At 40.7% G+C, this 56,926-nt stretch overlaps 2 protein-coding genes across 3 annotated transcripts; both read left to right on the top strand.

Annotated features, from left to right (window-relative positions):
- The first annotated feature begins 2,274 nt into the window (after positions 1-2,274).
- Positions 2,275-43,385, top strand: GLB1 (galactosidase beta 1). The gene is made up of 16 exons (XM_085051306.1): positions 2,275-2,416; positions 12,340-12,509; positions 18,138-18,288; positions 18,586-18,646; positions 19,444-19,538; positions 20,784-20,964; positions 22,138-22,196; positions 23,081-23,202; positions 23,284-23,324; positions 23,783-23,895; positions 26,680-26,754; positions 32,224-32,313; positions 33,429-33,542; positions 34,540-34,671; positions 37,899-38,138; positions 41,896-43,385. Exons 1-16 carry the CDS (start codon positions 2,291-2,293, stop codon positions 42,154-42,156), a joined length of 2,031 nt encoding a protein of 676 aa, XP_084907432.1. The 5' UTR covers positions 2,275-2,290; the 3' UTR covers positions 42,157-43,385.
- On the top strand, positions 2,282-9,695 carry TMPPE (transmembrane protein with metallophosphoesterase domain). 2 transcript variants are annotated; one of them, XM_085051307.1, is made up of 2 exons: positions 2,282-2,416; positions 5,111-9,695. In XM_085051307.1, the coding sequence occupies exon 2, from the start codon at positions 5,200-5,202 to the stop codon at positions 6,514-6,516; it is 1,317 nt and encodes a 438-aa protein (XP_084907433.1). In that variant the 5' UTR covers positions 2,282-2,416; positions 5,111-5,199; the 3' UTR covers positions 6,517-9,695. The 2 variants fall into 2 exon arrangements, with proteins under 2 accessions (XP_084907433.1, XP_084907434.1); XM_085051308.1 differs by lacking the exon at positions 2,282-2,416 and adding an exon at positions 4,494-4,633.
- Positions 43,386-56,926: the final 13,541 nt, after the last annotated feature.

Consider the following 56,926-nt stretch of genomic DNA (forward strand, 5'->3'; position numbering starts at 1 on the left):
TGCTTATTTACACACAGGGGTTCCTGGGGATATCCATACAGAGCAAACAAAAGGGCCTTCTTATTCCTATTTCCAACATGGGTAGTCATTAAATTTTTCCTTCTCTTCAAAAAAACAGCTTGAAAACTCTCTGAATGGCCCTGTCAATTAGAACACCCATCACAAAAATGTTAGGAGCCCAGGTAAACTCCTAACTACAGCTGCAAAAACGCTTAATTTTGGTTGTGAGGATGGATTGCAAAAACAGAGCTTGAAAGGAAAAAATATTATTTACATTACCGTAAGAGTAGCAACACTTTACCTCCACAAAACTAGGGCAGGTTTAAAGTCTACGTACTGAAGATACACAGTGATCCAGTTTCTACCAAAAATATATATACGTATTTCTGGGAACCCAATTCCTGTTTGCTGGCAAGGAATGTTGTAGCAATTCCTGTACAGAGCCGTGTCACCAGCAGCTCATATATGGAACTGTTGTCAAGTGAGAACAGACAAACCAGACTCCAAAGGCTGGTGTTAAATGTTCTCATTTCTGTCAGGTCTTCATATTCCTGTGCTGTGTATTCTTAATTAAATTGGGAGCTGCCTGTTTCTGCTTGCCTAGTTCAGAGTAGTCATTTTAGAGTAAACGTTCTTTTGGCTGCATCTGTTCTCAAGGGATACAAAAACTTGACAGATCTCAAGTCCAATTGCTATTTTAGGAGAATCACTGGCTTTTTTACTCACACTGTAGGCTGGTTCATACTGTGACTTTTAACTCCTGGATGCTTGCCTTCAGAAGTGTGTGGGGGAAAGGGATAAAATGAGGCTCTCCAGGGATGAGCAAAGGAATGGCACACCAAAGTTTGAGAGACTGTGCCTCAGTGAGAGCCTTAGTTGGCCACACGAGGCACTGGGTATGAAGAATTGCATTTGAAATGTTTCTGCACACAGCATGAGGAACAAGCAAGAGGAGCTTAGAAGCCCTGGCTCAGCCCCAGAGATGCACTCTCAGGCATAAGTGAGCCTTCAGGTAAGGATTAAAGGACAAACAAACAAAGCAGATGCCATTGTGGAAGTATACTATAGGCCTCCCAGTCAGGATGACAACACCAACAAATTAGTCTTTAAGCAACTAAGAAGTACCTGTAAATCAACACAGCTGATAAAACAGGTCCATAAGATTACTCAAAAACCTGTACTTCTTGGTACAGACACTAAGGGAACTGACTGGGCAAGGTGCCCTCCTTGATTTGTTGCTTGTTAACAGACAAGGGCTTGTGGGCAAGGGGATGATTTGTGACTTCCTTGGCTGCAGCAACCATGAAGCAATCAAGTTTAAAATCTCTGCTGACAGGAGGAAGAGTGCCAGCAAAACTTCAACTCTGGATATGAAATGAACAAAATTCAGGCTGCTCTGGGAACTAGTTAGTGATGTCCCCTGAGAAAATGCCTCTTTACTTTCTGGGTTTCATTCTTTTTCTTTTTTTAACTCCATTCCCTTCCTTCTCTCCTTCCCCTCCATGGTCCTGCATTTTGTCATCCTCTTTTGAAAGCATCCTTGCCTACGAGGTGGAAATTAGCTGCATGGATGGAAGTGAGTGTATGGCCTTTTCTCCATCTTCCTTCTGTCCCGCAGGCATCCACACCTCCTCTGCTGGCCTCCAGACTATGAGACCCCTTCTTCCACCTCCCTTGGTGTGGCTGGAGGCGTGTGAGGCCTTTCTGCCCAGCCAAGGTGGCAGAGGTGTGTGTTCTGTCGTTCCTCAAGGGAGCTAGGGCAAGTCCAGAGGAACTGGGCTGGAATGTGTGTGGCACTACAGATGATGGTCTAACCACTGGAGGTGAAGATCAGAACCAGCTTTCTGTCGTGGTACCTTTTGAATGGGAGTAATCTTTGGAGATGCACTCAACATTGGAGGTTGTATCTTGGTTTCAGCACTGGGCTCCCAAAGAGGATGACAGTGCTGTGACATGGGAAGCAGAGCACCCAGGCCCAGTGTTTCCACTCAGGATGACGGGCTGCCCAGGGGAGGTAAAGCTCAGCAAGACCTTTCTATCTTGGAAACTTCTGTGTGGGAGAAATCCTGGGATGTATTCAGTATTGGAGGTTGTATCCTAAAGCCTGCTGTGAGCTCCCGAAAGTGCGTGGCAGTGCTCTAACACGAGAAGCAGCGCAGCGAGCCACAGTGCCTGAGGCACACGAGGGCTGCTCAGGGGCTGTCCCGGGAGGGAAAGCAGGAGCAGGCCGGGCTCGGAGGGGCGGAGCGGCGCTGCCGTGTGCCGGTGGGCAGGGAGAGCAGGAGGAGGGATGCCGTCCTGCGCCGGCCGTTTCGCGGCACAGCCGTCAGCTGACGCCGCCGTTTCCTGGCTGCCGCCCGCCATGCTGCGGCTCCTGCTCCCGCTGGCCGCCCTGGCCGCGCTCCTCCGGGCGGCGGTGAGTGCCCGCCTCGCCTTCCCCTCCGCCAAGGACACCCGGGGAGCGGGGGCGGCTCTGAAGGGCGCGGGGGGCTGGCTTGGCCGAGGGAGGGCTGGCGGGGCCTCCTCCCGCCGCCGGAGGAAGGCGCTTCGCCTCGATCCTTTTTCAAACCGTGAGCCATTTGGGGCTCACGGGCGGCGCGCAGGGTGCCGCTTCAGGGCTTGTGCTGCGCCGCGGGGGAGAGCCGGGAGCCGGGGCTGGGAGGGCTTCGTGCCCCTGTCCCGGGCAGGTGCCGCTCCCGGCCCTCCCGCTGGCGCTGAGGGAGGCTGGCGGTGCCGCTCTCCGGGCTGATGGCCGCGGTGGCTGCCCGGCCGGAGCGCTGCTGCCAGCGCCGGGGCTCCCTGCACCCCGGGAATCGCGGAGGCCTCGCTGAGCCGCTCGGGGCGGCGGGGGAACCGGTACCGACACTGCTGGGGGATCCCGTGGGAAAACTTGCTTATCCCGTGGTGTGTGACAGGAGGGAAAGGGGTTTTTCCTGTTCTGCCTCGGTTCTGTTGTAGCCGCCTTGTGCCGGGGGACGCCATACCGCAGCCTGAGGACAAATCCTCAGTGTCCGCAGTTCTCGTGGTTTATGCCTCGAGTTTGAGGCAGTGTCACTGTTACCTTGGTAGGTGTTGCAGCTGGATGGGGCACAGGTGGTTAAAGATGTATGGAAAGTAGAACAGCGTCGTGTGAGACCTTCGTGGAAGGGAGGATTGGGTCACGGGTAGTGTGGTCTCTGAGGGGTGAGGCTGTGACTGAGCCTTCCCAAATTTTGAAGATGGCAGGTAAGAGGAATGGAGAACCAAGACTCACCAAATTTGATACTATTAGCATTTTTGGGGGATTTAATAGGTTAGTTCCAAACAGATAAAGTGCTGTGAAAATACATAGTTTCAAGACTTGGCTGCTGGGGGAGGTTGTAGAAGCCAACAGTATTCAATAGATTTAAAAAAATGGATTTGCTAAATTTAAATATGTCAGGTTCGTAAACCGTCTAGAAATGACTATGCAGGGATTTGCCCTCTAACATCCCTCGTCTAATAACTGTCAGCTGAAGGATCATGAGGGAGCAGACCACAAACAGTGGCCAGGGTCCTGTCACTTCTTTGGACAGCATTTTTTATTGCTGCTGTCCAGACAGAATATTGCCTAGTGCCTAGGTGATCTATGGACTTGAATCAGTAGGGCATTTCTTGTCCTCTTATCTTCCTAGCTCTGTGTATTATCTAAAGAGGCATAAAATAGCACTATTTCTTAAGAATAATCTAGTAACAACTGAGAGGGCTTGGGGAACTGAGGCTGGCAGGCACAATTTCTCCTATCAGCCCACAATCCCTTGACACAAGCAATGAGGGAAGGGGTCTTTCTAAAATTTGGTCTAGTCCTTGAAGTAGATCAGGGTCCTGTCATCACAGAGGTGCTAATGTTTTAAATTAGCTTGGGAGGGTACCTGCAGCAGATAAGCAACCTATCAAGCTGGGATTTGCAGACTTCTGGGCTCAGGCTCAGTGCTGAGCCCTACAAGACTGCTTTTGTGCCCTAGTTCTGAGATATTTTTGGCTGTAATGATTGCTTGCTTTTTCTGTGTGGATTGAGACAGGAAGTGTTTTGAAAACAAGTGTATGCTATTATGGGGCTGTTATGTCAGTCATGGTCTCTGTTGTATGTTATGAAAGACTATCCAAACTTTTTTCATCTACAATTAAAGTAAAACAATAGGTTTCTTTTAAATAGAAATGTACAACCTGAGCATTAGTAGAAACACTGTGACTGAGCAAAATACACAGCAAACCAGGGAATGCTGGTACAATTCAAACATAACTTGCTTATTTGTTTTCAATCTGTTAGCACACATGCATTAGACTTTGTGCTCCACTCTAAAGGAGCAGGGTGTGTAGTGTTTTAATGCCTTTTCAACTTAGTTGCATCCTGTCAGACCAGGATTTGCTAAAACAGGCATTGAGTCCTAGAAACTGTACATATGGTGGAAGTGAGCTGGAAGCTAGTAGCAAAACACAGTATGAGTTTCACTGATCCTACTGATTTTCAGGTCTTTGGAGAAGTCTGATTCACAACTGCAGGCAAGGATATCTGGTGATACATCGTCTGCAGTTGCTGGGAGCACAGTTGCATCTGTTCCAGTGGGGATTTCACTGCTGCTGTAGCATGTGCTAGTAGAACCTCTTACATTTGGTAAGAATGGTGTAGGATGATGCCTGCTTTTCAGGTAGAGCCAACTACTTGGCAAGAAGAACAAAAATCATGTATTAAGTTAGTGTTAGAAGCAACTTAGTCTCAGAACATGTACGAAATTTACAAATGCTATAGTGGTTGTTCCCAGGACTCACTGTATCCCTGTTGGGATGTACTGCCATCTACCATGAGGAAGTCTTAATGAGGAAAGAACATTTTAAGAAAAAACGGGGGGTGGGGGGGAAGAAATGATTAAGGGAGGCAGACAGGGAGCTTGGAAGAGGACTTCCAGAATCCAGTCTTTCCTGTTGTCTGATTTACTCCACCTCAGGACATCTCCTTTGTGTCTTTATGACTGTGGTTCTGCATGACCCAGCATCTTGTGTAGTATGTAGAGTAACAGTCCTTTATTGCAGTCTGGGAAAAAGGGAATGTATGTAATATTTTAAAGCGGCTCATACTGGTTCCTGGTTGCAGGCTTTGTTGACCCAAGTCATCCCTTCATAACCACATTATTGACTACTGGAGACTTCTGCTGAACAGAAGGGAACGGTCAGGAAGCAAAGATGATCTCCTTCAAGCAGCTGCCCATTGAAGCAAAGGCTGCAGTGGCTGCAGGAGTGGTTTTCTTCTCCATGATGCTATCGCGGAGTTACCTGGCGGAAAAACTCGATTTCAGGACGCGGCGCTGGCTTCTAAGGCTGCAAATGGCACTATTTGCTAATACACTCATGTTGATGGGATCTCTTCATGTTTGGAGAAGCACAGTCACCACATTCACCAGGTCGTCAGCTGCCAGTTCCTTCTGTTTCATGCTGTGGAAAATAGCTGTGTTCATGTTTCTCGCTTTGGCTCATTCAAGCTTCTTTACATTGCTATTTCTTGTAGCAGAAGAGCCCTATTTCTTTTCTTTAGCTGCCTACACTTGCTTGGGGGCCTATATTATTCTCATCTTTTTCCTCTTCACTCTAGGCTCTGTAGAGCAGGCTTACAAGTTCTTGGCTGGGAGAGGCGCTAAGGCAGGCACTGGCAACAAGAACAGAGCAGCACTGAAACCAGTTCTGGCAGTCTTGCTGACTGTTGTGCTGACTGTTGTTGGGCTGTTAAATGCTTCCCAGCCTCCTACTGTGAATTCAGTGGAGATTCCAGTTCACAAGCTGCCCTCAACAATGAATAACCTGAAAGTGGTATTGCTTTCAGATATCCATCTGGGGCCTACAGTTGGGAAGACCAAGCTTGCCATGATCGTGAGAATGGTTAAGGCTTTGAAACCAGATATCACCGTGATTGTCGGGGACCTGACTGACGCTGAGGCAAAGATCATACGACCTGCTGTTGAGCCTCTTGGAGAACTTGATTCCCCTTTGGGGACTTACTTTGTCACGGGAAACCATGAGTACTACACCTCAGATGTTAGCAACTGGTTTGAGCTGTTAAAATCATTTAACATTCAGCCGTTGCATAACGAGAACGTGAAGATTGTTTCACCAAAGAGCACTTCCGACTGGTTCTGCCTGGCTGGCGTGGATGATATTGAAGCAGATGTGTTGCGCTACTCAGGACATGGCATGGATCTGAAAAAAGCTCTCAGAGGTTGTAGCAGTGAGCATGCAATAGTGCTCTTAGCTCATCAGCCTATTGCTGCAAAGTGGGCCCTTCAAGAGCGACCAGACATTAATTTAATTCTGTCTGGCCATACACATGGAGGGCAGATTTTCCCTCTAAATGCTGGAGCTTATCTTCTGAATCCGTTCTTTGTTGGCTTGTACAAAGTTGGGCAGAACACCTTTGTCTACGTCAGCCCGGGGACGATGTACTATGGAATACCCATGAGGCTGGGCAGCAGAGCTGAAATAACAGAGATAATTCTGCGTTCTCCTTGAGGAGTTCTCCATTTGACAAACTTCTAAATTTTTTTTTTTTTTTTTTTTTTGGCCAGTATATTGGCTCTTCTACTATGAAAGCAAATCCTTTTTCAGGGAAGCCAGAGAAGATGTGTTGAGCTGAACTTTAGCAGGTTCTGTTAAGTTTGAGCAGAAAACACTAACTGTATCTTGGGCCTGTGAAACAAATTTGGGGCATGTTAAATTACTGAAGAGATTAGGTCTTTGGGTTCGTTATCAAGGTTTTGCATTTGAAGATAACACTGATGTCATGGAGATAATTTGTGTCCTGTGCATGTTTAGTAATATCTGTATCCTGCAGCTACTTCATGTTCCAATGTTTGCTATCCATCAGGAAGCTGCCTTACCAAATCTCAGGCAGGTGAAGTTCTGAGCTTGTGCAGTGAAGTCACGTGTGCATGTTTTGCAGGAAGGCCTGTAAGAGTGCCCACTCAGTATGTAAACTCTAGAAGGCTTATGCTAGATTTGTTATGGGAAAGGAATAGTTTAGGGGTTTTGTTTCTTTATTTGAGGCTGCGTATCTTTATCCTGCTAGCTGTCTGCAGCATGCACCAGGGCTTCCAGTCTGGGCTTCTTACTAGTACAGTAAGCTGCCAGGCATCAGTTCTGCCAGGCATCAGATACAGTTTTGTCCAGTTAAAAAGTTGGTGAGACTGACACCAAAAGGTAAAGGTAGCTGTCTTTCTCAGGCATTTTCCCTAGAATAGCTGGGCATCCAGTAATTACTTACTGAAAGTAGCTCTAATAAAAGCAAATGAGTAAAATTTCAAAATTAATTTCTGTTGCTGTCTGAGCATAGAGTACCTCCTGATATAAAGCACTAATTCCAAAGCTCAGTGTCTTTAGTCTTCATTCTGTATTTTTTTCTTTCTGCCTTATTTCTCCTCTGTCATTTTTCTCTTGCAAGAGTAAGTCAATGCTATTTGAAAACAATGCAGATAGGTTAATGCTTGAAATTTGTTAAAGGCTTTAATATTTCAATTAAATTATGTCCTGTTTTAATGAGACTAAACTCTGCAACAGGTGACTTTCCCTAAGAGCATTTGCGTGTCAGTGTCCTCGTTGTCTGATGGGCAAATAGCAGAGTAACCAAGATAATGACTGATGGAGGATTTCTTCCCATCTTTCACAGAAGGGCTTAACATAAATTAGCATAATTCTGGGAAGTTTGAGATATTAGAGAATAGTGATGCAAACATTCTTGTTTCTGTATCTTTGCATTCACATAGGAAAGCCAGGATGTAAAATAATGTGTGAATTTTGTCCGGGCTGATGAAACACTTCTGCACATCTTCCTCTCCTCCCTCACCTCAGTGTTGCTGCATAAAATATCACAAACAATTGGAGGCTGGGAATGCTGTCTCTGTAGTCTGCAGCTGTAGCCACAGGGTTTCCCTTGCTCTGCTTTTCTGCCCACCAGTACTCAAGTTCCTCTCAGGCAGACCCATGTAGCATGGGGCAAAAGAGAACAGTTCTTATACAGGAGACTGAGGATGGAAGATCAGACCTGTAGTGTTCAGTTTTTGCTGCCTTCCTGTGTGATCCTGAGCCAGACAACCAAAAATACTTTATTTCATTCTTCAGCTTCCATTCTCATTTTGAAGGAGACGTACATGGGGTGTGTTTGAAAAGTATCACAGGCTTTGTAAAGTTGAGTTTCTCTGTAAGTTAAATCTTGAAGTTTCACTTCATCAACTCTAGACCTCCCCCAGTCAGTTGCTAATTGCTTGGCTGGTTTTGTTTCCTTTTCCTCTGTACAAACATCTTATATTGTTACTCAGGAATAATGAGAAATACTGTAAATATGTTATGAAGGTCAGTGGAATTGTTGGAGAAGTCAGTCCTCTTTTAGTCTGAAAACTGAACACCCTATCAGCCAGGCTCTCCACTTGCCAGATTAGATAATTTCTGTTTCCCACCACCTATAATTTTGTAAACATTTTTTTATGCTTGTGTGATAATACCTGCTTAGGTATCCTGAAGTTTCCATATGTATTCAACACTGCCCATTGCCCATGTGGGATCCTTCTGAGACCTTTTGCAGTTGATGGCATAGTGTCAAATGGTCTTAGGTAGAGAAAATGTTGACAGCCTGTAACCTTCTGTTTACTTGTCAATATGCCTTCAGCCAAAAGCTGTGTTCTGGATTTAGTGATGCAGAGTATTCCCTCTAGACCAATAGTCCAGAAGGATTGTTTTCCACTTGTTGCACTGTGTTATTACCATGTTAAGAAGACTAATTGTTAATCAAGTTTCCTCAAGAGGAAATTAGTGGGACTGATTTTAGATGTCAGTTTCTCAGTGAGTTGCTAGTATTATTTATCTTTTTTTTTTCCCTGCCTTTTTAATTTCTCTCTTTACTCTGATCAAGTATGTGTAAAAATCTGGCTGAAGGGGTCCTTCCATTCCAGGATTTCCTCATTACTTTGTATGTGCCTCTCTTGGAAGATAATTATGTATCCTTTCAGAAGCAGATATGGATCCTTTTAGGAATGGTCATCTTGTCATTTCATAGATTTATTGAGTTCTTGATGTAATTTAGTTCTTGCTCTTTTTATTGTCTCTCCCTCTGAAAGGTTGTTTGCTTGGTGATTACTTATTACTTAAAATGTTTTCTTTGTGTGCCAAAACACTTCAAAGCCCTTTCTTATTTTGCTTGTTAAGTGTGAATGGAAAGGATCCTAGATTAACTTTCTGTTTGTTAAAAGGAATGAACTGTTTCTATAATCTCTCTAATCAGCAATCTCTAACTGTCCTTCAAGGTTCCTTCTATAAGTTTTCCAGTTTGATTTGAATGTGCACAATGCAGACCTGTGTTCAGTATTCCAGATGAAGAAAAATTGCTTTGCTGCTTATTTTGTAATTTTTTAAAATTTTTTTTCTTGTAAATTTTTTGTGTGTGTGTGTGTAATGTATTTAATCTGAAGAATTCAACTAAATGAATATATATTTCACCCTATAAAAGGCCAGTTCATTGAGGGGTGAGGAGGAGTTAACTACTGTCAGAATTAATAGCAGAATGTAATAGTATCATCACTTTGTGAAAATTATATTTATTATATAATTATTATAGAATGGATTTGAAAATATGTAAATTGTGGTATCACAAATGCTTTAAATGTTGGGATTTAATAAAACTTTATTCTTCTATCCAGAAAGATGCCTCTAATTACCTTTTATTTTGTACCAGTATGCATTGTAGCAGTTCATGCTGAATAGTTTTAACACATTCATTCTATTTATCAACAAAATACTACAATAAACCTGACTAGTTTTGGAAAATTTTATACCCCCACTGCTAAGCAAGGCATGGGGGAAAGTGGGAAAGGTAAGGCCATTATTACATTTGCCTAAAGCCTACTCAGAGAAAAAAGTTCAAACTGAAGGGGTGAGGATATAATGCAGAGAAAAGGACCACTGCGAGGAAAGAGAAAGGTTACTAAGAAAATCTTTTGGAAGGAGCAGAAGAAAATGAGTGGTTTGTGGTTCTCAATTTTGATACTTAAGCTTTGGGGTAGAGAAAGAGGTGTTTTGTGATTGATGGTCTGCATAAGAAAGGCTAGAAATCTTCACAGGTAGAGGTTTTGTAAACACATTTGTTTGTTTTCCAAATAAGAAAAAAAACTGTTTTGTAAATTTGGAGAATGAGAGATGCTTGCCACTGATCAATAGTTCTGAGTATTGAAGATGGGAAAAGAGTCCTGTGTCGAGAGACGTGCACGTTATAAAATGTTGAAATAACATTAAGGTTGAAAAAATAAATTTTCAGTTGATTTAAGAAAGGAAAAATTCTTTAGCCCTTTTTCCATGTGAGTATGTTTTGAAGATGTAAGGTGCAACACTATACTATTGCCTGTAAGGGTCTGAATTTTCAGCTGGGCACTGGTCTGATTTGGTATGAATGAGCTGGTGCCCCAAAGAGTGCTGTTAGTGTGTGTCTGTTGAATCTGCTCACCAAACGAGCAGACCCACCATCCCATCGTGTAGGGAGACAGAGTGGGAATGAATTCCCTGCATATTTACAACAGTGAGTATACAGTATTGGCAGAGCCAGACAGAAATTCATGAGGAGAGCTCTCTTGTTTTCATTGCAAGCCCTGGTGTGCACGTAATGGGTCATCCACTGACAATAAAATGATCCTGAGGAATTGGTAATGAAGGGAAGTCTGTTTACAATGAATGATGAATGAGGTGGATTGGAAGTACTCTGGTAGCTTCCTCCATCTCCTCACCCATGTAGTAAGACTGTCAGGAAGTGTATATGTTGGGAAGGTGGTTTACAGCTATGGTCACAGCTTTAAAAGCCTGACTTCTAAATACTAGCTGGTTTAATGATGACCACTTTCATAATTAATGCCTTCTTATAATTGTTTTAAGATAGCCTTGGCTCTCTGCCAGAAGTGTCTATCCCTGAGGGTGTGTAAACAGGTTTTTTTTTTCATTCATCACCTCTGCAGTTCTCTGCCATAAATGGAGCAAGTGTCTTTTCCATAGGCCTCCTGACCTGGTTAGTCTAAATGAGGGGGCTAAAATCCTCTGACAGGAACATCATAGCAAGTTGGTTTTCCTCTCTTTATTTCCAGGCATAATGGACTTTTAAAGTGTAAGGTGCTTCTATCCATATTTATGCTTTTTTTGGGTTTCTTTTCTGCGTTGTTGCACTTGCGTTATGAATTCCGTTTAGTCTTTATGTTTTGAAACACTCAGCTTTGCATTCGTGCTGTGACTTGTCACAGTGCCCTGGAGTAAAAAGCGATTTAAGAATGTGAAACATCTGCTTGGTGTTTGTAAATGTGGATAGTTTTCTTTAGGGGTACACACAAGACAATTCCATCCTAGTGCAGCATACCCAGCAATCAGGATGCAGGTTATAAATGAAAGATCAGAAAAAAATCACATACATTTGCACTGAACAGAAAGTAAACGGCTGTACATACCTGTGCATTCTCTGCAGCAGTAGTTTCCTGGAGGTCTAACAGCCTGGAGTTACTATAGCATCATAATTTCATATGGAGAATCCCAACCTTTGAGTTACCTTTGTTCCAGAGCAGTTGGTTTGTATTTCTTAGTTCTGTGAGGTCCTGATTTTATAGAGGCCTGACATGTCCATACCTTTGTTGAGTCAAGATTTATTTATCCTGTTAAATAATCTTAAGAATGGGTCCATGTTTTTGGAAACAGCATAAAAAGCTTCTGCTGTGCAGCACTTGCAATCTCTCGCTTTTCCTGTTTCCCTGCCAGCTCCTTGCTGTATATTCTACTATCTGTTGTTACACCTCCACCACACAATTGCACTTTTTCACGGTTGGCAGAATGCTTTGAATTGCTATGTGCCTTTAGGACATTTTCCACAGGGTTTTTTAGGTTTTCTGTAAAATAATGCCTTTGTTGCAGATACAACATGCTGTTGCCTTCCTTCTTGGAGTTCGTAGTCTTCAAATGATTGTAGAGTGTTATCTCAGTTGCTGTGTTTAATGACAATCTAGGGGTAGGCAGGTTTGCTTAGTGATTTCACCCTCCATTTTTCAGGAGGGAGTGCATTTTCTTTGAACTATATCTGCGAGTTTATATTCTTGTTCTTTTACCCTGTGAGACTTTGCACTGGCTCCTTTTTGCTGATTTGTTGTGCTAAGACTCAGATGGGTGATAGATAACTGGAGGAAAGTCATTCACCATCTCTTATTTTAGGAGCATTGTATCTTCTACTGTAGACAACCCACAGGCATGGTATAGCCTTGTACTCCATGTCTTTCAAGGCAGAAAAAAAATTATATTGTGTGGTTTTTTTTTGTTTGTGTACAGAATGTACCCGAGAGGAGTTTTGGCATTGATTATGATTCCAACTGCTTTGTCAAGGATGGGAAACCTTTCCGTTACATCTCCGGTAGCATTCACTACTCGAGGGTGCCCCAGTATTACTGGAAAGACCGCCTGTTGAAGATGAAGATGGCAGGACTTGATGCCATTCAAACGTGAGTAGCTGTTGACTTTCCAAGTGATTTGTGGTCCTGGGAGCTGTATGAGAAGTCATTAGGAGGACTGCTGCCGTTGTTACTTGGTTTATTATTTTTTTAGTAATAGGTGAGAAAGCTCTGGAGAAGTGAAGGGTGGTTCAGGATGACCATGAACGCATGAACTGGGCAGTTGGCCAGGTTGTAACTAGCAGTCAGTTTCCCTTGCTTCACAACCCAGGGTGCAAATGTGACCTGGAATAAATTGTTGGACTGTGAACTTTGGCAGCTACAGAACGGTTGTATGTGCCCTGCCTCTGCAGGGGACGTGGTATTCTCTGGTCAAGAGGGAGACTAGGTGAGAGGAGACAGCCTGTTAATACAGCTTGGGTTCTATCACCAAGAACCCTTGAAAATGTTGGTGAAGACTGCAGTAATATTTAGAGCTATTTCACCAAAAGCATTTAAATTGAGATAAATGGATGGGGAACTAGATGTACTTCTTTAAAAGAAAAAGAATGTTTAAACAGCTTTCAGTTTTGTGTGTGTGTGTACAAAAGAGTCCATTTTTCTTGTCTTTTCTACCTGGTTGTGTACTTAATTTAATAGATGAGGCACAGATTAAAAAAAATTCAGTTTTATAAGGGAAGTGGTAAAAAAGTATAAGGCATAACCTCTTCAGGCAATGGTTGTAATTCCCAAACAGGTTTGTTTTTCTTTCTTAAATCATTGCATCATGCAAGACTTGGAATTTCTCTTTGAAACCGCCTGCTTTTGTGCTGTGGACACTGCTGGTTCTGGCAGTGCAGAGCCTGTAGGGCATGGCATTTTGCTCAGTGGGAATGTTGCACAACCTCTCCTTTTTCACCCTTGAAATCTGTATTGTTAGACCTGCAAGTTGCAGGGTTGCCTTGTGCACTTGTGGATGAGATTAGTTGGAGTTAGCATGTGAAGGACAGACAGCAGGGAAAGAAGATGAATTTTTCCAAATTTAGGGTTCTCTTTTTTTTTCGCATATCTTAAGACTCTTCCCTGTGGTGGGATGATACAGTGACTGTTTGGTGAGTGGTCTTTGTAGTAGTTTTTGTTGTTTTCTATTAAAAAATCAGGTTCTGTCCACTCACATTAATAAGAGCACTGGAGTTAAGTAACACACTTGCTCAGGACAGGGTTGCTGATTTTGCCCAAGTAATCACTTTTTTTCTGAAATAAAAGTAATTTAAAGTGGTCCTGAAAATTACACCTTTGGGTGTCTGGCTTGAAGGTCAGACAGTGGTGACTCCTATGATCCATTGTGTCTCATACCTCTCTTATTTCTCTGATTAATTTTCCTCCTCCTGCCGACACCCATGGGTTTTCAGTGCCCTCTGTTCATTTCCAGCTTTTTTAAACAATCCCTTCCATTTCTTTTTTTCCTCTTCTTGAATTGCCTTTTCATGTCTCTACTGCACCACTGGCCTTTTGAGATAGGAATATTTTTTTCCATTCCCCTCGTCATGGTTGTTCAATGGCAAAATTGCTGCAGGGCTGGTTTGGGTTTTTCCGTGTTCCTTTCTCCCTCTTCCTTTGTCATCTCCCACTAACAAGATGGGTTTTTTCCTTCTTTCTTTTCTGTTTTTTTGCCTTGCTGAGATCTCTTATTCTGCTTTACTGTTTTGTGTTAGCATCCTCTGCTGTGCAGGAAGGCATGAAGATTTTTGTTGTTTTGCTAACTGATCTCTGTTGGTCTTGGGAGAGCTGAGCTGTGTCTGTTTTGGTACAAAAGGTGCAAGTGGTTGTGGCACCTGTGGCTTTAGGTGTTGTTGCTGGATCCCAGCATAACAGCTTTGTTAGAGCCTCCTTTTGTTTTTCTAAGAGCAGACTGAGATTCTTTAACTTTCTCTCCCATTATTGCTCACCTTTGGGTTTTTTCTACTATGGTGAAAGATAAATCAGAAAGTGTACCTTAGAAGAAAAAAGACTCCCATGCCTTGCATTTTCTACAAGAATCATGTACAAGTGTCTTTCCATTTGACTCTAATCTCTCTCTCTTTTGATGCTACAAAAGCACCTTACTCACCAAAAAAACCACTTTTGTTTTTCTTTGAAGTTTGCCAATAATCAAGCCTTTCTGCTCTTATTTGAGATAAAGCTGTAAGTGTTCACATTACCCCAAACAAACTGCTGGGGGTTTTTTGTGATTTTGGTAAAAAATGGAAATTGGTCTACATGATTATTTAGTTACACTTTTATTTTCTCTTCTCCTGCATAGTCTTTCCTGTATCAGTTATACTGTTAGCAAGGGACTGCGATACAAATTGTGTGAAGTCATTCTGGAACATGCTGCAGCACTGCCAAACTTTCTGTTAGAATGTGGTAGTTGGACTCCCAGTTTTGAGGCCACCTCTGGAGACTGTGATTTTGCTGCTTGGGATTTTTCCCATAAGACAGGGAACGGTCCTGCTATAATTTGAAATATGGGAGCCTTCCTTGTTCTTATCAAGGCATTCCCAGTGAGGTTTACCACTTCAGGGGAAACATGATCCTTTTATTACAGGATTGTCTTCGTAAGTACCTTGTGGTCAAAGCCAACCAGACCTGTTCTCCTGCCTGTTTTCTGCAGCCTCTTTTCCAAAAGGCTTGCTATGCCTTGATGCTCGTTGATGATCATTCAGCTCATGACTGAGGCAGCAGGTCATCCTGGAATCTGGAGCAGGTGAAGCCAGTACATGTATATAACTGTCTGCACCTGGTAGCATCTTAAACAATAACAGAACATGAGAAAAGGGGTGACAGGAAGCTTGATCTTACATTAAAGCTTAAGAGATCAAGGCCTACCTTTTCTAAAGAGCAGGTTGAAATTTAATGTTGTGGTTGGTGTGACATCCCAGAAGGCGGTGGAGGAGGATGCTGAGGAGCTCACTGCCCTCCTCAGCAGACAGCACGCAGAGGTGCCTGGTCACACGAAGGTAACTGCACTTGTTTTCAGTTCCTGAGCTGTGTCTGCCAACTGGAAAGAGGTGCTGGTTGACAAAGGCGTCTGGAAAGCACAGGAAGTTTGGGGGCTGTTGTGCAAGGAGCAGATAAACGTTTAACCACGAGATGGGGCTGAAGATATACAGGATTTACTGATCAGTGGAGACGCTTCCTGGAAGAATCCGCAGTTACCTTTACAGGCTCATAGAAAGTTAGAGAAATTTCAGCATTTTCTTTGTTTTACTCCATTTGTTGACTAAGGAGCAGAAAGCTGTAAACCTGTGTAAACTCCTTCTAAGAAGGAGCTGCTGTTTAGAATGTCAAACACTTGAAATTTAAGCAGTTTACTGTTTCTAACAACTCATATATGCGTAATTTCACTAGCATGGTCATTTAGGAAAGTAGTACAATTTATTTAATTTTACACTATTAAAAAAATCCCACCCTGGTATTACAGAGAAAATTATTTTGTACGTTGGGTAAGTTAAAACGTGATTTTTTTGCCTGTTGATAATCACTGAAATAGGAGAGGAAGGCTGTGACTTCTAAAGCAAAGGAAGCTTAGGGCAAAGGGAGCTTGAAATTGTGTGTAAATCGAAAGTAAGTGCTATTACTCAAATACAGAAGAAATACCATGTTTCAAGCTTGAAAGAGGATGTGTTTCCTTTATAAATTCATTATTCTGTAGCTAACACAGTACAGGATTAACAACTCACTGTAAGTTTCTACAATGGTATGTAAGAATTATAAAAGACACTAAAGACAACAATTTCAAAGTAAAATTATTTAATTTGAGGCCATAGATAGCTGTAGAAAATATACTGGGGGATTCAAGTGTCTTAGTAACAATTTTTAGACCACTGTTTAAAATAACTTTATATCATGATTCATTAAGTAAAAAAAAAAAAAGTTTTGCATACAGTTTTTTCTTGATCTTCTTCCCTTTTTCTTCACTAGAAACTGCTTTTTTTCCAGCCTTGTGGGTCAAGCATGTGACATAAATGAAAACTATTTCTGGAACAATTTTTCTGTCTTCTTCCATCTTGAGCATAAGGGAACTGGAGAATCCATTTGTCCTCATCTCAGACACTATTAAGCATATTTAAACGTTAAGATTTGTTTCTAAAACAAGTTCATAAAAGTCTTCAATTAGTATATTTCCACATGGTTCACATATTCATTAAATGCACATGTAAATTTTTTACATGTAGGTTAATCATGTACTTAAAAACAATTAGAGCAGCTTGAGACAGAAATAAAATATACCACATAGAGGGGGAAATATGCAGTTTGATGCCTGAGTGCCTTGCTTTGACTCTGTCCTGGCATACAAATTTTAAGCTTTATATTTTCAAACAGAGGCCTAATATTTGAGAGGTATCATATTAACAAAGGTTGAAAGATTATAGTTTTTGTACCTGATGCTCATGTGCATGTCTGTCTTATGAGTGCATTTCAGTAGTGCACTCATGAGAGGGTTCCTGTTTTTCTTCCTTATTGAAAACATCGTTTTATGCACTTTGCCTTTTGGGTAGTTACTACAGAATTACTGTATAACATACAAACAGACCCAGGCAGGAAGAAAAGTGTTGCCTGAGAGGATCTTTGCTTGACTAGACACAGTTTTGTGACTTTTAGAAATTTTTCTCGAATTTGTTCTTTCTGTGACAGTGGCAGCAGTTTTCCTAAAAGAATTACAAAAGAATTACAAACCCACGTGCAAAACAGTAAATGCGTGAAGAATGAGTTTTCCCATTCCTTTGAATCCTTGCTCAGGTTGTCCATATCCTAATTTTAGTGTCTGTCTCTGCTTTACTGCCACTTAGTGCTGTGGCAAACAAAACACTTGTGGTTGTCAAGCAGGGACCATCAACTACATTACTTGTGGTAGTTGGTCGATTACTGTTTCTTTGTTGTCTTGCAACCGTGTGTATTTTTTTTTATTTCTGTGGGATCTTCTGTGCTGAGGTTGTGGTCGCCTATGTTCTGGAAGTAGGAGAGGTGTTCTTTCAAGTGGTGATCTGCTTGTTTGGTAGCTTTGCTGCTTAGTTGAAATGAAGTTTTACTTTGTCCAAGCTCTCGGGCACCTTAACATCTGCTTAACCTGACTGTTCTTCCAGTGGTGGTTTTCCAGGACTTGCATTGTTCCTGGTCACTGACAACTTTCAGCACCTAGATGCAATACTGTTTGAGGCTTAGGTGTTTTTCAAGTTCCTTGCAGTGGCAGCAGCATGGACCTGTCAGCCTTTTTGGTGTTCCCTGTACAAGCTGGGTGATCCATTCATGAAGGGTCATGTGCAGTTTTGGGCAAGTTCATTCTTGGCCTCCTCCTTCATGAGTGGTTTACCACATTCATCTCCTCATCAACCTCCCACCACTGTACAGCTGGCAGCTTCAAAACTGTTTACTTAAATTTTGGAACAGACATGGTTTCAAAATGGCACTGCCAGAACCTCTTCTTGCACTGATAGGGACTCCTGCTGACATAACCCTAATTTCAGTGTTAATTTTAATGCCTTGTGCCATATGAAATACCTCAGAGAAGAAAGGCCCTAGAGTTATTCCTGTCTTTTACTGATCTGAAGGATCAGTGCAGCATTACTTATCTCTGGGGTATGTAGTGCAAATAGTTGTTATTGAGAATTCTGGTTTAGTCCCAGTTTCCTAATAGAAGGTGGTTTTCTCTCTCAATAGGTATGTCCCATGGAACTACCATGAACCTCAGATGGGCACGTATGACTTTCATGGTGGCAAAGATCTGGAATATTTTCTGCAGCTTGCTAATGACACTGGATTGCTTGTTATCCTGAGAGCTGGACCTTACATCTGTGCAGAATGGGACATGGTATACAACCTTTTGTAACAGCTCTTTTCTAGGGTAAATCTAGTGCAAGTATTTCTTCAAGTAGACAAACTTACTTGTCATATCCTTGGACAAGAATCTTGGTTTAGTGTATCCTAAGTGCATCCTAAGTGACTTCTTACAATACAAGCTTACTCTGTATTTGTTTTTTTAATTAGGAATTTCTACTTTCTTGTAGAAAATACAGTTTTCATGTCTCATGAATTGAGTGGCTAAATGGCTAAATTCTTCTTAGGTTTCCTAAAAATGTCACTGAAGTGTTTCCCTTTCTTTTCCCAGGGAGGTCTTCCTGCATGGCTCTTGGAGAAGAAATCAATTGTTCTCAGGTCTTCTGATTCAGGTAGAGGCATCAAAAAAGGCTATCAAAAATACACTTCAGCAGGAAGGGGACTTGCTAATTGAGACCATTACTAGATAATTCATATTTCAGTTCAAGCTTTCTTGTGAGTAAAATCTCTATTACTTTTAATTAGAACAGTGCATTCAAAAAGTATTCAAGAACTGAGAAACTAGGGGAGAAAGTTTCTGAGGCATTGTCAAGTTGGTGCCAGGAGGGCAATCATTGTCACCATTGAGGAAAAGACAGGTAGCTTCAGCTTTGAGGTTTTTGGTTTTGCCACAGGCATTCATAATGGAGATCCTTCCTGTCTGGTCAGTGTGCAATCCAGAACTTGTTACAGCATTCTATGTGCTCCCTTTTCATATGAGACAGGAGATTAATGTGTTTATTGAAGTGCATGTAGGGGATGAATATATAGATATCATATCCAACTTCAGTTCTGCTGATTGTGGGTTAAATTATCTAGTTTAAAAAATAGTACATTGATCAACAGTTGAATTTGTCTTCCTGTTGAAATGTATTAGGTCAACCTGAGAGACATAATGAAGTCCTTTTGATAATTTTCCAAGTTCATCAGTATTTAATTGTTTTATTTTTTTAGTAAACTGTACTGGAAGCTGACATTTATGAACAAGTATAAGAGCACATCTGTTCAACTATAAGAGCAATCTATTCATTAAATGCTCTTAATAATTTATGTAATTAGAACACTAGGTAAAAATAACCCATATGTGATTTAAAACAAAAATAGAAAAAAGCAGAAGAGTTGTGAAACAATTGTACTTTGTGTATCATAGATTACCTGGAAGCAGTAGAGAGATGGATGAGTGTCCTTTTGCCAAAGATGAGGCCTTACCTCTATCAAAATGGAGGTCCAATCATCATGGTGCAGGTAACTTTCTGAAAATCAGATGAACCCAAGCAGCATGAACGCTTATACTGCTCTTAGAGACACTCTATGGGTCTTGGGTGGTGGTGTCAAAGGTGGTTTTTTTAAGAGTTCGAGGCAGCTGAAAGATTCTGATGAAATACCTTGTCCTAAAGAACTGAATGCCCTGTTTCTAGAACTCAGAGGGCACTCATCTGCTCTGTCAAATTGTTTGCCGCAACCATATAAAGCAATAGAGGGAACTTGTGTAGCTTTTTAGATCTGAGGTTCACATAAAGCCAAAATACATTACAATCACCTGGAGCAATCTGAGAGGAAAAAGGGGAATAATAATATCCATAGATAGATAGAAGCAAAAGCAGGATGGCATAAGCCTAAAGCTTGTGACAAAAATGACCTCAAAATTTAGCACCTAACTTGTAAATGTTTAAGGACATGATTTTGTATGTTCATGGTGAGTAGCTTCTCTCTTAAACTCCTTCTCGATGTGCAAGGGTTATTGTTCCATATTCTTAGTATTTGATCATAACAAAAGCTTTATTTAAATTTTTTTAAACTCCCTCACTGACGCAGGATGAGATAAGAGACCCTTCTTGTAATATGCCCAAGATAATTTTGTTGAGCAATGTGTTTTACCTGTTGAGCAGAAGCACTGGGCAAAACTATTCTTTGGCAGCAATAAGATGCTTATAACAGGATTTTCAGGAATAGCCTTCAGGATTGGAACCTATTAGATTTGGAGGTCAAGAGTTCATCTCCTTGGGAAAGGGGCAAGATGTGTACCTCTCGAGAGTAGCATAGTTGTCCTTCTCCCCTAAGTGCTTTTGAGTCTATTGCTGGGATTTTTGGTTCATGTGAGCCCTTTGTAGATACCTGTTCTGAATGTCCAATTTTGTTGCAGTTTTGATCGTTTCACAACCCATTCTATGGCTTTATTGTTCTGCTTGGGAGGTGGGATTTAAATCTCAAATTTTAATAGAGGCTGTGTTATGATCACTGTACAGTAGATACTTTTGGGTGGGGAGAATTTTGCAGGAAAATGGCTTAGCTCTGAACAGTGATTGCTCCACTGTAAGATACAGGTGAGAGGAATGAGTCTTGCCTTCTCTTACTCCTCAGATCTGGAGTTAAAATGACATTTCCAACATTGCTGTCAAAGGAAGAAGAAGGTTGGACTTGTGGTTTCTGGTTTTATTAGATGCAGGCTAAAATTGGCTACAGCTTTACTGACTTGCTTTTACTCTGCAGGTAGAGAACGAGTATGGAAGCTACTTTGCTTGTGACTACAACTACCTGCGCTTCCTTCTGAAGCTCTTCCGCCTGCATCTTGGGGATGAGGTGGTGCTCTTCACAACTGATGGTGCAAGCCAGTTCCACTTGAAATGTGGGGCCCTCCAGGGTCTTTATGCAACAGTGGACTTTGCCCCAGGTTGGAGACTGCTGTTTGATAACAAAAATTCTGGTTTCTGAGTTTTTGTGAGAGGACAAACTGATTTGACTGCTTGCCAAACATGCCTGCTTTGTATAAATGGGGTAATAGGCATTTATGTATATTTGGTGTACTCTTAAATGTGGAAGAATCACCCATGAGCACCCAGTTAGAGAGTCATAATCACTTCCTTCCATCTTGAAATCATGAATAAGCAATTTACACTGCTTGTAGTACATATCTCCTAAAAATTAGCAATAATAGTTGACATTGATTCCATGTAATTTTCTTTTGTGTTGGGGTTTTTAATGTCTGTTCTAGAATCCAGCCATCTAAAAACCTTTTTTTTTTTTTGAGGCAGAGGTTATTAGGAAAAAACAAACCTGTTGAAGGTCATCATTAGAAGTGTGCACACTGCTGCAGTTTGCTGTTATGCAGGCCTGAAGAATGGCTAAGGATAAGGAGTGTAATCAGAAAGCACCCTTTTAATAGGAGAGTTAAGCATTTAAATGTTCATATACTGCATGGACTTGACAAAATAGGCTTAAGGCACAAGAAACAAACTCCAAGACAGATATTTTCATTTTTTTTAATGTGTGGCCTCTCCTGTACATTATTCTCTCTAAAGCCAGACATGTGTGCTTAGCAGGGGTCTGTTTTCTTACAAGTAGAATCAAACTGTGAGCTCCTTCATGTATATCATTTATGAAATGGTGAGCTACTCACCATAATGGTTATTTCCAGCCACTGTGGCTTGAGCCACTGGGAGCAATCAAAAGTGAAACACCTCTGTAGAGATTGCCTGGCTTCTTTTCTTCCCCATAGCCTTGATAACAAAACCCCAGACCTAGACTTTCCAAACATCAAATAGCAATACTGACACATCTCAGACTTTGTGCCAGGATGTCATTTCTGAGAAAAGCTGGGTTTTCAAAAGATGTATCTCAAAAGCAAAAACATGTACACAAGCATGCATACTTGCATGTATATATTTTAGATAAATTTTGTAAATTAAACGTTGGAATCAAAAGTATTGATTCCTGTGTTTGCTGGAGTAGTTTTCTTATCATGATTTTTGCTAGGCTGGAAGGGAGCTGACACCAATTTCAGTAAAATTAAGGACCCAGAAAGTCATGGATATAGCAACTCAATTTTATTTCTTTCTGTTTATAGGTGGCAATGTCACAGCAGCATTCTTAGCTCAAAGGAGCAGCGAACCTAAGGGCCCTTTGGTATGTCTTTTCACTTAAATTTTTTGTATAATTTCTAATCTTGGAATTGTTAATCAGAGAGGAGTTGGCAGCAGTGCATTAAACAGTTTTAGGGACCTGTTGGTGAAGACACAATTTCCAAATCAAAAAAAGTGAATAGAGGAGCTTCTGTGTGTGTTTGTCAAATCCACATTAACTGCTGTTCTGCAAATGCTATATTGGTCTCAAAAAGTATTGATTTTGTTTCAGTAGTTTTCCTTGCTAAGACAAATGTTTACAAAGCAGCAGAGACACTAAGGATGGTTAGATGATTTAGTGAGATACATGTGTAGGTGGAAGTTAAAAGCAAAATGAAGAGGGCAGGTTAGAGGTTGCTTCCTGTTTTCAGCTACCCTAGAGATTTTACACAAGCTATAGTGGGATGTGTGAATACTGAAAGCCATTTTGACAAAGGGAGAAGGTCCGTTGAGGGTACAAGATTATCTCTGTGCTATGGAGTTGTTTAGAGAATAATCTGAAATATTTATTTTTTATTATATCCAGTCTTTGTATGCTATTCTGCAGAGAATGTGTTGGTTCCATCATTTACCTGAATGCCAAGCATCTGAAACACATCCTTGTTGACAGGTTCCTGGGAAATCCATGCTCTATGGTGCTTAAGCAATTATTTTCGAAGTGTCTCTCTAAAATTATTGAAACAATCCTGTAATTTCTTTGACCAATAGTCTGCTGAAAAGGACTGATTTAGTATTTTGTTGTATTTACAGCAGTTTAAAAATGGGTCGGCTTAGTCAAGGTCCCTTTTTTGCCTTCCCTCTTACAGTTAGGAACCTTAAATCACATTGCATTCTATTCTTGTTCCCTCTTCATGTTTTCCCTTCCTCTTTTGCCCTTCCTCCTTTCAGGTTAATTCTGAGTTTTATACTGGATGGTTGGATCACTGGGGGCACCGTCATTCTGTTGTGCCAGCACAAACTATAGCTAAAACACTTAATGAAATCCTGGCACGTGGTGCTAACGTTAACCTGTAAGTGTGTGTTCAGTAGAGCTTAATTTTGGGGGGATTTCTTTTCCCAGTTCAGCAAAACCTGATTTTTTTTCTTTTTAGGTACATGTTTATAGGTGGGACTAACTTTGCCTATTGGAATGGTAAGAAATTATTTAAATGATACTAGTGGTGGAGGGGAGCTATTTATGAATTAGGTAGTAATGTATTCTGTGAAAGAATAAGCTGTGCCTACTTCAGCATGGCAAAGGATGACTGCAGTAGCTGTTCTCTGTTTATTACCATTATGTTGTACCAAACCCACATGGTACATATCTTTGCCAAGGCTACTTTTGCTTGACTCAGTCCTGTGAAACAGTTGAAACACAGAAAAATGTGTTTATCTTCAGAATATTTCACAGAGTGGTGTAAGCTCACAAGGACATTGTCTTCCATCAGGAACAGTTTCTTACGCCAAATCCCAAACATCAAGGCCTGCCCTGAATCTGAAAATGTAGCAGAGTCTGGTTGTAATCGGAAAGAATTCTGAAAGTTGATACCTTTGGAAAAAAAAATCTTTTCCACTGTTTGTATTACTTTTTGCTTTTTCCTTCTCCCCTAGGTGCTAATATGCCTTATATGCCTCAGCCCACTAGTTATGACTATGATGCTCCACTGAGCGAAGCAGGAGATCTGACAGAAAAGTATTTTGCCTTGAGAGAAGTCATTGGTATGGTGAGTGTGCCCAGGACATTTTTAGAATAGTTCTTTGAAACATCTCCAGTGTACTCCAAAGTCTCTTGTTCTTGTGTTGGTGTAAATTACTCCTCAATTTACTACTTTCAGCAGCTGGGGGAAGTGAAATGGAACAAGACAATTAGGCCAACCTAACTGCTTCTTGTTATGAAAGGGAAAAGATCTTGCACCTCTTCTAGCTATCCTTTCTGTCCCAATAGCTCCCTCCTTCCTTTTGGAGGAGATGATACTGTTGTAGGTCTGACACTGACGTGATTCAGCTCTCTTTTTTGCTATATTTGTTTTCTCTCAGCTGAAGGTCAGTAGGATGAATCAGCTCACTCAGTTGGATGAGAGCCAGGGTTGCCACAAGGAGAGCAGAGGGAAGGGTTTGGCTGGGAGCAGAGATGCAGGAGGAGTGCAGAGCGTTTCCTTGCAGCATCAATCAGTTTGGTCAGCTTAGGCTCATGATTTGATAATAAATAAAGCTGCATACTGCAGCTTAGTGCTTTGGCTGTCTATCCCTGGCTTCATGTTGAGGTTTTGGCCTCTGTGAGAAAGACCAGGCTTACTCAAAAGAACACATCTTGGTTTTGTGTTTTCACAAACTGCAGCTAGTGGGTGGGACCAGCTTTGCCTTGCTGTAAGAGTGCACAGTGTCCACAAACTGGAGGTTGAAGTGAAACATGGAAGCTGTGTCTGGGTTTTGAATAGCCTTGCATTGGAGGCTGCTCAGATGGGGCTTGAACACAGGTTCCATGTGAATTGCAAGGGTCAGGCTTATACTCGCTATCCTATTGCATACCAGCAACATTCCTATTCACTAGAAGATATTTTTATTCTGGAATTGATCTCCGAAAAAGTGTACTACACTTTCTCTAGGGTTGAGCATGCCTTTATCTCTGTAACTGTGGAAGGCCTACTGTGGATTTTTTTCTTCAATTTTGCCATTATCCCTAAGCCTAATGGGATAAATTGATGGAATAATTTTGATAGCCTTTCCAAGGGGAGCTTCCTGCCTTTCTTGATACAGCTTTTCTCATCAGAGTAATACACACACTTCCTGGGTATGAGTTGTTTTCTTCAAGGTACAAGATCCCTGTCTGAGATGTAAGTAGTGTTCTAGTGCAGTGAGAGAGACTTGATAAGATGTGAAGTGTTCAGTATAACCTCAGGTGTGTTGCGTCATATTTTTTGGTGTGGCTTGTTTGTTTCTTACTTTGGATATCCATAGATTTTCAGTGAAGTTTTCCTGTCCCTGCTGTGTATTTTAAACAATTTATCTACTCAGTTGCAGTTTGAGGCAAAACCAATGAAAGAAAGCTGCCTGGAATAACATGTGTTCAACATGTTGGCTGTGCTACAAAGGCTACCATTAAAATCTTCCTTTACAGTTTCCATTAGTTAAAAAATGTAATGAACAAGAATTTCAGTCTACAGGTTCTTTCAGTTGCAGACAGTATCTTCTTAAGTTCTACTATTTGGGCTGAAATTTCCTGCTTTTGACTTCTTCTCTTGGGTGAATGCAGTTTTTATTTACTTTAAATCTGGATATCTTGATTATTTTCAAATATGGAGAAAAAGAAATGAACTTGTAACCAGAAATGTAAATCAGGCTTTCATCTATGCGTAATTGACACTTTACGGGATAGCATTGGAAATTATACTTCTGTGGTCTGTTAAAAACAAAACAGAAAACCCCCAACTAAACCAAAAACTGTTTCAGCTCCTAACCAAATTTGTTTTTAAAAAAGCTGACAAGGTAAGCACTCTGAAGTCACCAAATTTGCAGATGGAGACACTCTTCACAAGGGTGGTCTTCTGTACATGTTTATTAAAATCTAGGCTTGAATTGCTTGTTCACATGAGTATCTCATCTGCACAACATTTTTCTCTGGTACACAGGCAGGCCATGTCTAGTTAATGAAAGAACAGATGGGAAGAGCAGATATTACTTAAGACAAAGTAATGGCAGGAGAGGGAGAAGAGGATGATGACAAGGAGAAAAAAAGGTTGTGGGCTTAGAAAGGAGAAGGTATTGGGCAGAAAGCCACTGTCTGGTCTGCCGCTCCTCATCCTTTCTTTCTGCTGATTTCAGGTGCTTCTTTTTAAAACTGTGGGGCAGTAACCACAAGTAGACAGGTGGTCAGAGGGTTTCCTTATCAAGTTTCCCTATGACTGATTGGACAGTTGTCTAGAACAGGACCAGAGGGAAGCTAAAAATGGGACCTCAGGGATTCATGAAGCTGTGGTCTCAAAGCCTGCTACTCAAAGATCACAGCCCAGGCAGTTATGGATTAGCAGGTGATGGTGGTGAAATACAGAAACAATGAAAGGAAAGGCACAAGAGGCTAATAATTCCTATAAGGAAATGTTTTAGAGGAAGGGTCAGGTGGAATTACTGTCCTACAGATTTGGAAAGATTCACTCAAGCCCCCATGAACTGGGGAGAGGACTGCAGAAAAGCTGTGGAAGACAGTAACTCAAGCTTGTAGCCACAGGAGGGCTCCAAGGGCACTGGGATTTTTTGCCAATTCAGTATACCTTTACCTTGAGTTGAATAGTTATTAAAAATGTTTACTGTTTGTGATCAAGTCAGATTTTTTTTAAAAAAAGAATCTCCATCTTAAGACTAGAGGCAGCTGTAACCTTTGGGGAGATTATTTACTTTAAGCCAAAGTTGTAATTTTGTAAGTTGTGAAATGTAAAGTGAGAATTCAGTTAAAGTGTGTTTGTATTTAAGTTTTGTGTGTGTGGTTTTTTTTTTTCTCCTTCTCTTTCTAGTATAAGCAGTTGCCAGAAGGTCTTATCCCTCCAACAACACCCAAATTTGCATATGGAAAGGTTCGCTTGCAGAAGGTAAATTAACATTTGTAATATACTGTGAATCGTTTCATAATGCTTTGTGTTTGCTTTTTACAAAGAACTGGTTTTAAGGGTGTCACAACGGGTTCCAGATAGTCTATAAAATAAAGAAGAAAACCTGGAAAGCAACTTGGAGGAAGGAGGGAGCAGAGCTTGGGAGTTAGGAATCATGCCCCTATAAGAAAATGAGCAAATACATCTTACCTGGATATAAAAAAAGATGGTTTTTGCAATTTGCAGTATGTCCCTGATTTTTTACTAAACTGAAATAAATATATTAGTCACACAACAGAATCATAGTTGTCAAGATAACTCATGTATGCATAATGTAGCTGGGGGAATGCCAGCATGACAGCTATGAGCAAATACTGTTTTTGTAGCTGGTGACACCTCTAAAGTAGAAGGAAAAGTAGGATATACATATTTTAAATAGTTATAGGTGTGTAAATTTTGAATGTGGAACATTTTTGATAAATTTGGAAGTCTTATTAATAAAGTTTCTGATGAGACTTGTGCAAACCTCGAGCTGATGAGAGAAATTAAATCAGTTTCCCACTGAGGGAAAAACACACAGAACTAAGCATGAAGAACCCAGCTTTGTTAGGTCCTGTCACGCAACAGTGCTGTAGCTGGCCAGCTCTCAAGTATCTGAGGTTTGATCATAGCACCATCCTTATAGGACCAAGGACAATTTTCTGTGAGGTACAGTTGGGAGCTAGGTTCCTGCAGAGAGTGAAGTGGATGGTTTAATGGGCAACAGAAGAGACAGCAGGTATGAACAACTATGAATTGTTTCTGCTGGGCACAGACAAGTTTTGAGATGAAGGATTGCTGCAGTTGATATGCTGGATACTGTAACTCCTAATGATTTTACTTTATACTTTGTAATTTCAGTTTGGCAGTTATTTTTCCAATTAGTGATGTATCTGATCTGTTACCCTCTGCAACTGAAGCATTGCAAAATTTAGTAGTGATAAGGCTTTGCAGGCACTTTCAAGTCATTCCGCTCAAGTGGTGGGCAGAAATGCTTTTTGCACAGAAGTGGTTCACCTGTGAAGTTGAAACAGATCTATATCATTTTCAACCTTTGAGTATCTTCTTGCCGCATGAGGTTTCACTGCACTGGCAGTAGTGACTAATTATGGGCTCTTATTCCTACGCCCACTGCTGTGGCTGCTGTCTTTGGTTGAGAGCACCAGTTATCAGATTTTGACTCTCCTGTCTTGTCATGGTTCATGGCTCTCAGATAAGGCTGTCCACTTGCACTAACATGATAAACTTTCTCTTCCATGCCTTCAAGAAATGGAAGGTGTTGGACTCTCACAAAGGAGTCAGATGACCAAACTTGCTCAAATATTACAGCTTTGACCTGACCTGCACCTGCTACACTTTCTGACTTTTTTGAGAGGAAGTATTACACTCTCCAGGCAGCAGTTTTAGGAATCTAGATGGCATGTCTAAACTGCCAGATGTAAGGTTCCTGTCATGCCTGAATATACACTGCCATCTGCACTGAAAGCCTCTGGAACTGTTTTCTGTGAAGAAGGTGGCCTTTTGCTCGGTGACCAACTGCTTAACTTCAGCAGCAGTTTATTCTGCAAGGTTGCCCTGCTGCACAGGACAAATCTCAAATCACAGTGGCTTTGTACTGTCCCAGCCCAAAGCCACCTTCCAGATTCCATTGTAGCCCCAAGGTCCAATGCACCTTGTTGTGCAAAGAAGCTTGAATGTGTTTTGGTGAATATCAGAGGGAATATTCTTAATTAATAGCGCTTAGCTTTGGTAGCAGTAAACTTCCTAGCTATGTCACAGTCAGTTCTCACACAGGTACTGTGTGGATCTTCACTTTGCAGCTGAGGTCCAGCAGTCAGTCTGCTATGGAGAGCATTGAATCTACTCCAGTGAACCAACTCCCTTGACACTTTTGCAGAAAGGAAAAGAGAAAGGAGACTCTGGAGTATTTTCAGGCATCATATGGTGTACTTTACAGAGGTACATGTAACCAGAGCAGGGTGTTCGCTATCTTTTTTTTCCACAAGATATTCTGTGACAATTCAGTCCTTAAATACCAACTCCCCTGATCAGGCCAGTTGTTCATTTTGAGCTTTGAATTATTTTAAAGAATCCTCTTTGGTGGGAAAAATAGAATTTACTAAAAGATGCTTGAGATGCTGATTTTGGTATATAAGAGCAGGGGACAGAAGAGCAGGTGATGAGGAAAAAAATACTTTTGCGTATATGCAAAAGAGAGGTGTTGACAACGAGGAATGAGGGCCAGCAAAGGCAGAACTGCAGCTCAAGAAATGTGAACCAAATGAAAGGTTTTTAAGGGTTTAAGACCCAGAAGTTGGGAAGCATCCTTTCCAGAGGGAAATGAATGAGTCTTAGTGCCTGCAATGTGTTCATGTGGCTAAGCAGGTGGTAGTTTCTGGTCACCACTTGGAGGGCCCTGAGGAGTGCTTGGTCACAAGGAAGTGCTTGCCCTAGCACAGCAGCCTGCAGGCTCATAGGTTCTGGAAATGTGCTCAGTTCTTAAAATGTGGAGACCTCAATAGCAAGTAGCAGGCAATGCTGGTGTATGTTGGGGCTAGAAAAGGGTTAAGCAAACAGGATGCTGACAGTAGTTGATATTCCTGTTGGAGTTGTCTTGTTTCTTTTTTTTTCATGCTTGATCTTACGTTTGGGTTTTGAAGACTTTGCTTTGGAGGATTAAAAAAGTATTGCTGTTTTTATTAATAGTCATCTGTTGTTTTACAGGTTGTTTTTAAAAATTCCTGACAATATTTGTAATTTTTGGGTTAAGTTTCTGTTGTGATACTGATTGTCCACTGTGTAGCAGTCTACAGGAGCTTGCAGCAGGACCAGATCTTGTCTTGAGGGCTTTTTTGTATGTACCACCAAAGACTGAAAAGCTGAAGTTTCAAAGAAACAAGCTGATACCAGCCCAATCCCTAAGTGAATCATATGTGGTTGACCCATTTTCAGAATAGAAGCCCCTTTGATAGCACAGACTCAAAAAAAAAAAAAAAATCAAACAGGCACATGTACAAGCTGTCAATGTTCAGTTCAGTGAGGCACAAAGCAGCATTCATTGCCACTTAGTAGCTCATTCAAGTGACCACGTCTTAATGCTGCTTATCTTCATTTCTGATTTTGCTGTCCACCTGGGTTCACCTAAGACTATTAACGCCCATAGGATTGTTAAATTCTGTAAATTAATTCTGTCAGTGTCTGTGCATTTCTTGCTTCACAGCTCTTGTTGAAGACCTGGTAGTTCAATCTCTCCTGTGGCCTGGCAAGTCCTGCATGTTGTTGTAACATTACTGGCTCCCTTGGAGGAGCACAGCATATGGAATGGAGCATGTATGCTGTATGGAATGTTTGGGAAGTTTTACTCTGTGAAAGATGATTGCTATTTTACGTACAGTGTTTGAACTGAAAGCATAAAAGCAAACTAGTTTCATCAAAATTTTGCAAGCCATGTTTGACCAGCAGTCTTCTTGCTTAGATGAACATGCTTAGCTATGGTGACATGCTAGTGAGGGTGACCCAATCTCCAGATAGTGTGGGTGTTAGCTTTTGTATACTTATGGCATCCTTTTGCTTGCTTGTTCCTAGCCAGAGTTAAGATAAGCTCATTTCAAAAGTCTGTGTCTACATGGTTGCTGTGGTTTAATCCTGGTAGGCAGCTGAACACTATGCAGCCACTCATTCTCTCCCCAGTAGGGTGGGGGAGAGAATCGGAAAGGTAGAGGTGTGAAAACTTGTGGGTTTAGATAAAGACAGTTTAGTAGGTAAAGCAAAAATTGCATGCATAAGTAAAGCAAAATAAGGAGCTCATTCGCTACTGCCTTTTTGCGGGGAGGTGTTTAGCCCTCTCCAGGGAAGCAAGGCTCCATCAGAGAGTCATTAATGTTGGAAGAGACCTCTAAGGTTGTTCAGTCCAAGTATTAACCCAGCCACTACTGTGTTCTCCACGTGTTCCAGAGTGCCACATCACACACCTTTTGAACAATTCGTGTGTGTTGATTACTTGGCAAGATAAACACTGTCACTCCAAACATCTCCCCTTCCTCCTTTTTCCCCCAGCTTTTATTGCTGAGCATGACTCTGTATGGGTATCCCTTTGGTCAGTGGGGGTCAGCTGTCCGGGCCGTGTTCTCTCCCAACTTCTTGTGCATCCCCAGCCTATTCTCTAGTGAGAGAAACAGAAGCGTTCTTGAGTCTGTGTAAGCCTTGCTCAGCAATGACCAAATTACCCATGTTATCAACAGTCTTAGCAAGAATCCAAAACACAGCCCCATACGAACTACTATGAAGAAAATTAACTATATCCCAGCCAAAGCTGCAGACTTAATTATGTGTACATAGACAATTTATGCTGGCTTCTGTTGCATCACTGCAGAATACTGTATGTACATTTCAGTATTTCAGCACTACTTTCATGTATATTCTGAAAAATATTTCTCTCATTATCGTACCCTCAGAAGTTTGTGTTTCTGTGAGTGCTCCTACAGTATATAGTCCTACATGAGTTTAAACACCTTTTTTCCCTGTTTTTTTTCTCAAGCATTTGAATGTAAATCTGTATATGAGAAGTATTATGAATGTCTAATGTGCAGTTACCATGAACAGTGACAATAATTGTGGAGAAATAGACTGATATCTTTCATGAAAAATTGCATGCAATTGATTTTTTAAGCTTGTAAGCCACTAGGCATATTGTGTGCATTTTGACCAATCTAAAACCAATAGTGGTCTTTGAGAGAGAATTGTAGATGGGTAGAAAACTCTATAACCACAAAAGGAAGTTGCAGATGGCCACAAAAGGCAATTTAATTGTACACATCTAGGTCTTTATTCAGCAAAGTATACATGTAAACCTTGCTCCCAGTCTCACTAAAATCAATTCAGCCACTTACAAGTGACAACTGAATTTACCGCCTTAGAGTTTCTAAAATCAGTTAAGACTAAATAGGGTAAATTCATCTTGGATAGCTCTTGATGGAGCTACTTAGCTCAGAATGATTCCAGAGTAACTCAGTGGGAATTAGTGGTGTCTTCCCCAGCTTGATTCTAAGTATAATTGAGCAAAGTTTAGATGATAATATAGTTACGTTGTATTAATGTTCCAGAGCAATTGTGTTTGTTTATAGAGCTTTGTGAGAAACTCTTGGGTCAGTTCTAGTTAAATAGTAAAGAGTCACTTTTATGTTTATGAATGCATAGCAAAATTAGAATATCTTTTTTTTTAAAACACTGCTCTACATGTAGCATGTTTCTTTCAGAATTCATCAGTTCTTTCTGCTGTATTGTATTATAAATGTCTCTGCAAGGATGGTGTAAAGATTTGTTAACTTTCTGGACACATGTAGCTAGCTGGCTTGGTGGCTGGATGTGCAAGCTGTTACATTTGGACTGAGCCTTACTGACCTTCATTTATCTGCTCTTTCTATGCTGCAGGCAGGCACTGTGTTGCAGGTTCTTGATGGACTGTCGCCTTCTGGACCAGTGAGAAGCACTTACCCATTGACCTTCGTTGAGCTAAAGCAGGTGAGGATTCCTTCAGTAGTCACTTTACAGTAATTTTGTAAAGTTTATTTGAACAACCCTCTGTGGGTTGTTCAACTCTTATGTCTCACACATTATCTCAGCAAAGAAGTAATAGTATTATAAAGGTATCCAGGATTTCTGCATTGGAGGCCTTCCCTATTCTACATTGCTCCTGTTTTGCACCTGAGGTTTTCTTCTTCCCGTGGATGTTGGTATCTCTGCTGTCCAGGCTTTCACCTTGATTTCTCTCCTCTCTGAAGTATTAATTTTCAGGTTTTTAAGAGACTTTTTTTTTTTAATCATCTTCATAGCCCTCTGCTGGATCTGCTCCAGTAGTTCTTTGTCCTCTTTTCCTGAAGAGCCCAGAATTGGACACAGCACTCTAGATGTGTCCTCACCAGGGCTGAGTAGAGGGGCAGGATCACCTCGCTTGAGCTGCTGGCAATACTCTTCCTAATGCACCCCAGGATACAATTGGCCTTCTTGGCCACAAGGACACTGCTGGCTCAGGGACAGCTTGTTGTCCACCAGGACTCCCAGGTCCTTCTCTGCAGAGCTGCTTTCCATCAGATCAGCCCCCAGCCTGTGCTGGTACATGGGGTTATTATTCCCCAGGTGTAGGATCCTGCACTTGCCTTTTTTGAAGTTCATAAGTTACATCTCCACCCAACTCTCCAGACTGTTAAGGTCTCAGTAATGGCAATGACTTTTTTTTTCTGTTCCTGATGGGGAACCTCATGAAAATTATTCCAAAATGTTCCTATTATAAACCATATAGTATTTAAAATAGTAAGATAATTAGATAACATTGGCTTGATGAATTTATCAATTTATGGACACTGGGTGAGAAGTGAACTAACAGGTTTTTTATATTAACTCAGTTATAAACTCACCAGTTTACCTAAAGGTCAAAGTAAACTCCAGTCTGAAATAGTGTCTGTGGTAGTTGCTATCTGAAGTGATGGTTGCTATCTGATAGTTGCTATCTGAATGAAAGTTAGCATTTCAGTCCAAGCATGTAGGCAAAATGTGGGATATTTTTAATTCATGACCTGAATTGAAACTACAGAATTACTTGGTTCATTAATCTGCTGGGTTTTTTTTTCTTCTCCTAGTATTTTGGGTTTGTACTGTACAGAACTACACTTCCAAAGGACTGTATGGAGCCAACGCCACTGTCTTCAACTTTAAATGGAGTCCATGATCGTGCCTATGTCTCTGTCAATGGGGTAAAAACATAGTTTGCTGGTATTAATTTCTGCCATCAGTAGCCTCCTTGAAAGTCATGGATGCAGACTGTTGGCTTTCTTTTCTTCCTTTCTCCAGATTACCAAAGCAACCCTGATCTTATTTAATCATGTGAGGAAAATAAGTATATAGATGATTCATACTAGATGTTCAAATCTGTATTTCAGAAAACATGGCCATCTATTATCTTCCCATTTTTGACATATTTGAATGTCAATAGGTATTCATAACTTAGGTGAACAAAAGAGCTAGAGAATGGATTTACTTGCAGATTTATAGAATATGTTACTGATATATATGCTTGATGGCTTTCTGCAGTATTTGCAAAGATTTTTTTATTATTATTCTCTTTTTTCTTCCTTTGGGGGTGGAAGAAGGAGGAGCCTGAGCCTATGTCTTAGCTTATGAAACTGGTTCGTAACCACAATTTCAAAAAAAAAAAGTGCTTTATTGGACAGAATGTGAACTTGGTCTTTCTTCCCATCAGCAGGGTTTTGGCCTTGCTTAACAAGAATTAATCTGAATTCATGGATTTTACAGTCAATTTTTTAGTTTATATTTGACCTGTATTGAATCTCATCACCTTTGTGTCCAGATCAAGCTCTTCTTTTCTTGTGTGGTGGGAATAGGAATAAATTAAACTACTGATGTGTACATAATTGGAAGATGAAGCCCCTTTAAATCACTGATAATGCCAAAATCTGTTCAGTCACTGGACTAAATTTGGGAACTTGCTTTTTGGGAATCAGGTGCATCAAAACCCATTAGCACATCCAGTTGATGTACTGAAATGTGAATGTTGATGTAGAAGCTCTTTGTGTGTGCATGTGCTCACACACAAGAAGGGGAGAGGGGTTTTTTTTCTCTTTTTTTTCCTTTGTCACTTTTAATTTCTTAAGTCAAGTTGAAAACACAAATAACAGGGTTTATTGGTTTTCAGTCGTTGTTGTTTTCTTCCTCTTGTTGCAATTCATATAGGTACCTCAGGGTGTTCTTGAAAGGGACAAATCACTTAAAATAAATATAACTGGGCAGGCTGGAGCAAATCTGGACATCTTGGTAGAGAATATGGGCCGAGTCAACTTTGGTAGATACAATAATGACTTTAAGGTAAGTAAAATCTATTGAGTTATGGGATTGTAATGGCTTTTCCTCTTTTCCATGGGTTAAAAAGAAGGTAGTGAATTAGAGCAAAAAGGCCAGGATTAGACAGCTGTAACTTTGCTTAAAATATAACTGCTCACTAGTTTTCATCTGAGTTTTTCCAGTCATCATAATCAATGTGAAATTAAAAGCTGCTAGACATCTTTTAAACTTTTTTTGTTTTTTCACTCACCTTGTCAGCCAAAGTGTCGCCCACATGATTTTCAGGTTGAGTTGAGTTTGTAGCTAACATTTTCAAATGGGCAAAATTGTTTCTATAAACTCCAAAAATGGGATGGAAATTGGTCCAGAGCTTCATTGTACTTTGAGGCTGGTGAATCCTGGGATTGCTTTTGGGGGGCTGGGGGATGTATGTATATGTATATGTACGTATATACACTTTTGTATCTCTCTTCTTGTCCCATTTCATTTGTCAGCAGTGTACCCTTGCAGTATTCTTAGTGTGGCTGGAAAAGGCTGTCCACCAGCACTTTAGCATGCAAAAGCACCAATTGCAGCATATGGAGTGACCAGGTGTTAGAGATAATTATCAGAAAGCTTCCCTGTGCTTCTGGATGTGTGCTGTGCTTCAGGACTGTCACCTCCATGCATGAGTGGCTGTGGTGGGTTGACCTTGGCTGGCAGCCATGTGCCCACAAAGCCATATGCCCATTCTGTTACTCCTTCTGCACCAACAGGAGAGGGGGAGAAAATACAACAAAGGGTTTATGGTTCAAGATAAGAACATGGGGATCACTCAGGAATTATCCTCATGGACAAACCAGACTCAATTTGGGGAGTTCAATTTATTCTTAAATATATTATCACAGAGACACTCCAGAATCACTGATCAGCTCAGCAGTGGGTTTGGAGTCAGCTGGAACTGTCGTTGTCTAACACATGGCAGCATCTTCTCAGAAAAAGCCCCCCCTTGCCATGTAAACCCGGTATCATGGAGGTGCCACTAAGGTAGCACTAAGAAGGACAGGGGAAAAAAGTAAACTTTTCTGGTTTTCAGACTTAATGGGATCCCCAGTGCTGCATGTTAGTTGATAAAAGAGAGGAGTGCTGTAGTGGTCAGTCTTGTGTTTGTGCTGTGTACAGTTCATAGCATGTCTTTTTTTCTGTTTTTTGATATTGTTAGGACAGTGGGTAGCAGTAGCACCAACTCTCTGCATGCCGTCTCTTCAAGGTACTTTGCCTTTATGGTACCTTGAAGAGACCTAAAGGGGAAGAAAGCTGTACTATCCCAGTGTTCTGCCTTCATGTTGAGGCAGCAGAAACATTGCTTTTATTTATTTATTTAGTAATAGATGATAAGGAAACCTATATTCTTGGTTGTAAATTAAGATAACAGAATAGAGGTTTAGAGGTTGGATTAGGGAGGTGCTCAGTTGCTGCGGTTGAGCTGAAATTCACACTTACACCTTTTAACAATTTAAGAGTGAAAGAAGGTTTAAGATACATGCCCATGGTGAAAATAATCCTCTAAAAGCAGGATCTTTCTGTGTAGAAAAGGCAACCTTCCTTGGCTAGCTTTGGACTATGTGCATTGCTTCTTTCCATCACTCATGCTGTCCTTTGCATTGATTTTGAAAACTGGGTGTAATTATACCTTGGGTTTTAAAAATTTACGTGCTTTTGAAAATCAAGTTAGGGGAAGAGGTTCCTGCCTTGTGAAGCCTTGCATTTTTAAGCCAAGAGGACAGGTTTTCAGGGTTTTGTTTGGACGGAGTTTTATCACTTTTTTGAGCTTGAAATGGAACTAGGCATCTAGCTTTCGGGAAGGAATCTTAAAAGGATTTTGGTTTTAAAGCATCCTGTTGATCTAAGTCATGTTGTTGAAGGCCACAAAGGAAGGAAGAGTGTGGTTTCTGTTTTTTTTCTGTGTCTTCTCACATAGTGACTGCCACCTGTATCTCAGTTGTACTTGGATAATTTGTATCCATGTCTGGATTATTGAATGTGTATTCTTATGCAGACCAAAGTTAGAATGTTTAGTAGGCACTTCATATGATTTGAAAAATCACACTGCTCGTAGTGCCTACAGATGAGCTTAGGGGGAGGCAGGATAGAAGGTTCAGCCTAAAGTTACATTGCATTACTTCAGTTGATTGCTAGACAGAGTAAAGTCTAGGTTGTATAGAAAAGTTTTGTCACTTAACTTTTGACACTTGCAGATATTTTATTTTGACATAAGAAAAATAAGCTCCTGTTCTGTAAAGTGGAAGTTAGGTAACGGAAGAGAAAACCAGTTAGTTCTCATACAGATGGTGAGCCTTGTGGAGACAGTGCAATGCTTATATCACAACAGACACCAACATAGTGTCAGCTCTCCAAAGCCACTGAAACTGTGGTTTTGCTTGTTCCTGTTTGACCTGTGGTGTTTGCAACATAACTTATGTTGCACTGAAAACCAGCTTCTGTGCAGGGTCTATTCAAGCGGTTAAAATCAACCCCTTGCATTGCACTGAAACACCGCTTCAGGAACTATTACTATAACAACATTAGGTTGTGTGCAGGGGTAACTTAATGTTCTTTTCATTCTTCTTAAATTATGCCCCTACCTTGCTTTGGCATTTGTTGTGCACGCCCTGGATCGTGTGTACATGATCCCGTAGAAATGAGATGGGATTCTGTGGGCTTGAAGCTGAAAGTATTTCACTGGATAAGACATGTGCATGATTTTGTGATACTGTATCTTATCTGGAGAAGATCTGTGGGAAATAAATACCACTTTCTCTGCAATTCTGCAGGTTGATGTCTTGGGTTGGTGACTCATTATTACCAAGAGATGGTATCTCAGGCTTCATGATATTTGCTTCTGCTTTTTATTAAGCCTCAGGTTTTGGAATAATGTACATGCTAAAGTAAAGTGGAAATTTTCTTAGTTACAGGAAAAGAATTTGAAAAAAAAAAAACCCATGGGTATCAATGACAGCTTAAAACTTTGAAGAGGAACAGATCTTTCACAGAGAATAAATGCAGCCCTTTATTCTTAAGCAAAACTTATAACTTGGTGAGGACCAGATGCTTGATTTTTTTCATACACAAATTGGCAGCCAGCTGTTGCAAGTACTTTGATTCAGTTTTTATTCCTGACTGATTTATAGTTGCAGCCAAGTAACTTCAATAACATGAGCTAATAATCTTATATTTTGTTGGTGGTGGGTTTTTTTTTTTCTTCCTTTTAGGGTCTAGTTTCAAATTTAACTCTTGCTGAAGATATACTTGTTGGATGGGAAATCTATCCTCTAGACATAGATGGAGCAGTGAACTCTGACATGATTTCTCTCTTTGGTCGTCCGGAGAGATCTGCTGACAATCCACTGAGTTATGAAGTACCTACATTTTACACTGGTAGTCTTTCAATTCCTGGAGGGATTCCAGACTTGCCTCAAGACACCTATCTCAATTTTCCTGGCTGGACAAAGGTACTCATGTTTGCTGTAAAAGCTCAAAGTCCTCTTAGAAATCTACTGAAACTTCTATGCACAAATAAAGTCCACCTCTCTTGGATGGGTAGAAGTTGGTCGTAGTGGTGAGTGGTCCAAATCTAATTAAATAACTAAGAAGTAGATTTTTTCTTTAAGTAAATATGGAGATAAAATATTAAGATAAGGTAAACATATTCAAAACATACATGGTATTGGTCTGGTAAGTAGAGCATCAGGAAAAAACCCTGAAAAAACAAAGCAACCCAACCAACCCCCTAGTTTTTCAAGAATGAGAAAGACTAACTGTCAGGCTGCTTAGAAATTTTGCATTTAGTTGTGAGGGGAGTTTTTGGAACGTATGTGAGGTGCTGTGTGAGGAACTATGGATCCTGTTGTAAAGCATAATGAGTGTTAGGCTCCATGGCTAGTGGTGTGCCCACAGATACAGATCTAATGCATGGAGGAGGTTACTTGTACCTGGACTGAATGGATCAGGGAGCAATGCTGTGAGAAGCTTGGAACTTCTCACAGGGCTGGAGTGTAGCTGGAGCAGGAAAGAATGTGTTTTCACAGGGCCATATTTGAAACCACCAGCATGCAGGATGGGTGAGGAGCTAGCTGGTGTGAGGCACAGGGGGTGACAGAGTGTGTGCACTGAAGTGCCACTCCTCTTGGGAGCCTAAGCATTTAAGTCCAGGTTTTAGGGAAGTGCCCATGTCAATGTTAAGTAGCAAAAATTGTTCTTTTCTGAATCAATTAATTTACTGCTATTAAAATAAAGTGGAAGAAGGAGTTGCTGTTGATCTGTCTCCACTGCCAGTGTTGTAGTGGTTAAAGCATTTCACAAAGTGCAGAAGGCTGTGATTGATTGCCTGCACTTGGTGTTGCTGACACTGAGCTTAGATGAGGAAGTCTGACTTAGTCCCTGATCCCATATATGTGCATGTCACATAATTACAGAATAAAATTCAAAAATAGCTTTTCTTCATGGCAACTGTAATCTGAGACCTTTTTAGTAAATTCTGTGACCCATCATCATAAATCTTCTTCAGGAAGCAAGGTGGCCTTACCTGCCTATTGGCAAACTCGTATTTAAAATGGCAAGACAGTTCAAGAATTCTTTATATATTGAGGGAAATCTTTTCCTCTCATCTATAGAAACTACTGTTTTACATAGTTTGTATACCCCGTAAAGCAGTCCTGGTGAGAGATTCCAGATGGACTTAAGTAGGGCTGTTGAATTGATCCTTCAAGCTTTATATGGATTGGAACAGAGTTTTAAGTAAGATACTCAGAAACTGAGACTCCCACATAACGTTATGAATGAGCAAATGCCTTTAAGGCAGAGAGCCTTAAAGGTATAAATTCCACTCAGGTCCCACTGTACCTGGACCTTAGTTCCTTGAGTACTGTGTAAATTGCCCAAGTGTGGAGAGGGATTCTTAACAGGGGCTAAAACTCGCCTATTTGAGTAGCTGAAAAACCATGGAAATAACACTTACCAAGGAAACTTAAAAGTCCTGGCTCTGCATTTGCAAAGGCAAGGAGTATAGCATGATGGACAACCTGGAAGGAAGGGTGCAGCATTAACAGTCATGACCTATGTTGTAGCTTGCCTGCCTTCAGTGCTTTTTAAACCCTTCACTAGTAATAAAACTTGCTCCACCCTTATGAGAAGAATCACAATGTCCTTAAGCATACATGCCACTGAGTGAATGCTTAGATTTACTGGATCTTTCTCTTCCTCAGCGGAAAAGAGGATTTGAGTCAGGACTGTTCTTTATTTCTGTGGAATCGTGGGCTGTAGTTGCTGTACCTGCTAAAGGAAATCTTGCTAGTGAAGATGATTTTATCTGGGGCATGTTTATTATTAGTAGAGTATGTAGTATCATGATTTGCTGGTTTAGGGCATACAAATTCCTGAGTGTGCAGTCTTTAGAAACTCCAGTGTTAATAAAGGCAGTTTGGAATTGAGAAGTTTGAGTTCTTAGCTTTACTGGAAAAATGAGTTACAACCAGTGACTGATTAAGAAACAGAGACCTGTCTGATCATATCTCCTGCATCAGAACTCTAATGTAGTTGATTCCTACAGTAAACACTTACTTCCCACAGGTTACTGTCATTCTCTGTGGGAGGAGGGCTACTGTCTAGTTGGTACACTCACTCATCCATCTTGTGTGGGGAGAGTTTGCATTCATACTGTGTTTTCTTCTAAACGTACTGCAAAAAGTAGTGAGGTTGAATAAACTTGATTTAAAAAAAAAAAACCAAAAAAAAACCCCTGAACATTTGAGGTCAAGGTTTATTAACACCTTGGCAGAACAGTGCAAGATAGAATCTTATGCCACGGAAGTGGATACAGAGGTGAAATAACTCAACTGTGTTTGTACATTACTAACGCCTTAAAAATTTTCTCTTGTGAGTTTCATAAAATTTGTTTTCATAAATACCTGGAAAAGCAAACACAAGAAAAATATCACTAAAGTAGCTTGAGTGGCAGTACTTGTTATATTACAAATATGCTTCTGCAAATCATGTTAAAATATTCTGATTTTTGCTATCCCAGACTACTTTAGAAATCACTGAATGCAATAAAAGTCCTGCTTTCCGCTGATTCAGAAAATTTTATTATATTTATCAGTGTACATCCATGCCATGAGTCTGTTTGGTTTTCCTCTATATTCTGATTACCAAAGACCAAAGCAAGAGGGGATAATACAGATGCAGTTATCTGTTCCCATCCCGTTTCTTGACACTGAACTGTTTGACATACAGTGAAAGGACACTTTGGAGGAGTTAAAAGGAAATTACTTATACAAATCAGCTGTATATCCTCCCTTCTGTCTTGCTAAAGAACCAAGACTCAGCTCAACTCAGTAGGAGTCAGTCTACCGTTTCACTAAACATTCTGAAGCCTGCCAGTTTATGTCACTTCAGGGTGTCTGTTTTGTGGTACATAAATTAGTGGTTTCACTTTTTTTCTTTTTCTTCTCGCCTTTTTTTTTTTTTAAATCTGTTGGGCTTAAGGTATTTGTGGTGTTAGGACAGTATTTTGAACTAGGGATTCTGACCACCTCAACTCTAAAAAGCAATTTTAAGAGTTTATATGCCAAATTAACCACAATTTCATTAAACATAAAATAAAACTAGCAGATCTCCAAGGATTTTAATGGTTAGGTGTAACTACAACAGTATTTTCGTGCAGTGTGATTTCACAAGTGCTTTTGTCGACTAAGCTGTTACAAGTAAAAGAGACATCTGAGTTTCATGTGTCTAGACAAGATCTATCTTGCCCTTGAAATCACAGAACAGGGACTACCAAGGCAGTGTAGTCTTGTATTTGTACAGAGAGCCATTAGGATCTGCTTTTTTCTTCTGTGAGTTCATTCTCCTTTTAACAATTAGCTTCAATGAAATACGGTTTTCAGATTTGTTTTGGTCTTAAACTTGGGACAGAAATTAGTGTGAGGAATCTGCAGTTGTTTGTCTAAGTATTGTCATATTTGGAATTACTGCAGTATTTTACCACTTTTTAAAAAAAATATTAAGTGATGGCTTTAATTGCTCAGGGAATTTAGATTCTTTTGACTGTCATTAGCATTTTCTTGTACAGATTTTCTATTCTTGTCTTCAATCAAACTGAAGGATGAAGGGAGTTCAGTTACTATATCAAGAGTGTTATGCTTAAATCTGTTTTGTCATTTCATCTCTGACAAATTATTAAAATGTTATTTTTTCATTCTCTCTTTACAGGGACAGATTTGGATCAATGGTTTTAATCTTGGTCGCTACTGGCCAGCCCGTGGTCCTCAGCTGACCCTTTATGTTCCAAGGAATGTTCTTGTTGCATCAGTGCCAAACAACATAACAGTGCTGGAGCTGGAGCATTCTCCTTGCAGCACCTACACATGCGAAATAGAATTTGTAGACGAACCTAATATCAATGCAACCCTACAGCATGAAAGTTATAAACCCCCCCTCTTTGTCAGAGAACTATGGAGCAGCCATCTATAATGATTTGGGTATTTCTTTGTCTTCCTCCCACTTTGCCTCCCTTCCCTCAAACTATGCTGATTAACACCGAGTATTTGAAAAAGGGAAGTTGTTTAGGTGAGGCAACTTCTTAAACTCTTCAAAGATGATTTTTTAAAAAATCTCTCAGTTAAATACTGAATTTCTTTTTAAAAATAAAAGCTGGAGCTTTGAAATTTGCCTTGGACTGTGAAATTGAACTCAGCTGGAAGGTAATGTTCACATCAGCCTACGAAAAATATAGTCCTTGCACTCTGCTTACACTGCAGTAACCTTCTTATGCTTTTTTTTTACCATGTTTTGCAACTGGAGAGGAACCTACAAAAGGGGTGTGTAGCCCCCACTGCCTTGCTGGTTTCACTTAAGTGGACTGGTAAGTCAGAGCTGCCAATAGACAAGACACTTTCAGCTCCCTTTATCACCTCATTGGAGTATCAACATCTTTTTTGTCTGATTAGGCTTACTGCCAGCATTGAATGGACCTCATTTTTTTAATGGAAGTGACTTTGGGAAATTTTCAGTTGCTTTCTTACTGGAGTAGTGAGAAAAACTGTGGAAGAGAGAACTCAAATGCCAGCTGGTCCAAACAGCAGTAACGTGGAGAGGGACCTTGTAGTCTGCATCTGTCCTCTCTTAGAAAACCAATTTACTGCTTCCCTATTGCTATCTCTGAGGACTTAAAGCAAATTGCTAAGTGCAAGGACATATGAAAAATTTAGGCTGCCTGGTGGAACCACAGCCTCTGGCTAACCACCCTGCAGAATGTGGTTTTAAAATGATCAGTTTTTCCTTTAATTTTTTTGTTTGGTTTGGGGTTTTTTTGTTCTGTTTGTTCTATTTCTTTTTTTTTTTTTTTACTCCCTGCTGGGCATGGAATACCTGCATTTCATAGGCCAGCACCCTGGAAGTGGAATGCTTTAAGTTAAAGAATTTTACTTCTCTTTTAGTCACTAACTCACATGACCTGTTTTGTTCCAGTAAACTGATGGTCTTTGTTAGTGCCTGATGTTTGCAAAGATGTACAAACTGTCTGTACGGCTGACTTTCTGCAGACAGAGTGTCCTTTTAGATTCTTGTGATTTTGGTGTCAGTCATGCAAATTCTGTGGTGATATTTAAACAGAAGATGATGGAATCAGGTATTTTCATAATCTGTGATTTCTTCCTTTGATTTTTGTCCAACATTATTAAAATGATTCTTTAAAGATTAAATTCTTCCTGTGTGTGTTTGAGAAGGAAAAAAGGGATGAGAAAGAACTTAGAGCAGTATTAAGGGAGAAATGAGATTGTAAAGTCTCTGTGGGTGAGGAGTTATTCTGGTTGATGCCTCATTTGTTTTCTGTGTTATGAAGATGTGTACAAAGTAAAGCAAAATGAAGTAGCTGTAATGGGCTGAGTGGACACTGGAGGTGCCACCCTTTTCTGAGATGGCTGGTGCCAAAACCTGGTTGTTTCTTGGTGAGGACCAATACTGTCAGTGTAGAATAGAGTGAGAAAGAGCACCACTCACTTCATTTCTGCTACATGTTTGACGTGTTTGATGGGTTTTCAAAAGAGACACATGTGGCTCATCTGGGACAGAGAGGTTCTACTCTTAAATTCTCACCTCAAATGCCGGTTCCTGTGACTAAGGGCTGTGTGTTCAGTGCCCAAACATGCTTGATTCTTGGAATTAAGTGGTCTGCTCTGACCCCGGATTTTTTTCTTCCTTGGCACCATCCCTGTGGAGAACCTGGAATGTACTCTGCATGCAGTTAATTATGAAGTATTAATTAACTCAGTGCCAGGCCTTGAAAATAAAGGATGAAACAGAATTAGTTTTTAACTAATTATGGGTTTTGTGGCTTGGAGTGTGCAGAATGGCAGTACTATTCATGTGTTATTTAAGTTTAGTGCTTTAGCAGCTGGGAGTATTTTTATTTTTATGGATGTTAGGGGAGTAGAAATCCTGGTTCTCACTCTGACTTCAGTTTACTTTGTACTAGTGGAAACATAGTGTGATCCATAACTTTTCACCTTAACAGTCTAATGTTACCAGCAGAAAGGCTTTGCATCAAGAATTATAAACATCTGATTAGAATAACAATAGCAATAACAACATGGAAAGAATGGGTTTAAAGTTTTTAAAATAGGGTTCTAGATAGGTTCTTGCACACCTGCCTATTTAGTGCTTTCAGTGGTCTCCTGTCTACAGAAAAGAGCTGAAAGTTGTGGCCCTGATACCTAATCCTGTTCTACCTACATGGAAACACTGCTGGAAATTGTGTTTGAAAATGCGGAGGGGAGCTCCCTGTGACAAGGGACCTTCAGAGTAGGGCATTAGCAAGAAGAACCTGTTGCCAGTTGCTGCTGCTTTACCCAAGGATGTGTCTGCAGGTGCTGTGGCTGCATGTTCTGCCCTGCCTGTGCCCACACTGGGGCACTGTGCCCACACCACTGCTGCTACTACGTGGCTGGACTTATCCTAAGTTTCCTAGCCTTGGCATGCAGTCCTGCTGGGACTGAGTGTGATACAAAACAGGATAGTGTAGCATTTGCTCCTTTACAGCCTCAGGCAGGTCAGTTATTTTAACTTATCCTCAAATATAGTTCAGCCATGTCTGAGGTGGAAATGTAATCAGAATGAAACCTTCTGACTATGGGCAAAAGAGTAAGAGAAGAGGGGCTGTGGGGAGTTACTTGGCTCACTGTGATCCAGTGGGCAATGCGCTGATGGGTCTAGTTTTAATTTGTTTTTGAAAGGCAAGGTGTGAAAGAATTGTCAGACCCCTTGCTAGTATCTGTGGTGTAATTGTTTGAAGTATTTCATGTGGTAGAGTTCAGTGGGATGGTCATTCTGGTGGAACCAGCTGCCTCTGAAGGCCTGGCAAGAAGGAATATTCCTAATGCTAAAACAGTGGGTCCTCAAATCTTTCCTGGTGCATCTTCTTGGGAATTTGCAAGTGCTTTGCTTACACAGGAGCTGAGCAATGAGCTCTGATTTTGGCAGCAGTGCAAGCCTGGTATTTGGGCAGAATTGGTCTGTGAAAAACCAGTTTTACATTGGTCCCATCTGGAAGGTAGGCAAATCCTTGCAATTCTGTAGGGGGATGCCCTTTGAAATCTACCCACAGAGTAGCTGTAGTGGCTCAGATTTAATTTTTTTCAGTTCTGGAGTGAGGTTTCTAAACTTAGTCTGTAATCCTGCCTATGCATGAATGAAGGCCTTTAATTGTGACTATTTGGGATGAATGAACAAATAGAAGAAAAAGGAACTGGCAGTGTGCTATGTGGTTGAATTCTGTTTCTTAACGTATGTATGAGACTACTCTTTCATAATATAACTATCTTACTAAGCATTGATCAACATTTTCTAGTCCTTGAATGACAGGATTGAGATTTGTCCTCCTTTAGACCCTCCATGCCTTTTGTAATCCTCTGGTGCAGACAGCTCCCTAGTTTCCTGCTCTCCAGTCTCCTTAGGAGGTTCACAGTGCCTGTTGTTTTCTTTTGTGTTTTTTTTTTTTATGAAATACTCATTTGTTTGCACAGTTTGAATACTTAGTATTCAGGAGTGAATGGAAATAATCTTTCTGACTGGACAGCAAGCACTGCCCTCCTGACAGATATGTGTCAGGTGTTCAGAAATGGCAATTACAGAAGAATGATAATCCTGTGGTTTACAGTGTGCTCTGAAGGAGGTGATTCTGTATCATACAGGCTGAGATGGTGACCTGTTTACTAAACCCTAAATTTGCATGGCAATGGAAAGGAATCTATTCTCTTTGGATCAGCTTGGTCCCTTTGCTATGATCAGATGAATAACAACCTATTGTAGTCTCCTTGTGTTCTCATTTCAGATATACTGAAATCACTGGGGACAGCAGCATCTCTATGTGTGCAAAATGCATATTCTGACACTTTTCTGAGGATACTATTCTTGGAGGTCCATCTGTATTTGAGCAAATAGCTCACATTGCTGACAGATCCTACCCTGAGCAGCAGCTTGGTTTTTTATTGACCGTTTTTGCCTGTACCAGCAGGAAAAGAATATTTCTCTGTTACACAACTTTGCAGTCACTTGTAATTTTCTTTTTTTTGCTCTAACATGACTTCCCACAGGTGCTGGGAATTGATGTGCAATCCCCATATTTTGTCTTTAATCTGTTCTTGGATGTATCTTTTCCAGTCTGCAAACAGCATTTTAACAGATAATACAGGATGAAAGGTTTGTGAGAGATGATCTAGCCCTGTGCGTCTGTACTCTAAGGCAATGTCATTTGTATCTTAAGTACTCTCACTGTGTTTCTTTAACCTAATCTTGAAGATTTCTTGTGATGAAGACTGTAGTCTTTCCTAAGCAACCTATTCCAATGTTTTCTCTTGGGAAACTTGTCAAAAGCTAACTGAAATCTTCAAGCCAGTTAACACTTTCACTGTCTGCAGCCAACACAAAATATGTATTTGTGCTTTGAGGCTGTTTTGTGCTCTCTCTGTTACCTTCTTATCTCTCTGTGAACTGGATTTAGAGAAACTTTAAGGCGTAACAGAGAGAAGACTTGGCAAGGATGTGAAAGGGCAACCAGCTCCTGAATGACTTGGTCCAGGTGCTATGGCAGGTTTTTTTGATAGAAATTACTGAGTTGCAAGAAAGTTGTCTTGCAGGCATAACCCTTAAGGCATGCACCTTAAAGGCATAACCCCAAGGTGGTGGCTGGGAGATCATGTGACAAAAGGAACTGGAAACTACAGAAGAATGGGGTCTGTTTTAATAGTTCTCCTTCAATGAGAAGACAAAACTGGTCAGGAAGAGATTATCCTGGAATTTGCTGCTATGGGCTGAATGAAAATATGTTGGAAAAGTACATCACAGAGATCTTGGTTATGCTTTTGCTGAATAAAGTGTGTCTGTTTAAAAATCCCTGTTCAGAAGATATTCTCTATTGCTTATTATGTTATTAAATATGGGAGTAGTGACCTTCCCCTGCTTGGTGGAAATATTGAAGCTCTGTTTTACCTCAAGGAGTTTCACAGAACTAGGGCTTATTTCAGGTAATGCAATCCCCTATGATTAGGATATATGGTGTGGCCCAAGAATTGGGAATGTGTTTAAGAATTCCTGTTTTGGGCTTTAGCACAAACACCTGTCCCTCAGGAGGCAAGTATATTGAGAACTGCAATGCCAGGGTCTTAGGAAGGTCCCACATTTAACTCTGTAGAGTTGGAATGGGAAGCACAGTCGTGTTCCTGAGACTACCCAGCACATGCTGGTAGCAGAACATGTGCCAGCATCATGCTGAGGTTGCTGTCTTGGACTTTAGTGTTGTGCTTGCAGCTGCATGATCATAATTTAGCCTTTTAAAATCTTTTGGTAGACAAGAGAGGGGAAAAAAACATCTCCCTAATGGAACTAGGAATTGAGTTTGAAACTCCAACTGGAGGTGCCTTTGTTGAGTGGATCTGTTGAATACCAGTGCAAATTCAGTAGGAAAATGCAGCCAATATCTATGGTCTGAAAGGATTTTCCTGTTTTATTTTCTTACTCACTGTAAGTACATGCACTATTTTTATTAAACTTGGTGCTTCTGTAGGGCTCATGCTTCTGTACTAATACTAACTGAGCATTTTCAGTGTTTGTAGCTGTGGGCCAGAGCACAGATCTGGGTGCATTGTGGGCATATGCCTAGCAACTCATCCCTCTGATGCTGTAGCTAAGAAATTCTGACCTATTTCCTGTTTCATTCTTCCTGAACTCTTTCTGGTTCCTCCTCTCACAATAGGGAAGTCTTATGTGTAGAGAAACTAAAAAAATTTCCTTCAATATGGCTTTCTTTGTCTAAAATGGAGTAGATCTCCAACCCTTCCACCTATCCATTGCTAGTTTGCAAGCTGGATAAAGATACCTGTGCTTCCAGCATGCTTTTGCCTGTCTCATTTCTTCCAAATTTCGTTCAGAGGTTCCTTTTCTCAAGTTCCACCGATTTTGGTCAGGTGTACAGAGTGAACACTCTTTATGGTTCTCTAGTCTAAATTTAGCCAGAAGTCTGCCCTGGCTGGGGACTTGTCCAATAGCACTGTCCAAAGTATTTGCCTTGAGAGAAGGTGAGCTTCTGTTGTGTGTTGTGGCTAGCACAGGTCTTTCCCATGAGAACTTTCTCCTGTGTTTTATAAACAAAGATAAAGTTTGGATGTTATTAAAAACAGTGTCTCGAGATTTGGACAGTTCAGGCCTGGCCAATCAGGCCTAGGGGGAGGTTTCTGACTGACCAATCTGGGTGACCTCTGAAAAGTCTATATAAGCTGAAATCAAAATAATAAAGCTCTCTTTTCTTGCCACACTGAGAACCTGGGTTCTTTTCTCTGCTAGCGGCTCAACAGCGACAGTGTGTTGTGTCTTGTGGCTGCAGGATCTGGTCTTGTTCCTGTGCTGTGGGTGAAGGGGTTGTCCAAAGCACAGGTTGAACTTCTGGGGAGAAAGAGGAAAAAGAAACTGTTAGCTTGCTCCTAACCTTCCTCATGCCCTGCCTGTTGCTGAGCTTTAGACCTTTCTCCTGTTTGCTGAAAATGTTGGTTGCTCTTTTCACAGCAAAAGAAATGGAATAGGGTAGAAACTGTGTGGAAGAAAAATTGCACTCTTTTCTCATCTCCGCCATGTTAAATTCTATTTCTGTATGTTGAAACACTCTGCCATACCCTCAAGGCTTCCTGGAAGACTTTAAATTCTGAGAGATGAGTCTGGATCCTGCATACACTTTACATATTTTCTTTGAAGTTGTTTTGCTTTTTTCCCCCCAGCTTTAGGATGTGGTCTTTACTAGTAGTGAATAGGTAGATCGGGTGTGCTGAACCTGATACTAAACTCACAAAGTGTTAGTGTGATTTCCTGGAAGATACTGTCTAAGAGGTGCCTTCTGCCACCCTACATCCCCATCTGTGTCGCTTTGCTGGTCCTTTGATCCAGAGCAGTATCTACTTCAAAAGCTGAAGTTAAGACAATGTGAGTCTTTTGGCTGCAGCCAAGCAGAGACACTTTCAGGTATTACTTTATTTAAAGCACTGAGTCCATCTAGTTCATGTTGAAATAGAAGAAAGTTCAGCAGAAACAACTAGTAGCAAGCTGCCCTTTTTAAACTTTTTCTTGTCTAACCTCTCAGGTCTGTTTGCTTTGATTCAAAGGCTCCAAAGGTACTGGAAAAAATGAAAAGGTAGATCTTGTATTGATGAGCTGAATTTTGTACTCCTCTTAATGCCTTTTATTATGATAAGAGGGACCTACCACCCCAAAATTAAGCTTGTTCACCTGTCCTAGGAAATAAGGAGAACTTGGACAGATGCCAGTAATTTAGACGCAGGAGTAGAAGCTACCTATGCTGAAATCAGGCAAAAGGCTTTTTGTTGTGGTTTTGGGTTTTTTAATTCTGAAAAACTCAGTCTGTTCAAAAATACTGAAAAGAGATTACAATAGTAGCATACTTGACTTGCATGAAAGTTGTTTCTCTTGTTACTGTAGGTACTGTACAAAGTGCTGTAACAGGGGATGTTTAAGTGCTATGGAGATACAAGCAAAGAAAGACTATTCAGTGTTACAAAACATGATCTGGATGTGAAGCCTAGTAAAGACAGAGGGGAAAGTATAATGATATGTTGGGTAAAGGGTGGGTTGTGTTTAGGTTTTGTGTTGGATTTTCTTTATTTGTTTGTTTGGGTTGGGGTTTTTTTGTTGTTTTTAAATTTTTGGTTTTAAATTTTTATTTGATTGTTTTTGGGTTTTTTGGTGGTTTTTGTTGTTGTTGTTTTCTTTCTAAACTAAGCAGGGTGGCATTGGAGAGGGGAAGGAAAGTAATTTCCCTTCTGGTACATCCAGCTACAGGCTGTGGCCTTGCATCTCACCAAACTGGCAAAGGTGAATGATGCTGAGCTCTGTAGTTTTCAGATTTTTTTAGCTACAAGTAAAGAATTTTAAGATGAAAGAAGGGACGTGAACTGGAGTACAGGTTCAGCTCTTCTGGCTGGATGTGCAAAGTGGGGAAATACATCCAAATCCTAGTCAGAATCTGCCTAACTGCAAGATGGGGACAGCCCATCAGTACCAGCTGTGCTGGTACTTGCTCCCCACCTGCTTGTCACTGTCTTGTCTTCCATTTTATCTGAGCAAGGTAGAAACCGTGCTGGTTCTGTTGGCATCACCTATTTTCAGCTGTTCACAAAACAATAAGGTTGGATGATGCCTGCTTTGCTTTCACTGTGGTTTCTGGTGAGCAACTACCTTCTTTGAATAAACAACCATGCTGGTTTTGACCTGCAAGGTGGGTGAAAGAACATTCAGAGATTCCCAAGGTTTCTCCTCTCTCTGAGTTTGTCAAGGATTTGGCACAGCACACGAGAACTTTTTTGTCTCAGAGGCTGAGGGCTTTGGAAATACACAGAGCTCACCTCAGATTTTTTTGTTGCATTTGTTTTCTTTTTCTCATTTAATAGAACTTTGTTTTTTCATATAAAAATAATGGCACTGAGTTTACCTAAGGTCCATCTAACACTGTATCATCTTTTGAAGTGGAGCATATCTGATAGTCTCTTTTTGAATTTCTGCACCTGGAACTTTACCGTGAAATCTTTTCTTCGTACAAAGTTGGGCTGGAATTTCGGTGCTTTTAAGCTCTTTTCAGTAGAAGAGACGCAGCTTTGACTGCTGATTCAGCTGCTCGCTTGATATGACTCAGTTTGCAAAAGTAACACCTCAAAACTCGTAAGTTCACACTCTGCAAGGCAAACTAGAGTACAGCCATTGAAATAACTTAAAAGTATCAGCTCTGTTCAACAGCCTTGGTTGGTGCCCCATAGTGTATTCTGATTTGGGAGATTGCTCATTTGTTGTTAGGCTGTAGACCTTTTGGTGTGAAATTGTGATGCTGGTTTGGCTTGGAAAGAATTTTCCTGTTCTTTCTTGCAAAGTACTTTGTTTTTTCCTGTTACCTGTTTTAGTGTGTTCATGCAAATTGGTGAAACCCCCTGCTGAGTACAAATGTCAAAACCTCAAGTAAATCAGGCAAGCAAGTTAAAAAGGGGTGGGGGTTTAGTCTTCAAACCTTCATGACTCGGAACAATCAGCCATTGACTGAGAAATGTTGGGAAGATATTGCTCAAACCCAAAGACTTGTGTTTAGAATAATGCATTATGACGTTTTCATCTTCTGTGGAAATAGGTGAAAGTTTCTGGGCTGTGAGTAAACAAGAGTACATGGTTCTTGATGTATTGAGACAAAGCAATTAATACACAGATTTCTGTTTTTTCAATACTACTTAATTGTAGTGCTTTTCATCTGCAAAATGCCTTGTTTTACGAAGGAGGGCAGAGTTTCAGTTTCTGTGTGGCAAATGCAAGAGTCAAATTGACCAACATTCCTGGCAAAGCTAAAGGTCAAACCTTAAAACCAGCTTTTGTTTCTTGGTTTGTTTCAAGGGAGAAGTATAGGACAAAGGTACTACAGTCTATTTTGGGCATATTGACTCTGTTCCCAATACTCATTGTACTGATGGGCATGGTTGGGGTACTTCTGCCTGGTTTAAGTCTGCACCACTACAATAAGGAAGCCAGTGCAGACAGTGAAGGCCATCTAGTAAGCTCATGTTAATAAAACATGGATTTTTTTTCCTGAACATGATCACCGTCTGCATGAGGAGAACTGGGGCCAGGTATATTCTGGTCCCATACACCATGGTCTGTCTGCGTGGGACATTCTGCATTTGCTGTCACAAAGGAGAAACACACTTTCATTCAAATGTCACATCTGGCTGGTGAGTCAGTATGAGGTCTTGCCTAGCAGGTCCTCAGCCACTGCTCTTGTTGGAATACACTCACACCTTGTGCCATTCCTTGACCAGGCAGCTGTGGCTTTTGCCACTTATTTTTTTTTTAAATGTCTTTTTTTTGTTTCATTTTGCTTTTGCCAAAGCAGTAACTTTGTGGAATCTTGTGGCCTCAGGTCTAGAATACATGGCAGACTTTTTTAGGCCACTATAATTGACATTAATACTAGCTACTTATTTACTCTGCTGTTGGGCAGTATCAGCTCTTCTGCAGCTATTCCTGTACAATTAGCTATTCTGTACAATTCTGGTTTTTAACCTTTTTTCCAGGAACTTGGAAGCCTATATATGCCCCCTGAGTTATGCTGGTATGACAAGAATTCAGGGCCCTCCTGAAAATTCAGGCCACCTTCAGTCATGTCATATTATGACTGAGGTCTTCATTGTGAATTACCATAGACAAAAGGTGGGCATTTTTTTTTTTCTCCCGTGTTTATGATGTTATTAATAGTTGCTCTGCCTCTGTGAAAACCTATTCCTGGAATTAAAAAAAAAAACGCAAATCAAAATTTGGCAGAATCTTGTGTATGTAGTACCAACCTTGCTTTCTCAGTCTCTGATGCAAATTGTTAAATAGTTTTCACTTAAGAATTGACCTTTTATAAAAGCTAATATGATTTTTCATTGTTTAAATTTTATTCACATAGTCTCATGTTGATAGAGTCTATAAAATACTGTCATCTTTTACACTATAGGCAGTAGATTCAAAAAAACAAACATACAAAAAAAAAAACCACAGAAAAAAATCTTATTTTTGTCCAGTAGTCTTCAGCATTCATAACTTCACTGAAATTTTGCTTCTAATGATAGCTTTTTTCCAAAATTCTGGTGCATTCCTCTGGATATGTGTAATAAGCTACTTATTGAGCAGTGTAGTAGATTTGTTCTGTTAAGGCTGTTTGTTAAATAAGACAAATCCTTGATTTTTTTCTACAATTTTTGGTTACATGAGGACTTCTGAAATTATTTCCCCCACCAGAATAAAATTACAATAAGAATTCAGAGCAGAATTAATGAAATACTTTATTTCAGTAATATTGAAAAATAGGCTTAGCTTACTCTAAAATAGTTTTAATCTGAAGATGAAATGAAAATGCAAATAAAAGTGTTGGGTTAAAAGGTGTTGATCATTAGCCAACGCACATGCCACCAAAAATCTGCTCTTTCCAGATTTTCTTAGAATCGTAGAAGTGTTTGGATTGGAAGGGACCTTTAAAGGTTATCCAGTCAAACTTCTCTGCAATGAGCAGGCACATCATCATGAAACTGCCTTGTCAAAAGCAAAACATTCTGCAGTGCCGTGACAAGATGGGGGCAATCCCACCGTGTGACCTCTGTGTGCAGAGAACGTGAGCTTAAGTTTGAGAGTGAGGAAGTGAATGCATTGTCTCCGTGTGGAGATGAGGTGGTGGCCTGTGACGTTCATACAAAAAGTCAGAGCAGGAGCAAACAGGCACCAACCTCCCCATGGGAGATTTTGGAGGTTCCCTAATATTTCTGAGGAAAGGAAGTGAGTAGTGACCTGCATTATGCAAGGATGTGCTGGTAAAGCAGAACTGAGGAGAAAACAGCCAGAATCCAAAGTTCCCTTCTCTTCCCTTTTGTAAACTCTTCAGCCCTGTCTCTGTAGGATTGCAGGGTTTTGTGTGACAGCTCATACTACGGGTTTCGCTGTTCTAGAAAGCATAAACAAGATTCTTGATAGCAAGGGCAGATTTGTTCTCTGCAGCGTCTCAGTGCTGTTTGTCTGCAGGGCCTGCAGAACGCGTCATTGCTCCCTGCAATCAGCCAGACGTATTTTCTTACCATTCCCAGTGCTTGTGAATGAGCAAAAAGGGCATAAGGAACAACAAATTCCATCCTTATCTTCCTTCTATGCACTTTTTGCAGCTTTCCCACATACTTTGATAGCAAAAAAGGCAGCTCACTCTGTCTGCGGTCATGGTCTTACTTGTGGTCAAATTTCAGTTCACCAGTTATGAGCAAGTACAGAGATATGTTGTGGTCTTTTGTCACATTGATTAGCATGCTTTTGTGTTACTACGAGCCAGTACTGCTCTCTGTGAGTAATGGTGACAGGTTAAATCTTAGGGAGGCCCCTAGCTTCCACTGTCCTGCCCAAACCACAATACTTCTGTGGAGATACTTTAAAGAGTGCAAAGTTCCTGTGCAAAAGAAACAAATATGCTTTTCATGCAGGGATGCCCACCTGTTGTTCCAATCACTGTCCCAGGTACAAAAGTTTCTTCCTGAACTTGGCTGCTTGGACCTTCTTGGAAAATGCTGTTTGAATGCCTCTGGTCCCTCTTGAGAAGAAGAGTGCACCTGGTAATGTCAATCTTCATTCCATCTTTGATGTTGCTAGCATCACCAAGAGTACTTTTTATGAGCATTTAATATCTGTGGAAAAAGATCAAAGTCTTGCAGATCAGATTCTTGCATACTTGCCATTATTTTTAGATGCAAGCAAACAAACATCTTGGAATTAAAAAAAAAAATCTTAGTGCCTTAGTTTAATTTTGCAATACCTGAATTCACAAAAAGCTTGCAGTGTGCAGTTACAGAGCTACTTAAACTGGATGTGTTCTGTTACTCATTTTGAAACAAGAAATTAAAACCCAGAGAAGCTTTAACCCTTCAAAAATTAATTGAAGTAAAAAATAAACCAGCACAAAAACTAAAGGAGTGTGATTAATTGATCAATCATTTATTTGGTTGCATTAATACAGAGGCCTTGATTTTGATAGTCTGAAAGAGATGAAGAGCTTCTTCCTTTTTCAGCTTCATTTCTGTGAGAAGTGGCTTTGACTCAATGACTGTCCCATAAAATGGGATTTTGTTAGATTTTGTGATGGATGATGCTGCTGGATTACTGAGAAAAAGAAAATCATCTTGGGAGCTTCTAACTTGGTGTCTCCTCAGTGGCAGTGCTCGCTGCTTTAGAAGTGATTTCTCCCTGATTGCCATGGGCACCTATATGTGTCATTGCTGTGTCACAGTAAGATGATTGCAGATACAACCACCACTACTTCTTTGAATAGCCTTATCAGTTATCCGAATGCTAGAAATCTCACCACTGTTGTATCATTTCCAGTCTCCTCCTTTCATGACTGGAGTAGCAAAGTTGAACTTTCTGTGAGCATTGCCTTAAGCACTATTTTAATGATAATTTTGATTGACATTACTAAATGGCCTTTGATTTCTAACTGTAAATCAAGTCAGATAGAGATGGTGGATGTGATGAAGTTGGTCTCTGATTGCGTTAAGAGAGAGATGTTGGATAAAAATAATTAAGAACTGCTGGAGGAAAATGTGTGGTGTAGATCCCTGCTGGCAGTTTAGAAGCATCCTGGTAACAGAGGAGCACTGTGGTGCCTGTGGAATTGTGCTGCCCTTCAGAGCAGGTGTGCAGAGCTGGTGCTGGCACAGTGACATGCAGTTATAGTCTAGGAAGAAAAATTGCAATTCCCTGCTGGCTGTCAGACTGAGAGGAGCAGATTGACTGGGAGTGGGCTGCTGGCCACAATGCTGCTTCTGCACAATTAAAAGGGGTGAAGCTGTTCTCCAGAGTAAATGTGTAATTCATCTTTTTGTTTAGGGAGTGACTGTGGTGTCCTAAGCATGCTATGAAAACCAACCAATTAACTTGATGTTAGCTCTTCATCAGTGTTTGTATTGAATCTAATTAGCTTATTTCTGCCTTCACCTACCTTTCTAAGGCTAGTTAGCAGAGCTGAAGAGAGGATGCAGGCTGGCCTTCTGAGGAACCTTGATGTAAAAATGTGGGTTTAAGAATGAGTCAGCTTTGCTTCAGTCAAATGTCTATCCATTCCCTTTCATGGTTCAGTGGGTTTGTGCGTAAATTCTTCAGTGCTGGAAACTCTTGTTCAGCTAAAATGACTCTTTTGTCAACTGACATTTTGAAAATCCCTGCTTTCTTTTTGTCTTTATTAATACTATTATCTTGTCCTTTCTCATCAGCAGATTTCAAAGCCTTCTCTCTAAAAAAAAAAGAGTGGCATTATCCACTGCAGTTTGATGCATGGGGGAGGGGGCTTTGTTCAGGTGACAGAGGAGGAAGCCATCGAGGTTCTACAAACTCCAGTCCCAGAGTCTGAATTCCTGAGCCCATCACTTTAATAAGAGCTCTTCTTTGCACCCAGCTCAGCAAAGCTGCTCAGAGCACAACTTTCAGCTCAGTTGCTTGTCCAGCACACACACTGAGTAGCCATGAGTATTACTGAGAGAACTGGAAGAGTCTATTTGTCGCAGAGGAGCAAGACAGCATTCACCTGGGAGGAGCTCTGGCTGCATCAAGGACAAAGCTGCACAGGCTGTGGGGCACAAAGCCAAGTGGCAATGTGAGGCACATTTAAGTTTTGTGTGGGAGAGGGGCTCTACGCTGACTCTGTTGGTGGCAATGCTGCATGGCTGCTGGGTGCACCCCATTAATTCCACATGTGAGCAGATTTGAAATCCTCCCTGACCACAGAGTGTGCCCAGAGCTGGACCAGCCTGTGAGCCATTCCCTCACACTACTCTTAGCCCTGGACCTCTCTTACATCACAGTTGTCAAGAGCCTAGAGCTTGCTTGCTCCTTGTTGACTATCATTTTTGCCAGGCCAGCACAGGCAGCCTTTCCCTTGGTCTGGAAAACAAGGCTTCTCCAAAGGACCCGTTTATTCTTACTAAGAGGAATCACAGAGTAGGACCCAGAAAAATGAAGCTGCAGTGGAAGCTGTCTGACTGCCAGGTTAGTCTGTGCACCAGGCAGGGGCATAGCTCAGCAGCTCACAGTGCCTCTGCTGTCAGCATCACCATGTACAAGGATGGTGTGCTTTGCCACCTTGGGACATTATGATGGCTTCAGTGACATCTATGAGAATTTGAAGCACCTCACGCTTGAG

The sequence above is a fragment of the Lichenostomus cassidix genome, chromosome 2 (genome assembly GCF_008360975.1).
Source record: "Lichenostomus cassidix isolate B80296 chromosome 2, HeHo_3.0, whole genome shotgun sequence".
NCBI lineage: Eukaryota > Metazoa > Chordata > Aves > Passeriformes > Meliphagidae > Lichenostomus > Lichenostomus cassidix.

Coding starts and splice junctions, on each gene's coding strand:
- GLB1 (XM_085051306.1), top strand. CDS start 2,291: ATGCCGTCCTGCGCCGGCCGTTTCGCGGCACAGCCGTCAGCTGACGCC. Junction 33,543..34,539: donor CCTATGTCTCTGTCAATGGG/GTAAAAACATAG, acceptor CAATTCATATAG/GTACCTCAGGGTGTTCTTGA. Junction 34,672..37,898: donor GATACAATAATGACTTTAAG/GTAAGTAAAATC, acceptor TCTTCCTTTTAG/GGTCTAGTTTCAAATTTAAC.
- TMPPE (XM_085051307.1), top strand. CDS start 5,200: ATGATCTCCTTCAAGCAGCTGCCCATTGAAGCAAAGGCTGCAGTGGCT.